At 32.5% G+C, this 60,948-nt stretch overlaps 2 protein-coding genes, 1 long non-coding RNA gene, 1 other non-coding gene and 1 pseudogene across 4 annotated transcripts; 4 read left to right on the top strand and 1 right to left on the bottom strand.

The window, feature by feature from the left end:
• Positions 1-12,877: 12,877 nt before the first annotated feature.
• LOC110661554 (probable L-type lectin-domain containing receptor kinase S.5) lies at positions 12,878-14,836 on the bottom strand. The gene has a single exon (XM_058147869.1). The coding sequence runs from the start codon at positions 14,834-14,836 to the stop codon at positions 12,878-12,880; it is 1,959 nt and encodes a 652-aa protein (XP_058003852.1).
• A 5,207-nt stretch (positions 14,837-20,043) lies between these two features.
• On the top strand, positions 20,044-20,439 carry LOC131180142 (protein VACUOLELESS GAMETOPHYTES-like). Its single transcript, XM_058147761.1, has one exon. The coding sequence runs from the start codon at positions 20,044-20,046 to the stop codon at positions 20,437-20,439; it is 396 nt and encodes a 131-aa protein (XP_058003744.1).
• Positions 20,440-20,481: 42 nt separating this feature from the next.
• LOC131180260 (uncharacterized) lies at positions 20,482-21,143 on the top strand. The gene is made up of 2 exons (XR_009149053.1): positions 20,482-20,627; positions 20,700-21,143. It is a non-coding gene; the product is annotated as an uncharacterized LOC131180260 (long non-coding RNA).
• Positions 21,144-42,450: 21,307 nt separating this feature from the next.
• Positions 42,451-42,557, top strand: LOC131180410 (small nucleolar RNA R71). The gene has a single exon (XR_009149185.1). It is a non-coding gene; the product is annotated as a small nucleolar RNA R71 (small nucleolar RNA).
• A 4,517-nt stretch (positions 42,558-47,074) lies between these two features.
• LOC110661557 (uncharacterized) lies at positions 47,075-48,771 on the top strand (annotated as a pseudogene).
• The last annotated feature ends 12,177 nt before the right edge of the window (positions 48,772-60,948 follow it).

Raw genomic sequence — 60,948 nt, 5'->3', positions numbered from 1 at the left:
GTCCAAAATTTTTGTAATTTTTTAACGAGTAGATCAATAGGTTATAATTTTCTGGATAGGGAAATTATTATTTTACAAATATTAGTTATTTTTTAATATGCTTGCCTATTATCTACATTTGTTATACGTAGTCATGGTTTAATATTTTTTAATACAGTTTTTTATTATTTTTTATATAATATAATATTATATTAATATATTAAATTTTAATAACAAATTAAATTTAATCTTTTATTATTATAATACTAAATTATTATTATATTTTATTTTTAATTAAAATTGATTTTTTATTTTTTATATATTTAATTTATTAATATTAAACAATATTATACTATATTTTTTTTCAATACTATTTATTTAGTTTAATTAGGATATATATATATATATATATATATATATATATTGACAAGTAGCTATTATTTAATCTTTAATTTGTCATATTAGATTAGTGTTTAACTAATAAATAAAGAATTCATTAAATAAGAAAATTCCTAAAATTATAGTATTTTAAAATGTTAAATTTTATAAAATTATAAATACAAATTAAAAATAATTTTTAACTAGAAAATTGTAAGTTTATCTCTTAATAATTATATTATTTTAAAAAAAATTATAAATTAATAAATGATGATCACAATAGCGCAAATAGCGCATACTGCGGTATATCCCTTACAACATTATTACTCTGTCTTGAAGAATCATTTTCTCATTAATTAAGAACAGATGATGCCTTCACATTCATCTAACGTTGCCCAACGGCCCATCTGAGATCAAAAGTAAAGTCCCTTTTGGCTGCTGCTCTAGAGAGAGAGAGAGAGAGAGAGAGAGAGAGAGAATCCCTTTTGGCTGCCTTATCCAATTACAATAGCAACCTCTTCGGGCCTTATCTATTGTTGACTTAAAAAGGCTTAATCTCAAAATTTTAATTTAATATACATATTTTTATTTCAAAAAAAAAAAAAAAAAAAATATATATATATATATATATATATATATATATATATATATATATATATATATATATATATATATATATATATATATATATAAAACGAAAAATTTAAGTGAAAAGAAGCTCTCAATTTAGGGTCAGCCAAGATATACTACTAATTTTATTGAGAGATTATAATAAAATTTATAAATAACTTATAAAAAAGATAATATATAAGGTTTAAACTCTCAAATTTAATAAAACACTGATTAAGTCTTCCTAACGAAATCAATTCTCATTAACAAAATTAATATGTATATAATGGTCCTAAATTATAAGTGCAAGATTTTTAATTTAGAGAGCAAAGCAAGAGTTTTGTAAACTTTAAAATTTAAGGATGAAAACTTAAAATTTAAAATTTAAATTTTTAGGAATTAATAAAATTGATTTTGAATTTTTGTTTTTGAAATAAAATCAAAGATGTAACATGCTTGTTTGATGAGAACGTTTGTGGTAACCACTAAAGCTATTAATTAATAGTTGAAATCTTAAGCTAGAGTGAAAGATACAGCTTGAGTGGTGATGGATTTGGAAAGAAGACTTATTAGCATCATAAACAAGAGGTCCTACAAGAAAATTTTAAGATATATTGATTATAGAGAAACTCTTGTCTAAATTCAGTCGTAGAACTCATTTATTTAATAGATAGGTCTTAATTATATATTTTGTATCTAAAGTCTATGGTAGACCAAGTGATTTATGCAAGAAAAATTTTCTTGCAATGTTATTTTTGATATTCATAAATTATAGATTCTATTGTTCATATTTTTCATAAAACTAAAACTGCAACTTTTAATTTATTTAGTAAAATTGAAATTTCAAGATTAATTATAATATTTATAATACTCTTCTTATTATTTTAAGAAACTTTATTGATATATTTATTTGTTTATAATTTATAATTTATATATAATATTTATATTAAAATATTAATTTAATTAATTTTATAGATAATAATATTTATTTATATAAAAATTATTATATTTTTAGTTAAATTATGTTTTTAGGAAAAGTTATATGTATAGTTGATCTAATTATTAATGAATAATATTAATTTAATTCTTAAGTCAAATGCAATAAAATAAAAGATAGGATATAATAATAATGAGTTTTTATAAATGCAAATGGGTAAAACCATTATTTAAAAGTTAAAATAAATTGATTCTTTGTATTACGTTCATTTTGTTATTTTGTTTAAAAAAAAAATTAGTTTGCCTGTATTTTATTTATTTTTTTCAATAAGTTAAAGTAAATATTGATTTTTTTATAATAAATTTTTATTGGTTAGATTAACATAAAAGATGATTTTATAGAATAAAAGATTTAGTATAATTAAAAAAATATATATCATGTGATTTAGCTCATTATCTTTATGGGATTAGTTTCATTTCCATTAAATTGGTAATATCAATTTTCTACTATCACATTATCCCTCCATTTATTAATAGATAGAATATTGATATCGTAATTTATCAATAAGTATAGACTTTTTTAATCTTTTACGTGTAATCCACAAGTATACGGGTTGTATTAAATAATAAAATGATAAGTAAAGTATTGTTCCCAAGAAAAATTGTATTTAAGTATTAGACTATAGTTGTTTTGATTATTTATACTAATGACAATTTATAGAAGAATTAAATTAATTAAATGCAGTAATTTAAATAGAAAATAAGCAATGAGTAATGTAAATAAAGTCTTAATCTGAGTAAAAATTAACTAAATTAATAATTGATAAGCAAGAACAAAGACTAATTGATAGTAAAAATAATTTTAGAGTTGAGATTTATAAATTAAATCTATTGGGATTTATCTTAGTTCATCCAATTTTAAGAGAAAATATAGTTTAAAGGTGATTGATTATGAAATCCTTTGATATATGTTTCAAAAATCAAAGAGTATTTTGAGAAAACCAAACCTATTTTCGTATGATATTTGATTCACTTAAAAACCCATTATGTTTTGTAATCAATTAATGAATCATCTTAAATCTTTAGTTTATTTCTAAATCTAGGTATTTTTAAGTTCAAATCCTTGATTATCTATTAATGATTTTTACCTTTCAGTCCGTCAATCAAAGATTTTAGATCCAATAGGATCCAAAATTAGGTAAGTCATAAAGCACACAAGAAAAAGAATCAAAACTCATATTTATATAAATCTAGATAACACTCAATTCAAATCCACAAAATAAATTCAAAATATTACAACTTAACTTTGAAATCTTAAAAAAACTATTCTATCATGGTAAAATTTACAAGAGGAAATAATAAAACTAATAAAGGAAACATAAAATAGACTAAGAATAGAAAAATCCAAATGAAAGAGAGCCCAAAACTTTGAAAACTGCAAGTGAACGTCACTTAGTAGCAGCTCTCCAGTAGAAATTGCGTTCTCCCTTCTCTTTCTTATTCTTTTTTTATTTTTCCTTTTCTTCCGTTGTTCTCTCTTTTTCCTTACTACTTCTTCTTAGGGCAAAAATTAAAAAAATATGCTTTTATATAGTCCCCTTTTAAGGTACACTTCCTTTCTCCTTTCTTCTTTCATATAGTTAAAGATTCAAGCTTGTTTTTTTCTTCTTTTATGGAGCCTTCATAATAGTGCCTTCAGAACACCTTTCTAAGATATCTTGAAGGTTCATTTTGATAAACTAGATGAAAAAGTTGCCAAGTATGCCTTTTCATCTACCTCTAACTTTTAGAGGTTAAAGATAAATATTCATTTCTTTGGTTGTTCAGAAGTAAGGAAGGACATTAAAGCTCTTGTCCTTTTTCTCAAGCAGTTAGAGTGTGGTTTACAACTTTTGCCACTTCTTTTCAAAGAGCCAATAAAAAGAGCTAATTTTAAGGCACATAATTTTTGTCATATGTCTCTTTTTTCTAATGCGGTTGCTATTATTTCAGCATTAAAAAAATCTGTCTTCTTTGTAACATGACTCCTATAGTTTGTTTTTATAATTTTCTTTTCTTATAAAATGTCTCGGGAGTTTCTAACTTTAGTTATCTAGAACATGGGAGAATCCTTGTGGGTTGTTTGACTCTATAAAGCACTGAAAAGACTTCTTTTTGGGAGTCCATTTGCTTTCTTAGGATCACAATGTTTCATGGGGCTTTGACATCAAAGGATGTCTATTCGGTGCAGTGCCTTGAATTCTTAATGGTTAAGAATTCTTAATTTTGAAGAAATGTAATTGCTTGACAAAATATTGGAAACAAGGCAATTTGACCCAATAGCTGTCAATTTCTTATCTTTAGCAAATAAGTGTTGGTCCCACACTCCATTAGACTTTACTACTTCTTCTTCATTAAGAATTTAACATTTTCTTGGCTATGATTAGAAGCTAGCAAAATGCTAGCTGTGAACTATGGGTCGGCAAAATTATTCTTTTGATTTAAGCCAACTTTGAATAGCACTATATAGGACCAATGCTTAAACTTTCAAAAATAGAAAATTTTGAGAGAAAATGTTTATGTATTTGTGAGGTTATTGAGTGTAATTGGGTTCAGGGATTTGAGTAATTAATTTTCTTGTTTTGTACCACTTTCAGTTTATTAATGGATTTTCTGCTTCATTCGCCCATAAACATAGGCATTGCGCCGAACTACATAAATTTTGTGTTTCTAAATTTTTATTTCCTTTTATAATTTTGTTGTCGCACCCATTAGCCCAAATAAATATTTATTTCGCTGTGATTTATCCTAATAAACTAGTATCAGAGTTGGTTTGATATTTATTTTTGGATCAATTATGGCAACTACAAAATTTGATATTGAGAAGTATGATCACAATGTTGGTTTTGCCCTTTGGCAAGTCAAGGTGAAAGTGATTTTGACATAGAACGGGTTACAAAAAGCATTATTGGAAAAGGATAAATTACCTGCCACAAAGATAGAGGAACAGAAGCAAAAATTAGAAGAAAAGTCATTAGCTGCCATTCAGTTATGCTTGTCGAATGAGGTTTTGCGTGAAGTCATCCATGAGAAAACTATTAAAGACTTGTAGGTGAAACTCGAGCCTTTGTATATGACAAAAAAGCCTCACTAGCAAATTGGTTGTGAAGCATCGCCTACACATGCTTAATATGGCAAAAGGTACATCCCTAAAATCACACCTTGATGAATTTAATTCCATTCTTATGGATTTGAAAATTTTGGATATTAAGTATGAAGAAGAAAATAAAGCTTTTATGTTGTTACGGTCTTTACCTCCATCTTTTAAGAATTTCAAAGAGATTTTAATCTATAGTAGAAAAATTCTATCTGTAGAGGAGGTTAAAGAATCATTATTTTCGAAAGACCAGATTGATAAAGAGCTTTCTGGTGATAAAAATAGTCTAGCTGAGAGCCTAATTGTCAAAGGAAGGTTCACTTCAAAAGGTTCTAGTAGTGGTGGTCGATCTAAACTGAAATCAAAATCTAGACACAATAATATGACTTGTAATTATCGAAAGAAGAAAGGGAACATCAAGGCTGATTACTTCAAGCTTTAAAATAAGAATAAAGAAACAAATCAGAAAGATGAGAATCTTATTGAAGCCAGTGTTACAAATGATGAGGAAGAGTGTCATGTCTATGCCGTGACTGATAATGGTACCAGTTTTAGACAAGGGTGGATCTTATATTCTGCTTGCTCATATCATATACGTCTCTACAGAGATTGTTTTTCCTCTTATGAACCTATAGACAACGGAGTTGTATTGATGGGTAATGATCATCCTTATAAGGTTACTGGTATTAGTATTGTCAAACTCAAAATGCATGATGGAGTGGTTAGAACTTTGACTGAGGTACGACATGTTTTAGATATGAAAAAGAACCTCATCTCTTTATCTACTCTAGAAGCCAACAGTTGCAAATTTTCTAGTGAAGGTGGAGTTTTGAAGGTTTTGAAAGGTGCTCTTATTGTAATGAAAGGCAAACGAATTAGTAGGTTATATGTGCTACAAGGTTTTGTAGTCATTGGCACAACAACAATTACCACTTCTATATTAGATTCAGATGTGACCAAGTTATGGCACATGAGGCTATGACACATGAGTGGGAAAGGCTTGACTATATTAAGCAAGTGGGGTCTTCTTTGTGGCCAAAGTACATCAAGTTTGGAGTTTTATGAACATTGTGTTTTCGACAAACAAAAGAGAGTCAGCTTCAATATAGGAGTTCACAAAACTAAAGGTACTTTGGATTATATCCATTTAGATCTTTGGGGGCCTGCACATATTCCTTTAAAAGGTGGTGCTTAGTACATACCTTCATTGATGACTACTCTAGGAAGGTATGGGTTTATTTTTTTAAGCACAAAAATGATGTGTTTGCTACTTTTAAGTAATGGAAAGAGTAGTAAAAAGACAGACAGGCAAGAAGATTAAGTGCCTGTGAACTAATTATGGGTTGGAATTCTATGATAATGAGTTCAACAAATTTTGCAAAAATCAGGGCATTGTAAGACATCTTAAAGTTAGAGGAACTCCACAACAGAATGGCATAGTTGAGTGTATGAACAGAACTCTAATAGAAAAAGTCTAGTGTATGTTGTCAAATTCTGGCTTATCTCAGGATTTCTAGGCAAAAGCAGCTTCTACAACTTGCTATTGAGTGAATTGTTCTCCATCTGCATTAATCAACTGTAAAACTTCAGAAGAGGTATGGTCTAGAAACCTTGCTAATTAATGTGATTTGAGGATATTTGGTTGTCCTGCTTATGTCCATGTCAATGATGGAAAATTGGAAGCTAGATCTAAAAAGGGAATATTTATTAGTTATCCTCTTAGTGTAAAAGGATATAAAATTTGGTATCCTGATCCTAAGTCACCTAAGTTTATTATTAGTAGGGATATTGTGTTTGATGAATCTTCCACACTTCACCCAAGGAAGGATTCTTTTGGTTCTTTTGACACAGGAGTGCAAAATTCAGATAAGTAGGTGGAGGTTGAGATTGGGTGGAGAATACATCTTCTTCACAAAAAAACACTTTAGAGCAAAGCCCAGTTCAGCTACCCACTTCTATGCAAGTAGAAGAATCAATAGAAGAAGTGGAGGAGGAGCACTCAATTGAGAAAAATAAGCCACAGAGAGAGAAAAAGAAGCCTTTAAGTTTAGCAGATCATGTCACTTTTGCATATGTTACTGCACAAGAAATGGAAGGAGATGGTGATCCTTTCGCATATTCAAAAGTCATTTCTTATGATGATTCTGCTAAGTGGTTGATTGCTATGCAGGAGGAGGTAGAGTCTCTTCATAAGAATAGAACTTGGGAATTGATAAAACCACCTAAAGATAAAAAGATTGTTGGCTGCAAGTGGATCTTCAAGAAGAAAGATGGCATTCTAGGTATTGAAGATGCCAGATATAAGGCACGGTTGGTGGCTAAGGGCTATAGTCAGGTACAAGGAGTTGACTTTAATGATGTTTTCTCACTTGTTGTTAAACATAGCTCTATTTATGCCCTGTTTGCTTTAGTTGCTATGCATGGTTTAGAGTTAGAACAAGTGGATGTTAAGATCATCTTCTTGCATGGTGAACTTGAAAGGAAAATTTATATGCAATAACCCGAGGGTTTTGAGATAGAACGTAAAGAAAATCAGGTTTGCTTATTGAAGAAATCATTATATGGTTTGAAGCAATCTCGACAATCGTATAAGCGGTTTGATTCCTTTATGGTTGGGCATGGTTATTCCAGGAGCCAATATGATAGCAATGTGTCTTTTAGAAAAATTGTTAATGGCTCATTTATTTATTTGTTGCTTTATATTAATGATATGCTTATTGTTGCCAAGGATATGTCAAAGATCAACATGTTGAAAAAAGAGTTAAGTGGTAAATTTGAGATGAAAAATTTGGGAACAGCCAAGAAAATTCTTGATATGGAGATTCGGAGAGACAGGACTATAAATAGACTTTATCTGACTCAAAAGAATTTTATTGGGAAAGTGTTAGAGCACTTTGGCGTGAAAAATGCTAAACTTGTAAGTACTCCACTTGCTGCTCATTTTAGACTTTATGTTGCTTTGTCACCACAGTTTGAAAAAGAAATTGAGTACATGTCATATGTTCCTTACTCCAATGTTGTTGGTAGTATTAAGTATGCCATGGTTTGCACTTGCCCTAGTTAGTGTTGTTAGTAGATATACATCTAATCCTGGTAAAAAGCACTGGTAGGTTGTGAAATGGATTTTGAGATATTTGCTAGGTATTATTAATGCTTGTTTGGAATTTGGAAAAAGTAAGGGCAATGTGGTTGGCTATGTTGATTCAGATTATGTAGGTGATCTTGATAAAAGAAGATTCATCACAAGTTATGTATTTAGCCTTGGTGACTGTGTTCTTACAACCTACAATTGCATTATCTACTACAAAAGTAGAATACATGGCAGTGGTTGAAGCTGTAAAGGAAGGTATCTAGTTAAGAGGTTTGTTTGGTGAGCTTAGTTTGGATTCACAAGTTACTATTGTCCATTGTGATAGCCAGAGTGCTATTCACTTGACCAATGATCAAATGTTCCATAAAAGGATGAAACACATTGATGTGAAGTACCATTTCGTTCGAGATATTATTTCACAAGGCAATATTTTTGTTACGAAGATTGATGTTGCAGACAATCTAGCTGATATATTGACTAAGGCTCTTTCAGTGAGCAAGTTCAAGCATTGCTTGGACTGATTAGAATATCTAATAATTGGGCTTGCCCATGAGGGCTTATTTTAGAGAAGATGGAGAGAAATCCTCTAATTCAGAAAAAGAGGATTCAAGTCAAGGTGGAGATTTCTTTGGTGCGGTGCCTTGAATTCTTAATGGTTAAGAATTCTTAATTTTGAAGAAATGCAATTGCTTGGCAAAATATTGGAAACAAGGCAGTTTGACCCAATAGCTATCAATTTCTTGTCTTTAGCAAATAAGTGTTGGTCCCACACTCCATTAGACTTTACTACTTCTTCTTAATTAAGAAATGTATAATATACAACTAATTCTTAAAAATGAATTGTATAATATACAGCTAACATTTTCTTGGCTATGATTAGAAGCTAGCAAAACCCTAGCTGTGAATTATGGATTGGCAAAACAAACATTTTGATTTACGCCAACTTTGAATAGCTGTATATAGGACCAATGCTTAATCTTTCAAAAATAGAAAATTTTGAGAGAAAATGGTTATGTATTTGTTAGGTTATTGGGTGTAATTGGATTCAGGGATTTGAGTGATTTTTTTTTTTTGTATCACTTTTAATTTATTAGTTGATTTTCTGTTCCCTTCACTTGTGGACGTAGGCATTACGCTGAACCACGTATATTTTATGTTTCTAAATTTTTATTTCCTTTTATAATTTTATTGTCACACCCATTAGCTCAAATAAATATTTATTTCGTTGCGATTTATCCTAACAATATCCATCTCTTGCAAATATAAATGTGGTGTCATTGCTAATCCCAAATAGATTTTCTAACATGGTGGTCTTGATTAGTGTTAGGGTTGGTTATGATTCATATGACGTAGTGAAGGGTCGCACCTCATCGATGCAAGTATAAAGTTATTTAGCAACTCTTGTCGATTTATCTTTCCGTCACTTTTTTGCTTATATGGCATTTTTTCAATTCAACACTTTTGTTTCTTATTTTATACGGGCACTAAACAGATAGGTCCACTACCAAAATTAAAGATTTTTGTTGTGGAGGCTCTTGCCATCACAATAGACAACCTTGGTTGACCGAGGGGAACAACTAGATTCCTAATTCCTTATAGAGTTGAACTTCAAAGTTTGGCTTGACAATATACGAGTAACCTTGCTAGATTTACCGTGGGTGAATCCACTCATGTTATTATTACGAATATTGGGGGGCAAAGTTCAATGACGAATCTAATAAATTTTTTTTATCAACATATAAAATATTATGAATATTTCAAATAAAATTTTCAAATTAATTTTCAAACTGTTAAGAGTTTCATATCTAAAAATTTAGTAGGATAAAAATAGTCAATCTAACCAATATTTACATGTGAAAAAGAAGAGAAGAAACTATCATGCTCAAGGAAGTCATACAAATAAATAATTTATTAAAAAAATCATTCCAATATTAAAAAAAAAATTGAATAATTAAATTTATAAGATGTCAATTTAATTAAGTACATAGGTATGTGTGTGAGTTTGTGTGAAACATTGTAATGAAAAGATATCAATTGGCTCCACATTTTCTAAGGCAAATCAGTCACTAGACAAATTCCTTTTTATGGGTTTGGGCCTGGGCCGTGGGTGAATCCAAGTCTGTGTTCCTTCACTGAGCACACTATTTTGAAAATATTTAATGGATGACTTGACCATAACTTATTGAAAACAGAATATAATTCTTAAAATATGGTTTTATTTTTATTCACAATGAATTAAATATTTCTGTAATATTCTTATGTTTAGAGATAAGGCTTAAAGTTCAATTTAGCCCTTATACTTATTGGAGAAGTTCAATTTAATCAATTTTTAACTTTTTATTTAATTTAGTTTAGAAACTTCAATTTAAACTCAATTTAGTCTAAAAATTAAGTTAAGTTTTTTAATTTTTAGGTTTAAATCAAGAAATTAAGAAATTTAATATTAAAATCAAGAAATTTAGCTCATAAATTTTATTTTTTAAACTAAATTGAGCTTAGATTGAAATTTTTAGACTAAATTGAACAAAAATTGAAAATGAGTTAAATTAAACTTCCCCAAAAAATAAAGGGGTTAAATTTAACGTTTTGCCTTATCGATAACTTTAATTTATAATGAATTCGATTATATATTTAAGTATAGTTTTAAAGATTAAACACAACATTTTATTTATTTATTGTTTTAAAAAAATTAAAGTAAGAATTTTGAGATTTAAGAAGACTATTTATTTCGTAAAAAATAATTTATATATAAAATATTTTCTTGAAAATATTTTTTTGTTATTTAGTTGTAATGGCAAATTAATATTATATATTTATGTAATGTATATATAAGTGTTTTGACATTTTAATAAAATTATTAAAATTTAAAAAATAAAAAAAAAAACTTTTTTTAATAGAAGAGGAAGCCAATTTTTTAAAAAATTCTTCAATTTTACTTTTGATTAAAAAATATTTTCTATAGACCAATTTTCTAAGTACTCAAAACGCTAAAAATGGGAAATGGAGCCTAAATATTCATTTCCAAGATGAACCAAATAGGCTCTTTCCCGTTGCACAAAAGAATTAAGACATAAATATTTTCATTATAAAAGCAATGCTATGGTTTCTTTTTATTGGTGAGCCAAGCTAAACATGCCAAGGGAGAGGAGGGGATGATCCAAACTTGTCAAATTCTAATTTCTAATCCCACTCCTGCATCCTTGATTATCTCCACCATTTAGATTCTCATTCCATTCTCAGAAAACTAGCCGTTGGAAAATAAAATGTGTTTTGCTTCAACACAAATGCTCTTTCCTGTATATCAGTAAATAGGAGATTGGATATAAAACATCTGGATTGGATTTTTTTTTCCCTTCAAGATTCTTGAGAATGAATTATGGTCGTTGTGCTGCTTGCAAGTATTTGAGAAGAAGATGCCCTTTGGATTGCATTTTCTCCCCTTATTTTCCTTCCATTGATCCTGAAAGCTTTGCATGCGTTCACAAAATCTATTATGCAAGCAATCCTGGCAAAATGCTCCAGGTAATATTAATTTAACTGGTAGTTTTCAACATTAACATGTTATTTGTGTTACAATTTTAATTGATTAATTGGTAGTAATTAACATTAATATGTGAAGTTTAAATTTAAATTCTGAGCAGAGTCAAAAAATAATTTAATAATAAAAAATAAGATGATATTTTTTTTCATGGTTGCTCACCAATCTTAATTTGTTGGTTTAACAAGCAACTCCCGGGTCATCTACGAGCGTCAGCAGCTAATTCCCTATGCTACGAGGCACTCAAGACCCTATCTATGGCTGTGCTGGAATAATCTCTCTACTTTATCAACAAATACACAGGGCAGAAAATCAGCTAAGTGAAACCAAAGCAAAAATGGCAGTACTTGCTATGCACAAGAACTTTCAAATTTAACAAAATGCAGTATAAACCAGCTTCAACAATTTCTTGCTGCAAAAGGAAATTGATTTTGGCCACTTCCACTCCATGTTGTACGCTTATATAAAATTGTTCCGGATGAATAAGACATTTTCTACGTTTATATACAGTGACCAATCACTTTTGTCTTTTGGTGCCCTTTGGCTAGGCAGATAAAAAAAAAAAAAAAAAAATTGTGGTTTCTACATTAGCAAATGTAATTCTGAAGTGTCTGATGGTGAGTGCTTATATCATTAGAATAGATTGTAAAGAAATGTAGCCTGTGGCATTAATAATAACTAAACCGCACTCAATACGTGGGAGATTGGTAATTAAAAGAATAAGCATGTGTCTGATACAGTTTTAAGGGGAAATTTTCTAATGATACAAATCCCCCTGGATACTGCTTAATTATCTCAGAATCCAGGCATTTGGCATCAACAATCTAGTTGCTTTCAGCATAATTGTAGACCTAGACTTGCCCCAAACATGTTCAGGATGAATGTATTGGTGAAAGTTGAAAGAAGGTAATAATTGGCCTTCGGTGGTAGCAAATTACATATATTGAGGCTTCTTGGAATTGAAAACATTCTGAAATATGAAGTTTGAAATTGAAAATTGACAACTAAAGCAAAAGTTGTAGCCAGTTATTATCTCAGTCATTGCATCCATTGTGAGAAGGCTGAACAGCTAACTTAGCTCAGCATGTTTTATAGAATTTGCAATTATTTTAGTTTTTTTTTCTACTTTTTTTTTCCTTAAAGGATCTTGCCTTCTACTTCTACTAATTAAAGCAACAATACCTTTGATTAGTCCTGGGTAAATTCTAGTTCATCTCCCTCTAATTTCTGAAAATGGAGTTAGTTGGCTTCCAGTGAGAGGGCAATCTGACTCTTTTACAGGTGCTGGCATGGTTGGCCACACAAAAGCAGGCATTTCAGCTGGTACCTCGGGAACAGGTGCTTCCCCTGTAAGAACCTGCAATACAGTTTTCATGGAGGGCCTTTGTTCCGGATTTGGATTGCAGCAGGCGAGGCCCAGAATAAGCAAACACTCCATTTCTTCCTCTGCGAATTCCCCATTCAATTTCTGATCTGCTGCATCAAGGAGTCTTCCCATCCTGTGAAGCTCCCACACCCAACAAACAATTCTACTGTTATAGTCACTCTGCTCATTTTGGTTTCCAGTCTTCCTTCCACAGGCTACTTCCAGAACAAGTACACCAAAGGCATAAACATCTGTTTCAGTTGTCGCCCTTCTAGTGAAAAAACACTCAGGAGCCATATAACCAACTGTGCCTGCAAGCTCTTTTGTAGAGTGGTGTGTTTGTTCTCTTTGCTTTACAATACGAGCGAGCCCAAAATCTCCTAGCTTTGCATCGAACTCTGAATCCAACATTATATTGCTGGTTTTTATGTCTCGGTGAAGTACCCTTTTCTCACAACCGTTATGCAAATAATCCAATGCCTGCGCCACTCCAGATATTATAGTGAGCCTTCTTCCCCAATTCAATGTATTTTCTTGTACTTCTGCCCTCTCATCACTGAAAATGAGCTTGTCTAGGCTACCATTCGGCATGTACTCGTACACAAGGAGGAATTCACTTCTTTCGTAGCACCATCCAATTAGTTTTAAAAGATTCTTGTGATGGAAGTTGCCAATTGTTGTGACTTCTGCTATGAATTCTTGCTTGCCCTGAGTTGACTCTCTGGAGATTCTTTTGACTGCTACTTCCTTATTTTTCAAGATTCCCTTATAGACAGTTCCAAATCCACCTTTCCCAAGCATGTTCTGCAAATTGAATTTGCCTGTTGCTTTTTGAAGTTCTTTAAATGTGAACTTCACAGGGGCCATTGAGGATCCTTTTATCTCTTCTTCTATGCTTGGATAGGCGTCGTCTGATCGATTCTTTTTGGATTTCCATTTCCAACACGAGAAAAAGGCAATACCAATCAACAAAGCTGCCCCTATAGGAACCACAATTTTAACCCACAACAGACTATGATCCTCATTTATATCTGAACTATAGAACTCCCAAGATTTTACACAGTTCAGCTCTGTGTAAGTGCTTGTTGAAGCTGAAAATCCCACAAAAACCTCCTTTGGAAGATAGGCAGATAGATCAATAGGCTCAGAAAATACAAGATTCCTTGCATCCTCTCCGATGAAAACAGTCAAATTTTCTTCTTCATATTGAATCCGTACCATTACATCAACGCCTGCTGAAAGATTAATACCAAAGATACCTAAAGGAACTTGTTTAATCGAGGAAATACTGTTCACGTCCAAGCCTGCATGGTTACTGTCAACGTCCCCAGGATAGCTCTTCCCAGTGTCAAATTCTACTGCAACTATCTTGGCTTGAGAAGTCCCATTTGTTTTTGCATTTACAATCCCAAGCCACTGGCCTTGGCTATTTTCTGGGAGATTGGAATCTACTGCAAGGATAAATGCCATACCTTCTCCTCCAGGAACGGTTCGAGGACTAATATTAAGTACAAAGGTGGAATTGAAAGATGCTCTGATCCGACCTGTGTGCTTGCTTTTGCCCCATAGCCTGAATGGTTCTTTGTAAAAGGCTCGTCCAGACAAATTGGTGATAGGACCTCCACTAACATCAGGTGTGACTTGAATTGCATTAAGAACTATGTAAGAATTGTGTCGAATGAGATCAGTTTCATTATCAGTTTCGAAACTTGGATATCTAAAACTAAGGCATCCTACTTCAATGAGACAGGAAACCAAGAGGGCTAATAGTAGCAAGCACTTGATTAACTGAGAAAAGTGCATGAGAACTGATGCAATAATTCTACAAAACCTTAATCGAAGACCAAGAAAGGGATGAAGGCGATATTTCGACTTTCACTGAAGAAAAATGTTGTTGGAAAGCACAATGAAACTTGGAAACTTAGACTTGTCCGAATCAAGGAGAAATTTCTTTGTCTCTCTATTCTAGCCTTTGTTTTACTTAAATATAAAATTAGGCCGGCAAGACAATTAACATTTGCTATGAAAATTAAGGCTTTTTCTTGGTATACTACGACTCAATACATAAAATAAATAGTGGAATCACATATTAAATGGATAGGTCTCACTATTTATATTTTAGATTTAGAATAGACCAAATCTAAAGGAGAATTTCCCGTAAATTATAAGTTAACTCAGGCACACCCATCTGTTTGTGGTTGGAGATGAAGAAGGGATAAAATATTTTCTTTAGGCTATTAGTGGCCAGCTAACAAAGTCTCGGCTTTTAGTGGATCATTACTTATCTTTTCTAACTCTCTTGTATCTCATCTGCCATATTTCCTGATCATTGGAAATTTCCTTCATAGAATATAATTAATTATTGATTCTTTTAGTATTTAAAGGAGATTAAATAGGCTGAATAAAAACTGATGGATTACATAGAAGCAGATAGCTCTCTCTCTTTAAGCTGATATGTCCCTGTTACTAGATGAAAAAACTCAAACTCAGACTTCTAAACTCCTTTAAAATTTAAAAAAAAAAATTCAATATGATAAATCTTACTTGGTAATTTAATTTTCTTATTTGATTTGAGAATGATTTAAATTTTTGTGATATTTTTTATATTTGAATAATTTAAAAACAATTAAATAACATTTACTTTTAAATACAATTTTTAGATATGTATATATTTTCATTATCATATATCATTTTCAAAACAACCAAACGTCAACTAACTAAAATTTAAATTAATGAATTTTAACCTCTGATATATTATTTATGATACAAATCGTTAATATATTCCAACTTGCTTACACCTTCTTTTGACAAAAAAGAAGTAGAAACTCCATTATTGGCTTTTTTATTAGTTTGGCAATACCATGTCAAGCCATACGTATAATCCCTACGTCATATATATGTAGTAGGTTATATATATATAATAAGACCTAAAATAATAAGAAGACTTAAAATCTTTGAATTTCAGATGTTAAAATCTTATCTCATTAAAAAAAAAATTATCTAAAATTTCTTTTTCTACAGTTTTGTTCGGCAACAACTTCTAAAATAGTTTTAAATATTTTGACTATAGTAACATTACCTCTCTTATTTATATTGTTCGATAACATAGCGTATATAGTAGTATTTAAAAGTTGAAGAAGTTGTTCATAAAAAACTATCATTTCTAACTTTTAAAAATTGAGAGAGCGTTTTAAATAAGGTCAACAAGATGATACAATTATTTTTATATTTAACAACTATTCCAACAATTATTTTTATCGAATATTTATTATTTAAATTATTATATAAATAGTTAACCACTAACCGTTAATATTTAACAGTTAATAGCTAGTAAAACAGTAGGCAACTGCTAAAATAGCTAACAACTACTAAAATAGTTAATATTGCTGAACAGAGTCAACATCTTTTAAGAATTTTAAAATTTTTAAGTTTACAATTTTAGGTATTATAAAATTCTACTTATCATATTATATATCTCTAAAAAAATTATTTTTAGTTAAATTAGGAAAAATGTAAATTATCTTTTTTTATAAAATTATATTAATATATATTTAAATAATTATTTGCTATAAAATTATTTATAAAATTTAAACATTTATTTTAAAAATATTTTTTATTTTTAAAAAATAAAAACTTTAATAATAATACTTTAAAAATTGACATATAACATATTCTTTTTTTTTTCTACTTTGTTTATATTTTTATCGGCATATATCAACTAATTTTAAAAATAATAAAAAATAATTTATTAATCAACTTATTTTGAAATTTAAAATTGAATATTATATTTTTTTTAAAAAAATATTATTAAACACAAAATTATACGGTTTACTATTAAAAAATTTATATATTAATACTATAATTATAAAAATATAAAATACAAAATATATATATATATATTAAATTATGTTAAATAAAATAATAAATAATATGGGCAATCTCAATGCATATGACTAATTATTTACGAAAGCAAAGAATCACACCCTTACCTAATGTGTATAAAAATATTATTACCCTTATTATAAAATATTACCGGAAGATAAAATATAAAGGGCAGGAGGATGGGGACTTGTTTATTTCTTTTAATTTTTTTTTTTTAACTTTAATCCCCTATAAGTCACACATTAATTAGACGGATTGTAAAATATCAATTCGTTGGGCCAATTTTTGGACTTTATCACCACCATCTATAATTTTTTGTTTTCTTTTTCAAATATTTGTACGCTTAAGTCAAGACCCACATTGGAGCACTTATGCTTTTACATTTTAGGCATGTTTGATATTAATATTGTAATTATTATTGATAAAATCACTTTTTTAAATATATTGATTAAAGAGTATTAAAAAATAATTTGAAATTAAATTTAATAAGTTTTAGTCATAAAAATATTAAAATAATAAAATAATTTTTTACAAATTATTTTTTTTTAATAACATTTAAAATGATGCTTTTATTCAGAAAAGCAGTTTGAACCATACAAACTCAATGCCAAATAGGCATTTCATGTTTAGAAATAAGTCGTTAGTGGAAAATTATAAGATGCTCTCTATACATTAATTTTTAATATGCTATATACTCACAAAAATTTAGTTATTTTATAAATTATATGTTGTGGCTTTATTTCATTGTCTGAAAAGAAGCATATAAATAAATATATGCTCCTAGACCACCTAATAAAATCTCATAATTAATATATTCTTGCAGTTTGTAGCATTCATAGTTTACTCATTTTTCTTGTTTTCATAGTAATTACATACCTAATTCATTAATTTTGGTGTCATTATAACTAGTTTAGGTAGTTTTTATGATTTCTTTTTTTGTTTGAAAGTTTTTATGATTTCTTTAATTTATTTAAGTAAAATGAAATAAATTTGTTTTAAAAAATTTCAATTTTATAAAATTTATATATTTTATTGCATAAATTATAGGTAAGTTAATGATTATATTTTTATCGAAAGTCATTGTTTTGTAAACAATATTAATATATATTAGATTAAAAACAATAGTGACACTTCATGAAAAAAATATTTAAGAATATAATATTTTTTATATATTATATATTTAAAAAATTTAAATACTCTTTTACTAGCTTTTGCAATTGTCACATTATTTTAATTTTATTAATTTTTCATTATTTAAAAGTTAGTTATAAATTTATTAGATGGCTTAAATTAAAATTGTGGCGCTGATATATAATATCTGAATAGAATGAAAATATTATGTTTAAATTATGAGACCTACATCATTATAATTAAAATATTACTTTTTTAAAATTTTAGAGTGTATATGTAAGTTTTACAATTAAAAAATAATATATATATATATATATATATATATATATATATATATATATATATATATATATAAAAGGATAATTTTGTTAAAATTAAAAGAATGAAACATAATTCTGGATGATATTAGAGTTATTTTTAAGAATATAAAATTTTGAATTTAATACCATTCAAACATAAATGAGAAAAAAAATGAAACAAAATTTTTAAGCTTTAAAAAAATATTTGAATTTTTTTATTGTTATATTAAATAGGGATGTGAATTTCTATTTTGATCTATAGTCTACTTACGAATTAAAATTAAATTGAAATTTTAACACTATTTTGATTCATTTTTTAATGTTTCAGTTTTGATTCAGTTCGGTTCTCAATATTTTATTCCAATTTAGTTTGATTAGAGTTATCTTTAAAAATATAAAGTTTTGAATTTAAATAACATTCAAAGCTAAATGAAAATAAATAAATAAATAAATAAATAAAATTAAACAAAATTCAAAAACTTTAAATTTTTTTTTTGGTTATACCAAATAGGGGTGTGCGGTTCATTTTTTATTTAGAGTCTACTTAAGAACTAGAATCAAATCGAAATTTTAATATTATTATGATATGATTTTTCAATATTTCAGTTTTATTTCATTTCAGTCCTTAATATTTTGATTTCAATTTGGTTTGATAATGTTTTGATTAGAATTTCAATTTTTGAAATAATTTTATATAATTATTTTAATAGAAAATCAAACTTAAATTACCATTTAAATTTAATTATTAATACACACTATATCATATAATATACGTTTCCACTATTTATTAATTATATAAATTTTAACCATAAGATAGATTGTGTAACAATTTGAAATTTGATCACCACAAAGTGATTGAGTAAATTACAATTTGAGTCACCATTAATAAGATTAACCCAAGATTAATTAAGCCCAAATGAAATATTGAGATTGTAGCAATTAAGCGCAAGCTATTTGAGTTGGAATATGCATCGACTTCAATGAGGTACCTCAATAAGCAAAATCATGCCCCCAGAATGTCTAGCCTTGTTCTTAGGACTTGTGCTCATCAGAATGCAGGACTGACTTGTGAGAATGTTTGGCAGACGTGAAAAAAAAAAAAGAAACAAAGAAAGAGGAGGAGGAACAAGGAGAAGAAGACAGGAAAGAATTTGGAGAGAAAATGAATTAGATTCTTGCATTGAATGATCTGCTTTCTCGAACACTATCACGTCTCTTTTATACATGGATTTGTAGCCAGTTCTAGGAAAAACAGTAAATACCATCTCATCAATCCTCAAATTCATCGATCCAGGGACATTACGCCTTCCCAGACGACGTCCCCCAACACATTATCTGAGCCTATTCCTAAAGTTCCAAGCCCATAATGTTAGAATTCCAGTGTTTGAGATTTACATTTTCTCTTTGGCATCATCAGAGGCAAGGTCTAGGTAGTTTCTTCTGAAAGCAACATTAATTATTATAAAAAGATTGCTGATGATCCATATAACAGTGTGCTGATCGATCTAACGTAATGTTAAATTAAGAAATTAAAACTCAAAATTCTTTAAAAGGGTAACTTCAATTATGGGAAATCAACTGTTATGACTAGTGTCCATACACTACCTTTGGTTTCTTCACTTGCCCCATGCTACCCTTCATTTCAAATTATATAACCCATGATGATATGTGCTGCATCAAGAATCAGAAGGAAGAGAGATGGGTCCGATCAGAACTGAAGAGGAAAAGCCCAAGTATAATCATTTCAGTCATAAGCATCCATTGGAACTCGATAATACTAGCCGAACAGGCACCACAACCTGTTCGGGTTGCAAGAAGGATATATTATCTGGCAAGGATTTCTACACTTGCAAGGCTTGCTCCTTTTCTCTCCACCGTGCGTGCTATAATATGGCAAGATTATATCAGCACCCAGCTGAACCTGGCCATGACATGAATCTGCTTCTTTTGCCATCCTTTGAATGCAAAGCCTGTGGAAATCAGGGTTCAGGATTCTGCTACAATTGCAGTGTCTGCGCCTGCCGTTATCACACGCTATGCTTAAGAATCCCTCTTACAGCATCATGTGCATTGCATCACATAAACATCGATTAAAGCTTGAGTTCTCTTCTCCATATGAAAATTGCAATGGTTTTCGCTGTGATGTGTGCGGAAACCCTGGTTCTGACCATTGGCTTTATAGGTGCAACGAGTGCGAATTTGATGTGCACATTAGTTGTGTCTACTCTGTGCCTAGCCCACAATTTCGAACTCTTGTAGCTGTCGAAAATAACTACAATATGGTGACTTCTCCAACCATTGCTTCCACCAGTAGTTCCGTTGCAATTCTTGTTAACGGTAATTCTGTTTTGCAGACCAGTGGAAATTATATAAATCAGTCTCAATCTCAAAATCCATTATCCTCATCCACCAGATCTCTAGGAATGCCAGAAAACAACGTCTACATGATGGTCACCAGAGCTCCACCATCCAACACAAACACAACTTATGCTATGATGATGGATCAGGCACTTCAGATCAAAGTGTGTGGAATTAATGCTTTTGACTTGTAATAATTATATTTGTTCAGGTTGCTGTGTCAGAATCCAGTTAAAACTGTTGAATAGCTGTATTTATTTGTACGTCTCTTTTGTTAATTTGTTTTTAGCCTTCTAAGTCAAGTCTATTCCTAGTCTTTAGGGAAGTAGTTCTGCAGAACATGGTCACGTTTCCTTATTTTTAGCCTCAGTTTTCAATATTTCTATTTTGATGTAAGTCTATAAAGGCTGCAAGTCTATTGAATAAAAATAAGCTTGAAACCTCCAAGGCTATTTGGTATTCCATGAAGAAGAAATATCCTCTAGAGTGAAGCGTGCACAGCTCCAAGCATTAAGGAGGGATTTTGAGACTCTGCAGATGAAAGATGGTGAATCTGTCACTAGTTATTATGCTAGAACCATGGAGATAAGCAACAAAATGCGATTCCATGGTGAGAAGATGGAGGATGTCACCATCGTGGAGAAAATATTGCGGTCCCTGACACCAAAGTTTGATTATGTTGTCTGCTCAATTGAAGAATCTAAAGACATAGATTCACTCTCTCTTGATGAACTCCAAAGCTCCTTGTTAGTCCATGAACAGAAAATAAGCCGTAGTTCAACTATAGAGAAGCAAGCTGTTGACAAGTGGATCATGACCTGTTCTGCAGTGGTCCTGGTCTTTAGTTTGTCCTAGTCTTTAGCTGTTTTTCAGCAAGATATTTTATATTTCTGTTAAGCAAATAGTGGCAGTAGAGGTCACGATTTTTTAGCTATGATAGCAGTATTTTTAGCTATTTTCAATTCTGCTGTAACTCTATATATTTGCAATTTGAAGTTCAATAAAAACATAACTTTTCCAATTAAATAATTGTAACATTGGTATCAGAGCCCTATTTTCTTAAGGGACCTGTGAGAGACTTGTGAGTTTTTTGACTGAGTGTTTACCCAAAACATTAACCAATCTTGCTTCTGTAAAACACCTTTGAAAATGGAAGGTGAGAGTTCTTTTTCAGTAGTGGCTCCACCAGTGTTTGATGGAGAAGACTACCAAGTGTGGGCAGTGAGAATGGAAGCTTTTTTGGATGCGTGTGATTTTGTGGGAAGCTGTAGAGGAAGATTAGGAGGTACCTCCTTTACCAGGAAATCCAACAATGGCTCAGATCAAAACACACAAGGAGAAAAAGACCAAAAAATCCAAAGCAAAGAATTGTCTCTTTGCTGCAGTTTCTCCTACCATCTTCAGCAAGATCATGTCGCTTGGCTCAGCTAAAGCTATCTGGGATTTTCTCAAGAATGAGTATAAAGGAGATGAAAGAATTAGAGGAATGAAGGTGTTGAATCTGGTTAGAGAATTTGAAATGTAGCATATGAAGGAATCAGAAACCGTCAAGGTGTATGTAGAAAGGCCATCTGGCATTGCAAATAAGGTAAGGATACTTGGAGCTGAACTTACTGACAATAGAATTGTTCAAAAAATACTTGTATCCTTGCCTGAAAGATATGAGGCAACCATTGCTTCTTTGGAAAACACTAAAGATCTCACAAAGATCGGTTGATGAGATTAGTAAGTGCACTGCAGGCACAGGAACAAAGAAGAATGATGAGGCAAGAAGGAACTACTGAGGGAGCCTTGCAAGCCAAATGGCAGCAAAATTCTGGAGACAAAAACAAGAAGTGGAAAGGAAAGAAAGGAGCAAAGCAGTCGCCTAAAATGCACATCGAAAGCAACTCCAACACTAGCAGCAAAGGAGGAAAATATTCTCCTTGTCAATATTGTGGCAGAAAGAATCATCCTCACTACAAGTGTTGGAGAAAACCTGACATGAGATGTAGAAAATGCAAGAAACTTGGGCATGCAGAGATAATTTGCAAAGAGAAGGAGACACAGCAGCAGGGTGAGGCTCAAGTTGCAACTCAACAAGAGCCAGAACAACTCTTTGTTGCTTCATGTTTCGCGTCAAAGACATCAAGCAAAAACTAGCTTGTTGATAGTGGTTGTACAAACCATATGACCAATAATGAGGAGCAATTCAGAGAGCTCGACAAATCTGCAAGTTCAAGGGTCAGAATTGGAAATGGAGAATACATCACAGTAGAAGGAGAGGGGACGGTAGCCATTGAAAGTTTTTCAGGTATAAAAATAATCTCTGAAGTTTTGTATGTTCCTGAAATTGATCAAAATTTGCTGAGTGTGGGACAGTTACTGGAGAAAGGATTCAAACTTTTGTTTGAAGATAAAATGTGTTTGATCTTTGATCCAAGCGATCAAGAATTATTCAGAATTAAGATGCGGCAAAGAAGTTTTTCTCTGAATCCTTTGGAGGAGGAGCAAGTGGCATTTTCATGTCAACTCACTTCCACAGACACTTGGCACAAATGGATGGGGCATTTTCATCATCAAGCTTTGTTGTTCATGCAAAGAAATAATCTTGTAAGAGGTCTACCAAACCTGGAGGAGCATCTCACAAGCTGCAAGGCTTCTATGCTTGGGAAGCAAATTAGACTTCCATTCAGAACGTCTACATGGAGAGCTACAGAGAAATTGCAGCTAATCCATACTGATCTATGTGGTCTGCAATCAACTCCTTCACTAAATGGCAGCAGGTATTACATAGTTTTTATTGATGATTTAACAAGAATGTGCTGGATATACTTTATGAAGTTTAAATCGGAAGTTGCTGGAATTTTCATGAAGTTCAAAAACTGGATTGAAAACCAAAGTGGCTGCAGGATTTAGGTCATTAGATTGGATAATGGCACTGAATATACATCAGAAAGATTCAATTTATTTTACGAAGAGGCTGGAATTGAGCACCAGCTCACTGTCCCTTACTCTCCACAGCAAAATGGGGTTAGTGAGAGGAAGAACAGAACCATTATGGAGATGACTAGGTGCTTGTTACATGAGAAGAATCTTCAAAAAAGGTTTTGGGCGTATAAAGAAATCTTGCCATTTTCTTGTTGAATAGGTCGCTACAAGAGCAGTGGGAAAGAAGACTCCATTTGAAGCTTGGCATGGTGTCAAACCTAACCTAAACAATCTTAAAATTTTTGGTTGTTTATGTTTTTCACATGTTCCACAGGTGAAGAGAGACAAACTTGATGAGAAGGCTGAGCAAGGAATTTTTGTTGGTTATAGTTCAGTTTTGAAAGCCTACAGAATTTTTCAACCTCAGACAGGGAAGATTATAACCAGCAGAGATGTTCAATTTCTTGAACATGAACAGTGGGACTGGAATGAGGAGTCTCAAACCAAAAAGCAGATTATGTCTCTTGTTCCTGATGAATCTGTAGATGATCAACCTGTCAGGGAAACGAGGACACTCTCAGATATTTATCAAAGATGCAATGTTGCTGTTTTTGAACCAGCTGGATATGAGGAAGCGAAAATAGACCAAAATTGGATAGAGGCAATGAAGGAGGAGCTGTCCATGATTGAAAAGAATCAGACATGGGAGCTAGTAGAAAGACCTCAAGACAGAAAAGTAATTGGAATGAAATGGGTTTTCAGGACAAAGCTTAATCCTGATGGCTCAGTGAACAAACACAAAGCGAGGTTAGTAGTGAAAGGCTACGCACAAGTGTGGGGAGTGGATTTCTCCGAAACCTTTGCTCCAGTAGCAAGGTTGGACACAATCAGAATGTTGTTGGCATTGGCAGCACAACAAGGATGGAAGATTTTTCAGCTGGATGTGAAATCAGCCTTCTTGAATGGTTCATTGCAGGAAGAAATTTTTGTTGAGCAGCCAGAAGGTTTCAGTGTGCCAGGACATGAAGAAAAGGTTTGCTTGTTAAAGAAAGCTCTTTATGGGCTAAAACAAGCTCCAAGAGCTTGGTACAGCAGGATAGATGATCATTTGCTGAAGCTAGGCTTTGAAAAAAGCTTAAGTGAATCAACTCTGTATGTCAAGAAAGTTGGCTCTAACATTGTGATTATCTCTCTTTATGTAGATGATTTACTTGTCACAGGAAATAATGTTGTAAAGATTGAAGAATTCAAGAAGGAGATGATGAAGGTCTTTGACATGACAGATCTTGGAGAAATGAATTACTTTCTTGGTATGGAGATCAAGCAAGCTCAGAATGAAGTTTTTATATGCCAAAAGAAGTACTTGAAGGAAATTCTGAAAAGATTCAGAATGGATGAATGCAAGAGTGTGAGCACTCCGATGAATCAAAAGGAGAAGTTGCAGAAAGAAGATGGAGCTGAACGAGTTTATGAAGGAGTGTATAGAAGCCTGATTGGATGCTTAATGTATCTTACAGCAACAAGACCTGACATCTTGTATCCTGTAAGTGTCTTATCCAGGTTTCTAAATTGTGCTAGCAAATTGCACATGATGGCTGTCACACCTTACCCCTCTGTAAGGCATAACATGATCCCGTAGAATACCTAATGAACTACCGAACTTCACCTACCGATAACTCATTAAGTACCCTACAAGGGATTTTAAAACATTTTTCTTCTTTTTGATAAGTGGTGAGCATTTTCTAATAAGTACTTAAACCATTTAGTTAAAATTAAAACTAGTTAATATTTTTGGTCCATTTTAGTTTTTCGCAAATTCTATAAAAATTTTGACAGAGTTTCCTCTGTATTTTGAGAAAAACCGTTCTTCAAATACCTGTAAAAAGCACTTCTAAAAGTTTTTCTCAACCACTACTTTGGTTTCACAATCAAACTCAATCAATTTCACAATCATTTCAATAAATTTCTCAAGTTCAAAATTCAATAGTCCTCAAGGTACAGTTAATCAATTTCATACATTCATATTTCTTTAAAGATAACAATTTATGTATACATCATACAAAAATTTACATTAAGAAAATCCAAACTAAAGTTTATTACAAATTTTATACAGATTTTGTACAAGCTGCTCAAAACCCATCTTCACATGTCCATACATTTCTGTGCATTACATACATCAAAATAAATATTTACGATCAGGGTATAAATTATACCCGATAGCTTCAAAGCAGAACGATCCTCAATCCTCAGCAGCTCAGTCTGCTGCTCCTCTAGTCTCTGTATCTACGACAGCAATAGAAGCTATCGCTGAGTACTAGGACTCAGTGGTGCACAACATACTAAAATAATCTTTATGCAAAACTTAAATCACATTTATTCAAAAATTTGACTAAACATGAGCATTAAACACAAAACATAAATTATGAGATTTTAATGCAAACTAGGTTCATTTCAAAGTATCAAAACACATTTCATAAAACCCACAGTTAGATCATGCCATTCGAAACAAATAGAATCTCAATAGCCAGAGGCTAAAGAGAAATCACATCACAAGGCTAGCTAGCTCAAATATATGGATATCCATTCACATCCTCTTCTACTGGCACACCTCAACACTTCTCCAGAGAAGGAATCAAAATTCGAAACTAATTACCCCCACTAATCGTGTTAGTGAGGTGTTCAAATATATGGTCATGATACTGTGGTTTCAAAACTTATCTTAACAATTTGTTAAACATTGTCATTTCAAATATACACAATAACTTCCAACAATTTGAGTCAAAACATCATAACTAATGTCACAAATAAATTCTCAATAATTCAAAGCAAATGTAAAATACATATTTCATTCACTTTATCAACACATTTTAAAGCATAGTGATGTTGTGCACAAACCTCAAACGAGTCGTCCCTTAGCCTCGACTCGGTTCCTCGGGTTCCTTCCCGATATTCTTTTCAACTGAAACACACAATTTTACAATGTTTCAGTACTTAGAACTTAACATAAATCCAAAATAAATTTAGCTTCACAATTACCAAGCTCTAACGTGCTAAATTCGACGTTCTTTAAATTTTGTGTTTCGGGTTACTATTCACTGCACTATTCAAGTCAAATAGTTGACTTTCTAAGGCTTAATAGGTATGGGAACTCCAACTTCACCCATATACCACATTTTGGTCATTAAACTTGTTGGTTTTGGTCATTTTTTCAAAGCTTAGGTCATTTTGGCAAAATTGCCAATTTTCGGTTTTGGTGCACTTAGTTGCACTGTTCCATTGGTCGATCTACTGTTGGAATTTGATAAAACTTCCTTCATAGAAAATGTTCCTTATCGTCTTAAGTGTATTCTCATTTTTGGATCACCTCAATCGGAGTTTTGTAGCTCAAGTTATGGCCAAAATAAGTTTACTGTTTACGTGCACTGTTCATGCTGAGAATTTGGGTTCTGGCAGATTTTGATCCAATTTTGTTCAGTAATTTGGTCAAGTTAAGTTCATAATTTGGCCTAATTTTCTTCACATGAAATGTTCTACTATGTCTTAGGTTTCCATCGGTTCAAGAATCGCCTAAATCGGAGTTTTCTAGAAAGAGTTATAGCCATTGGAACTTTACTGCTCAATGGCAATTCTGCAGAGTTGCAGGTTTGGTAACTCAACTTTGCTCAATAATTTGAATGGGTTAATGGCATAATTTGGGGTGATGTTCTTCATGAAAGTTTTAGATCTATATCTCCTCTAACCCCTGGCCAAATTTCAGGTCAATTTGACCTGTCTAGCTCGAGTTATGACCAAATGAACAGTTACTGTTCATTTGGTCAGTTTGTGCAGTGGCAGCCTGCTCTCATTTCACTTTGGTCAATTGGTTCACCAAGTTTTAGTCAGTTTTTGGCCATGGTTCCTTAATGAAAATTGTGCTATTTTATGTCTATTTTCATCTCCAATTGGTGGCATATCAATTGGATTCGTAAAATTTGAGTTTTGGTCCTTCAAAGTGGGTTTGGTCATGCTGCCAGTAGCATGACCATTTGACCTACGAATTTGGTTTTCATTCCAACAATTCCCACACATCTCTTTTGGTCATTATTGACCATTTTTCATCTCATAATAGACCAAAGTCATCATTTAAGCATTTCTCCAAAATTTGGTTCACAAACCCTAGCCTCCAAACCCTAATCTCCTTCATCTCATGCCTTTAACTACATTTAATGGTTTTAATGCTAATCATTCAACTAAGTATGGTTCCTAAACTCATTCAAACCCATTAAATTCATGCAATTCATACTCCCTTTAGGCTGGTTGAAAATTCACTAATAGTCCTTCCCCCATATTTTCACTTCATTTAATGAATTCTAAGCTCATTTTAGGTAATAAGCATGCACTTAAAATAGAATTTGAAGATTAGAATACCAACCTTAGGTGAAGCCTCTAATCTTCACTTTTTGTTCCAACTTCACACTTTTTCTTTCCTCTATTCTTCCTTTCTATACTCTTCAAGATGCAAGAATGAAGTTTTTAGGTGGGAGTTATGTTGATTAGGTGAAGAAAATTAAGCTTAATGTAAGCTTAAGGAAAGATTTTTCATGGGAGCTTATGGAGGAGATGGGGCGGCAAACAAGGGAGAAGAAGAAGACTTTTCTATTTTTTTTTTTTTGTTTTATTTTCTTTAATCTTATCCCCTTTTTGAAGACCAAAAATCCCAAATTAATAAAATAAATTAATTAATCCTTTATGACATCACCTTTGACTTTTCTAACTTCTTTCTTTTCTTTTTTTTTTTCTATTAGTTCTTTAATTTAATTCTTGATTCCGAAATTTTCTTTTCTCCGTTTTTATTTGACAGTTAGGTCAGGAGTCAGCTCTCGGGGTCAATTGACCAAATTGCCCTTCGCCGGTTCATCCCGGTTTGTAAATAATCCAATATTTCTTCCGGCCCCCTGACCTAATTATTTGACTGGCTTAACAGTTCTTTTTCGTGATTTTCTCTTTTCCACTATGTTCATAAGGGTCCTAAGGACCGCAGCGTCACTCTTTACGGTTCGAAATTTGAGTTTAAAATGACTTCCCAGTCGTTCCCAAGGAGGTCACTCATCGCTGTGACTCTCGGCTTGTTTAACCTCTTATGTTCTGTTTTTCTTATTTATAGTTAACTAATTAAATATTACTAATTATTTGTATTTATGGTTTCTCTAGTTGTTTTAAGTGTGGCCCTAATCCCAATAATTGTTCGGACCGACACCGGTCACCGGAACAGTGAAATCTACCAGGCTATGCAAACGGGGGTGTTACAATGGCAGCCAAACGTGTTGTTAGATATCTCAAAGGAGCTCAAACCTATGGCATCAAGTTCAGCAAAAGTCAGAATTTCAAGCTTCATGGATATTCTGACAGTGATTGGGCAGGGTCCTTTGATGATATGAAAAGCACTTCTGGTTATTGTTTTACTTTTGGATCAGGGTGTTTTTCATGGTGCTCAAAGAAACAAGAAATAGTGGCACAATCAACAGTTGAAGCAGAATTTGTAGCAGCAACAGCTGCTGCTAATCAAGCACTATGGCTCAGGAAGATTATGGTGGATTTACAGCTGAAACAAGATGACAGCACTGTGATATTTGTTGATAATCAAGCTGCCATAGCTATATCTCAAAATCCAGTGTTCCATGGAAGGACTAAGCATTTCAATATTAAGTTTTATTACTGATGCATACATTTTGCATAATCATTTAGGTTTAATTTCATAACCATTTTTATTTGATTATTAGTCATTTTTAGCTAATTTTATTAGTTAATTAGTTAGTTTTTCATAATTATCAATTTTGGATTAATTTGTAATTTTTACTTTGTTTTGTAGGAAAAATGGTGTTTTTGAAGGACTAAAGAGAATTTTGCCATTGAGGAGTGTCTTCTACAGCAAAAAGATGTCAAAAACAAGTTTTCAAGCTGAAATATGCATTGACCAAACTGTGCATAACTTGCCGCATAAGCTATGCAGATCTGCATAAGGAGAAAGATCACTGTTCCAGAACCAGCCGAAATGTGCATAAGGAGACTGCATAGCTTATGCACATTCTCGCCTCCCTTATGCACATTCACGAAATTGTGCATAACCTATGCACCAAGTCATGCAGCTTCGCATAAGTGACCCAGAACCAGCCAAAAACTGCATAAGGGACTGCATAACTTATGCAGTCCACTTATGCAGTCCCATGAAGAGTTCATTAATGAGCTGGCAGGAGATTCCCTCAAATAATTCCTCCTAGAACATACCATTTTAGGGCTCCATGTCAGAAAAATGCTATAAATAGTCCCATTTTCTCATTTTAGAAGGGAGGCAAAGGAGAAAAGAAGAAGAGGAGAAGAGAGGCAGAATTTGAGGAGTCATTTTCACCTTCCACACCATTTTTAACCAAGATTTGCAGATTTCTTCCTTCCTTTACATTTTTCTACATTTCTAGTGTTTAATTTCTTACTTCTTAGCTTAGATTAAAGCTTTATTTCCATTTAAACTCATCATATCTTGTAAGCATTATGGATAGTGAGTAGTTTACTTTTGATTCTGGAGTAAGGGATGTAATATTTTAGTTATTTTTGTGGATTTGAACTGGGTTAGTCCCAATTTAATGAATTTATGAGGTTTAATCCATTTCTTGTGTGCTTATTCACATGCTTAATGAAGGGCCCCATTAAGTTATGTTCTTAATCCTTGGTTGAAGCACCGAAAGGAGAAAATCAAGTGATAGTTAATCAAGAAATTGGACTTAATTAACTTAGATCTAGAAATAGACTAAAGGTTAAGAGGGTTTTAATAGATTGATTAAAGAACCTAATGGGTCTTGGTTAATTTTAACTCCACGAAAGTAGGATTAAGTTAATTAAGGCACTCTTTGTCTCACTCGAAAGAGTTTTCAAAGGATTTTAGAATTAATCTCCTTTAAACCCATAAATTTCATGGATTGGGCTAGCTAGGGAAAATCCCAAAATAGCTTGAATATGAAATCCCGAACTCCGGAATCGCCTTTTTACCATTGTTAATTTCTAATCGAATTTAATCATTTGCCATTTTAAATATTGCCATATTTGAACTTGCTTATTTCAATTTGATGCAAATCTTAGTTTAATTAATACATTGTTGAATAGAATATTAAATTTGCACATTTAGATTTCATACTCCATTACCCATTAATTCATTATTTTAATTTCATAAATACTTCAATTTAGTCAACTTTTATATCAAAAATTCAATCATTAACACAACTCCTCGTGGGATCGATATTTTTCTATACTACTTGTACGACCCGTGCACTTGCGGTTGGGACGCATCAATTACTTAAGAGAAGTCCAGAAGAATGGTGAAGTGATGTTAGTGTACTGCAAAACAGAAAATCAGATTGCAGACATATTTACAAAGTCACTTCATGTTAGCAGATTTGAATTTCTCAGGGAGAAGCTGGGAGTATGCAGTTCCTGATCCAGGAGGAAAATGTTGACAAGTGGATCATGACCTGTTCTGCAGTGGTCCTGGTCTTTAGTTTGTCCTAGTCTTTAGCTGTTTTTCAGCAAGATATTTTATATATCTGTTAAGCAAATAGTGGCAGTAGAGGTCACGATTTTTTAGCTATGATAGCAGAATTTTTAGCTATTTTCAGTTCTGCTGTAACTCTATATATTTGCAATTTGAAGTTCAATAAAAACATAACTTTTCCAATTAAATAATTGTAACACAAGCCCTAAAGGCTTCTACCTCTATTCATCTTACAAGTTCTAGAGGAAGGGGTAGAGGTAGTAGAAGGGGAGTACGAGGCAACAGAGATGGCAGCAGCTACTTCAAAGCTGATGATGAACAGGTTCAAATCAAAGGCAGAGGATGATCAACGGTTTGACAAATCTAAGGTAGAGTGCTTCAGATGTCATAAATTGAGTCATTATTGTTCTGATTGTTTTACTAAGCTGCCTAACAACAAAGAAAAGGGAGAGACATTAAATTTTGCAGAAAAAAATGAAGAGGAAACTTAGTTGATGGTTGTTCAAGCTAGTGAAGAACCTGTGTCTGATGTTTGGTATGTGGATATAGGTTGCAGTAACCACATGTGTGGAAGTAAGTCTTCTTTTTCTTTTTTAAATGAAGATTTTCATTCTCCAGTAAGTTTTGGTTATTATTCTACTGTGAATGTGTTAGGAAAGGGTGATATTGAGATAAGAACCAAGAATGGCTTTGTAGGAAAGATTTCTAATGTCCTCTATGTTCCTAACTTCAAAAGCAATTTGTTAAGTGCTGGTCAATTGCAGGAGAAGGGTTATATAATACCTATTCAGAAGGATGCTTGTGAAATATATGATCCTACTAAAGGAGCTATAGTTGTTATTCCAATGAGTTCAAACAGGTTGTTTCCTTTAAAGATTGAAATTATTCGATCTTGCTTGGTGGATGAAGTGAAAGACCCTTCATGGCTATGGCATTTTCGCTATGGTCACTTGAGTTTTGGTGGATTAAAGACTCTCCAGCATAAAAATATGGTGGCAGGTCTTCCTCAAATTGTTACTCCTTCCCGAGTTTGTGAAAAATGTGTTGTTGGCAAACAACACCGTTCTCCATTCCCTCAAGGAAAGTCTTGGAGAGCAAAAACTATCTTGGGGCTTGTTCATTCTAGCATTTACGGGCCGGTAAAACCAGCTTCTAATGGGGTAAAAGATACTTAATTACCTTCATTGACGATTATACTCGAAAAACTTGGGTTTCTTTTTTGCAAGAAAAATCAGAAGCTTTTAGTGCATTTAAAAGCTTCAAGGCAAGCGTTGAAAATGAAACAGGACAAACTATTAAAACTCTCCATACTGATCATGGTGGCGAATATTGCTCAAAAGAATTTGAGGTTTTTTGTGAGGCTTATGGTATTCGAAGAGAGCTCATGGCTACTTATACACCACAACAAAATGGTGCATCGTACAGAAAAAATAGAACCATTCTTAATATGGTGAGAAGCTTGTTGGCAAGAGGGAGAATTCTAAAGAGTTATTGGCCGAAAGCAGTAAATTGGAGCATCCGCGTGTTGAACAGAAGCCCTACTTTTGTTGCTCAAAACATGACACCAGAAGAGGCTTGGAGTGGACAGAGACCAGCAGTAGATCACTTCAGAATTTTTGGTTGCATCACTTATGCATATGTCCCAGATGAGAAAAGGAAGAAACTTGATGATAGGGGTGAAAAGTGTGTCTTCCTAGGTGTCAGTGATACATCCAAAGCATATAAATTGTTCAATCCACTAACAAACATGATTGTGATCAGCAGGGACGTTATTTTTTATGAAGAAAGCACTTGGGACTGGAATGGGCAGTAGCCTACTCCAGTCAGTTCTAATTTTAACATTGAAGAAAATGGGCAGCCAACTCCAGCAGTCTCTAGTTCTGAAAATTCATCATGTTCAATTCCAACAATTGAAGAAATTTCACCAATAACTAAAGCAACTAGTGATGTAGTAGCTCAATCTCTTCATCGCGCTCGAAAAAGGCCCGCAGGGATGAAAGATTATGAGGTAACTAGAATTAATGAAATTGAAAATCCCATTACTCACTTTGCTTTATTTTTAGATTGTGACCCTGCAACTTTTGAAAGTGCTGTCAAAGAATCAAAGTGGCAGAAGGCAATGGATGATGAAATTGCAGCCATCGAAAGAAATAATACTTGGGAGCTGTGTGACCTCCCTAAAAGGCACAAAACCATTGGTGTAAAGTGGGTTTTCAAGACAAAAATACGAGAAAATGGTGAAGTTGACAAGTATAAGGCGCGATTGGTGGCTAAGGGATACAAGCAAGAGTATGGGGTCAGCTATGAAGAAGTTTTTGCCCCAGTTGCAAGACATGACATAATTGGATTGGTGATCGCATTGGCAGACCAAAATTCATGGCCTATCTTCTAGTTGGATGTCAAATCCACATTCTTGCATGGAAACTTGGAGGAACAGGTATTTGTTGATCAACCTCTTGGTTATATTAAGAAAGGAAATGAGCATAAAGTGTATAAATTAAAAAAGGCTCTTTATGGTTTAAAACAAGCCCCACAGGCTTGGTATAGTCGCATTGAGGCTTATTTTTTAACAGAAGGTTTTTGAAAATGTCCATATGAGCATACACTTTTTGTTAAAATTGGAGATGGAGGAAAAATGTGATACGGTGTGTCCGCAAGTGCACGGGTCACAGTAGTATAGTTTTAAAAATTGATATCGATCCCACAGGGAATTGTGCTTAAATTGGAAATAAAAGTATAAGCTAATTAGAATGACAAAAATTAAAAGATATTAAAAATAAAATCTAAAAATTAAAATTAAGACAAAAATTAAAGATGTAAAATGAAATTTGGAATTAAAATTGGTATTTAAGGAATTAATGCTAAATCAAACAATTAACTAAAATTAATTAAACTAGATTACCAAAAATTAATTTGAAATTTCTATTTATGAAATTAAGAAGAATTAAATCTAAAAAAAAAAATAAAGTAATTCTAGATATTGGATTTAAATTGGAATTAAATTTAAATTGCTATTTATGAGATTTGGAGGATTTAAATCTAAATTCAATGAAAATTAAATTGATTCTAGAGATTGGATTTTCAATATTGTTTGTATGTGGTTTATCCCTAATTTAGCCAAACACATGAGAATTGCAATTTTGAGGGAAATCAATTCTTAAATTTTTGAAACCTTTTTCAAGCATCTCAAAATTGGTTTTCATTAAATCAAACCCTGTTTTCACGGTATTTCAAATCTAACAAAAACCCAATTAATGCTCTAATTGATTTTTGGAAAGTTCCCCTTAATCTTCTTAGCTTATTTCTAACACCAAGAAAATAAAGTTTATTGCAAGATTATCCATCCCCAATATTCACTTTTCAGTCCATCTATTAAGGATTAAAACTTAACTTAATGAGGGCCCATTCATCAAGCAAGGAAATAAGCACACAAGCAATAAATCAAAATATAACAATCTTCATTTAAATGGCTAAATCAGTTCAAAACCACAAAACAAATCAATATTTACAAACCCATCTCTAGAATCTCAATCAACTACTCACAAATCATTGTTTAAAAATAAACCCAAATGAAGAAATGAAGAAATAATGGAAATGTAAGCTAAAGGGTAGAAAAACCCAAATCTGCAGGATCTCTCTGAGAAAAGTGCAGAAACTTGATCCTTCTTCTGCTTTGGAAGAAGATCAGAAGATGCTCCTCCCTTTCCCTCTTTCTATCTTTCTAAAATGACTCCTTGCTCTCTATGGAAAGAAAGTGATAAAGGGCACTTTATATAGGCAAGGGGACTGTTCTAGAATGGGTAAAAGGGGGAAGGATCCAGAGAAAGTGAGGTAAAAAGGCTGGAGTAACGGAAATGCCACGTCAAAAATTTTCCAGTAAAAACGACATAAGCCGAGTCAGTTGTGTCGCGGGTTGTGTCGCTCTCGGCGTGAATATCTGACGATCGACACAACCTGCGACATAAGCTAATTCGGTTGTGCTGCAGGTTGTGTCGCTCTCGGCCATTTTTTTACTCAACTTCAAAATTTTTGCAATTCGATTTTAATCTCCTCCAAATGGCTACTCTGATCAAAATACATCAAATTTCTCCAAATTTATCCTACAAAACAAATGAATTCCAAAAAATTAAACTAAGAAAAGTGAAAATTGCAAAATTGACTAAATATATACTAATATCTAAAATAATAGCTATGAATAAGGGTAAATTATGTGCAAAAATTACTCCTAAATGATGATATAAAATGCATGCATCAAATTCCCCCATACTCAAACTCTTGCTTGTCCTCAAGCAAAATTTCATTAAAACTCATTTGGAAGGGAATAGAATCAGTCTTTGAAAACTCAAAAATTCACTAATCCAAACTACCAACTTACCTCTAGCCACCAACATTCCAAATTCCCACCAGCAAAAGCACAAAGAATGAAGCAAGCACTCTCAACTATTACAGAATAGCTAAGAATTAACCAATCAACCCAAGCAACAAATACCAACCAGCTACAAGAGTCAATTGTGCCAAAACAAACCTAAATGAAATAGATAGCCAATGCGTCTCAAATAGATGGTGAGTAATGTATGAAAGATTATATTGCCAAACCCATATGCAAGCATAAAAGATCTAACTCTACTAATGTAACAAGCATTTTTCAAAGAATCATTAGGTCTTTTTAAGGGTTGTAATGGGGTCAAATAGGGTAAGATTGTGGTTAACAAAGAAAGGGAATAAGGTAAACAAAATATGAGAATAATATTAATCGTGAAACTCAAAGTGCATCCAATTTTTTTTTTTTATTTTTTATTTTTTTTATTTATTTATTTTTTTTATCAAGTCAAGAGGAAAGAAATTCACAATGAATCTCAAGTGCTTATCACAATGATTATACAAAGGGACTACTTTTTATGCTTATTTATTTTATTTTATTTTGATTTTGTATGTGTCCCTATTTCATGTCACACCCAAAATTACCTTTGGGATATTTTGGTGACCTTTTCAACTTTTCACAATTACTCTAGCACTTTTCAAGATATTTCAATCCTCCGAGATTTTTTTTTTTTTTTATTTTTTTATTTTATTTTTTTTATTTTATGCACTTAATTGCTAAAATATTATTCTCATAGATAGGTGGTAGTGTTTAGGTTTTATGGCTAGGTAAATGATTTGGGTTCCAAAGAAATTAGGGAATTAAGGTTCAAGGGGGTTTGCAAGGGTTAAAATGAAATTAAGGTAGGTTAAGGCTAAATGTGAGGTTTAAAATATGAAGAAATGCCTAAATCATATTCTTATCAAATGCAAGTTAAAAATTTCGCTTTGAAAGATCTAAAATGCTTGTTCTAGGAATGGTGAGACGACAATGACCATTTTCTTTCTTAAAGGCTTATCCAGACACTCAAAACTCAAAATAACTAATCAGAATCTGCATACCTAGATGAATGTATTAATTTTCAGCTATTAAGTAAGAGAAAGAATAATGCTTAAGACTTTGTACCCAACTGGAACTTTCATTCCACTAACCATCTAAAGGCAAGTTGGTTTGCTTGAATAAGTGGCTTATGGAATTCAAAGACTGGTTTAAAAATTCAAAAATTTTAAATGAAATGCATGAGTGTAAATGTCAAGTCAACCTATATGCAACTAAATATGCGTAACTAAGTATATGAGGCTATATGCAAGTGTATGTATGTGAATATGTACAAGTATGAAGTAATGAGTGTGTCGCTATATGCAAATGAAAAAGAAAAATAATTTTTGCAAGGAAAAATAATTTTTGCAAAAAATTTACCCTCTCCCCCATACTCAGAATGAACATTGTCCTCAATGTTAAAAAAGAAATGTGCAAGGAATGGGATAATTTGGCTATATGTGCATAGAGAAATTATTTCGCTGTTGCATAAGCGATAGCACTACATGTGTTGATAGTCACACAAGGAGAGTTAACAAGAGTTACCTCATTGAAGTGCAGCCAATTTAATTAGATAAAATTTGGACAGCTGCTGCACTCATTGCAAAAGAAACAGTACGATAGAATCCATTAAATCAATTAAACTCAAAAAGTTGAAATAGGAAGTTAAGCTCAAAAATGTAACCATCAAGTGTGAATTCGAAGTAGCACATAAAAGCAAGTGAGCAATGTACTAAAATCATAAAATAAAAATGTATTTTATGAGGAACTAAAAAAAACTGAATAAGTAAATGGTTCAAGTAAAATAAAAACAACACAAGCAAAATATTAACTAAACAAGTTCAAAATACTAATTAGTTAAGCAACTAAAATAAAGACATGAAATGTTTTTTTTTTTTTTTTTTTTTTTTATTTTATTTTTTTTATGCTCATTTGCTTGCAATGCATTGCATCCCATCTGCACAAGGAAATTAGAACAATGTTAAATTCTGAATACGGAGTATATAAAAAAAAACTTAAAACAAATGAAAGAAAAATTGGGCATTATGCACAAAAATGCTAAGTTTAGGTCTTTAGCTTGACCATACTCACTCAAGATGTTATGGAGAATGAGAGAGATAGCAAGTTGCTATCTTCTCGATTGGCTCACCAACTGAATAGTGCCTCAATCTTTGTCCATTTACCTTGAAATTACCAGATTTTTCACCAAAAATTTCCACAGCACCATGAGGTAAAACTTTCACAATTTTGAATGGACCTGACCACCTTGATTTTAATTTTCCTGGAAAAAATTTTAACCTTGAATTGAATAAGAGAACCAAATCTCCTTCTTTAAAGTCCTTTTTCTTGATATGCTTATCATGCCATTTTTTAGTTCTTTCTTTATAGATCCTAGCATTTTCATAAGCATCAAGTCTCAATTCTTCTAATTCATCAAGTTGCAAAAGTCTTTTGTGTCCAGCAGCTTGTAAATCAAAATTGATTGCTCTTATGGCCCAATAAGCTTTATGTTCTAACTCTACGGGCAAATGGCATGATTTCCCAAAAACTAACCTATAAGGTGTAGTTCCTATGGGGGTTTTAAATGCTGTTCTATATGCCCAAAGAGTGTCATCTAATTTAAGGGACCAATCTTTTACGGACTTATTGTGATTTTCTCTAAGATTTGCTTGATTTCTCTATTTGTGATTTCTACTTGGCCATTTGTTTGAGGGTGATATGGTGTGGCAATCCTATGCTTTACCCCATATTTTCTCATCAATTTTTCAAATTGGTGGTTGCAAAAATGGCTACCACCATCACTGATTATGGCACGTGGGGCACCAAATCTGGTTAAAACAAATTTTTTCAGAAATTTCACCACAACTTTTGCATCATTGGTAGGTGTAGCAATAGCTTCTACCCATTTAGATACATAGTCCACCCCTACCAAGATATATTTATTCCCATAAGAAGATGGAAATGGCCCCATGAAATCAATTCCCCACACATCAAATAATTCAACTTCTAATATGGATTGTTGGGGCATCTCATCTCTTTTGGAAATGTTGCCTACCCTTTGGCACCTATCACACTTGCTTACAAAATTTCTCACATGTTTAAACATATTAGGCCAATAGAAACCTGATGTCAAGACTTTTTCAACAGTTTTTGAGACACTAAAATGACCACCATATTCAGAGGAATGACAATGGTAAATAACATCATGCATTTCTTCCTCTGGTATACATCTCCTAATTATTCCATCATTACATCTCCTAAACAAAAGAGGTTCTTCCCAAGAATAAAATTTAACATCATGCAAAAATCTCTTCTTTTGCTGCCAAGATAAATCAGGTGGCAAGACACCACAAGACAAGAAATTCACAATATCAGCAAACCATGGAAGTGCAGATTTCAACACATACAACTGCTCATTCATGAAAAACTCATCAATTGGCACAATTTCATCATCTTTATTTTCAGTTTTCATCCTAGAAAGGTGATCAGCCACCACATTCTCAACACCCTTTTTATCTCTTATTTCCAAATCAAATTCTTGAAGTAACAATATCCATCTAATCAACCTAGATTTAGCTTCTTTCTTGCTCATTAAATACTTTATTGCTGCATGATCAGTGAAAACAATTACCTTTGAGTTGACCAAATAAGAACGGAATTTATTGAGTGCAAATACTACCGCAAGGAACTCCTTTTCAGTTGTGGCATAATTAACTTGAGCTTCATCAAGGGTTCGGCTTGCATAGTAAATGGCATAAGGTTTTCTATCTTTTCGCTGGCCAAGGACAGCTCCAACAGCAAACTCACTTGCATCACACATGATTTCGAATGGCAAAGTCCAATCTGGGGGTTGCATGATAGGAGCTGTTGTTAAGGCCGTCTTCAACCTGCAAAAAGAAACCATACAATCTTGATTAAAATCAAATTTAACATCATGATTCAAAAGATTTGTTAAGGGTTTAGCAAGTTTAGAAAAATCTTGAATAAATCGCCGGTAAAACCCGGCATGTCCAAGAAAACTCCGCACTCCTTTGACAGTGGTTGGAGGTGGCATTTTTTCAATAATTTCTATTTTAGCTCTATCCACTTCAATTCCCCTTTTTGAGATTAAATGCCCTAAAATAATCCCCTCTTGGACCATAAAGTGGCATTTCTCCCAATTCAACACTAGATCATTATCAGCACACCTCTGCAAGATTTTAGACAAATTAGTCAAGCATGAATCAAAATTAGTGCCATAAACTGAAAAGTCATCCATGAAGACCTCCATAATTTCTTCAATAAAATCAGAAAAAATGGCCATCATGCACCTTTGAAATGTGCCAGGCGCATTACACAATCCGAATGGCATCCTTCGATAGGCAAAGGTGCCATAGGGACAGGTAAAGGTAGTTTTTTCTTGGTCATTAGGATGTATTGGAATTTGAAAGAAACCAGAATATCCATCTAAGTAACAAAAGAATGAATGCTTGGCTAATCTTTCTAACATTTGATCCATAAAAGGAAGAGGAAAATGGTCTTTTCTTGTGGCATTGTTCAACTTCCTATAGTCTATGCACATTCTCCAACACATACTTGATTCTAGTGGGTATCAATTCATTATTCTCATTTTTAACAACTGTCACTCCACCTTTTTTTGGTACAACATGCACAGGACTAACCCACTCACTGTCAAAAATGGGGTAAATAATTCCAGCAGCTAGTAATTTTAGGATTTCCTTTTTCACAACATCCTTCATTGTAGGATTCAATCTTCTTTGGTGTTCAATGGAAGGTTTACTATTTGGCTCAAGGAAAATCCTATGCATACAAACTGTTGGACTAATTCCCTTTATATCATCAATTGCATAACCCAAAACTCTTCTATATTCTCTCAAAACTCTCAACAATTTGTCGATCTCAATATTAGTCAATGATGCATTAATTATAACAGGATATGTTTCATTTGGTCCAAGAAAAGCATACCTGAGGTTGGAAGGAAGAGGTTTAAGATCTACCTTTGGGGCATCCTCTACCTTTAATGATGGTGGTTTGATCTCCAAATTTTGCACTCCTTCAAGTTGAAAAATTGTGGCTTCAGGATGTGGTGGAGAACTCTCCAAGTGTTGTGCAAAAGCAGCTATGTTGTGATTATCACCATCAATGCTCCCACCATGGACTAAGCAATTTTCAAGTGGGTCTTGTGGGTAGCTTTTTCTGAAATGCTCTTGAACAATCTCATCAATAATGTCTACCATAAACAAGACTCAACTTCTTCATGTTTCCTTTTCATGGCTGGATTGATGTTGAATATCATTTGATCATCTCCCACTCTAAGTGTCAATTGCTCACCCTTTACATCAATTAATGCACCAGCTGTTGCCAAAAAGGGTCTTCCCAATAAGATAGGAACTTTTGTGTCTTCTTCCATATCTAAAATGACAAAGTCCACCGGAATGTAGAATTTCCCAACCTTGATAGGCACATTTTCAAGAATGCCTTCCGGATACTTAATTGAACGGTCAGCTAATGAAAGATACATGTTTGTGGGCTTCAATTCTCCCATATTCAACTTCTCATATATTGAAAGAGGCATTAGGCTGACGCTAGCTCCAAGGTCACATAAGGCATTTGCCACACAATTATCACCAATATGACAAGGAATGGAAAACACACCCGGATCTTTGAGTTTGGGAGGTAACTTTACGGATTATAGCCGCATTGCTCTCCCAAGTTGATGGTGTCATAATCTTCTAGCCTTCTCTTGTTGGAAAGAATCTCCTTCAAAAACTTGGCATAACTTGGCATTTGGGATAGTGCCTCAGTGAATGGCACATTGATATACAATTTCTTTAGCACTTCAAGGAACTTGCCAAATTGTTTGTCTAGTTTATGCTTGATGAATCTTTGAGGGTAGGGAAGGGTGGGTTTGTAAGGTTCAGGTGGGATGTATGGTTTTTCTCCCTCATCTTGCTCACTTTTGCTTTCTTCTTCTTTTTCATTTTTCTTGCTCTCAACTGAATTTTCTTCTTTTGTGCTCTCTTTTTCTTCTCTCTTGTTTTCACTCTCTTGACCAACTTTTTTACCACTTCTCAAGGTTACAAACTTACATTGTTCATGAGGGTTTTGTGGTTGGCTAGGTAGTTTCCCATAGGAATTGCTTCCTGATGAGCTTGCTTGTTGCGCCAATTGAGTCTCCAACATGCGGTTGTGGACTTGTAATTGATCCATGGTTTGTCTCATGTGTTGCATTTCTTCCTCCAATTTGTTATTCATCTTGCTTTGTTCAGCAAAAAATTTCTCCATCATGCTCTCCAAGGTTGGCTTCGGTTCATGAGGTGGAAGGGATTGTTGTGCTCTTGCTTGATATCCAGGTGGTGGTTGTCTTGTGGGCTGAAATTGAGGCTGAAATTGAGGCTTGTTCTGCTGCATAAACTGCTGGTTATGAGCATAATTTGAGCTTTGGCCTTGTTGAGCAAAAGTTGCTTGTGGTCTCCATGTTGAGTTGTTCATATTAGAATAAGAATTTCCCATAGGTTTTTGTTGATAACCTCCTGCATAAGCAGCTTGCTCTTGCAAATAATCATCACCATAAGAAGAATAATCAACTCCACAACTTTGAGTTCCATTTGTGAAGGCAACTTGTTGCATAGTTGTAGGAGTTGAGGTTGTTGCCTTTGTGCAAAAATCACTAAGAAGCTGAGTCAATTGATCAAATTTTGCATTCATGTAGTTAACTGAGTCAAGTTCATAGATCCCAGCTTTCTTTGGCTCAAGTGCTCTAGGATTTCCCCATAAATGGGTATTATGAGCAATCTTCTCTAATAGATCATAGCATTCTTCACTTGTCATTCTCATGAAATCTCCTCCTTGTGAATCAATTGTGTTTCTTATGGTGGAGTAACTCGTGTAGAAATTCTGAACAATCATCCATTTGGGTATTTCATGATGAGGACATTGCCTTTCAAGCTCCTTAAATCTCATCCAAGATTCATACAAAGTTTCATCATCTCTTGGTTTAAAAGCTACCATCAAATTCCTCAAATGAGTGGTCTTCCCAGGTGGGAAAAATTGAGATAGAAAAGCTTGAGATAGATGCTCCCAAGTAGCTATAATAGATTGTGTAAGTGAGACATACCACTCCAATCTTTGAATCCCGAAGAGAAAATGGAAATAATGTGAGCCGAATAACTTCATCAGAAACTCCAGGTTGTCTTTGTGTACCACATATCATTAAAAATTTCTTCAAATGAGAATGAGGATTTTCAAGTGGACTACCTCCAAATTGTGAATTCTGAACCATTTGAATGAGACCAGTTTTTAACTCAAATTGATTAGCTCCAATAATAGGTCTGTTATCTCTCACATCAGTACATCTAGGAAAAGCATAGTCTAACATGGATCTTCTTTGAGGATCATTTTGATTAATAACCACATTTTGCCCGTTTTGCTCGTTTCCTCCATTATCTCCACCAATAGCTCTATTTTGATTCTCCATATTTTCGATTGTCTCCTCTTGCTCAAATATTTGTTGTTCTTCTTTTTCTGCTTCTTTTCTTTTTTTGTATTCCTTTTTGTTGGCTCGACAGAATTTTTCAATTTCAGGATTGAACAACAATTCAGTATCACTTGTGCTTTTCGATCGTCTCATAAACAAGAAAAGTACCTGAAAAACACAAGGAACAATAGTGAAAATAAAAGAAAATAAAAATTCTAATTAGCTTAAAACAATTAAAATCCAACTTAAAACAAACAATTCCCCGGCAACGGCGCCAAAAACTTGATACGGTGTGTCCGCAAGTGCACGGGTCACAGTAGTATAGTTTTAAAAATTGATATCGATCCCACAGGGAATTGTGCTTAAATTGGAAATAAAAGTATAAGCTAATTAGAATGACAAAAATTAAAAGATATTAAAAATAAAATCTAAAAATTAAAATTAAGACAAAAATTAAAGATGTAAAATGAAATTTGGAATTAAAATTGGTATTTAAGGAATTAATGCTAAATCAAACAATTAACTAAAATTAATTAAACTAGATTACCAAAAATTAATTTGAAATTTCTATTTATGAAATTAAGAAGAATTAAATCTAAAAAAAATAAAGTAATTCTAGATATTGGATTTAAATTGGAATTAAATTTAAATTGCTATTTATGAGATTTGGAGGATTTAAATCTAAATTCAATGAAAATTAAATTGATTCTAGAGATTGGATTTTCAATATTGTTTGTATGTGGTTTATCCCTAATTTAGCCAAACACATGAGAATTGCAATTTTGAGGGAAATCAATTCTTAAATTTTTGAAACCTTTTTCAAGCATCTCAAAATTGGTTTTCATTAAATCAAACCCTGTTTTCACGGTATTTCAAATCTAACAAAAACCCAATTAATGCTCTAATTGATTTTTGGAAAGTTCCCCTTAATCTTCTTAGCTTATTTCTAACACCAAGAAAATAAAGTTTATTGCAAGATTATCCATCCCCAATATTCACTTTTCAGTCCATCTATTAAGGATTAAAACTTAACTTAATGAGGGCCCATTCATCAAGCAAGGAAATAAGCACACAAGCAATAAATCAAAATATAACAATCTTCATTTAAATGGCTAAATCAGTTCAAAACCACAAAACAAATCAATATTTACAAACCCATCTCTAGAATCTCAATCAACTACTCACAAATCATTGTTTAAAAATAAACCCAAATGAAGAAATGAAGAAATAATGGAAATGTAAGCTAAAAGGGGTAGAAAAACCCAGCAAATCTGCAGCAGGATCTCTGCAGAAAAGTGCAGAAACTTGATCCTTGCTGCTGCTGGAAGAAGATGCAGAAGATGCTCCTCCCTTTCCCTCTTTCTATCTTTCTAAAAATGACTCCCTTGCTCTCTATGGAAAGAAAGTGATAAAGGGCACTTTATATAGGCAAGGGGACTGTTCTAGAATGGGTAAAAGGGGGAAGGATCCAGAGAAAGTGAGGTAAAAAGGCTGGAGTAACGGAAATGCCACGTCAAAAATTTTCCAGTAAAAACGACATAAGCCGAGTCAGTTGTGTCGCGGGTTGTGTCGCTCTCGGCGTGAATATCTGACGATCGACACAACCTGCGACATAAGCTAATTCGGTTGTGCTGCAGGTTGTGTCGCTCTCGGCCATTTTTTTACTCAACTTCAAAATTTTTGCAATTCGATTTTAATCTCCTCCAAATGGCTACTCTGATCAAAATACATCAAATTTCTCCAAATTTATCCTACAAAACAAATGAATTCCAAAAAATTAAACTAAGAAAAGTGAAAATTGCAAAATTGACTAAATATATACTAATATCTAAAATAATAGCTATGAATAAGGGTAAATTATGTGCAAAAATTACTCCTAAATGATGATATAAAATGCATGCATCAAAATGCTCATTGTTTGCTTATATGCAGATAATCTTATATTTACTGGAAGTGATAATCTCATGTTTGAAGAATTCAAGAAGTCTATGATGGTTGATTTTGAAATGACTGATCTTGGTTTGATGCATTACTTTCTTGGCATTAAACTAGTGCGATCTACTAATGGAATTTTTGTTTCTCAAAAGAAGTATTTGCGAGTGGTTTGGACAAATTTCAGATGAAGTATTGCAATCCAGTGAGTACTCCAATTGAATTTGGCTTGAAGCTAAACAAAGATCATGAAGGCAAGAAAGTGGACAGCACACTTTACAAGCAAATTGTTGGTAGTTTGATGTATTTGACTGCCACAAGACCAGACATAATGCATTCTGTGAGTTTAATGAGTAGATATATGGAAAATCCAACTGAAATGCATCTCTTAGCTGCCAAAAGAATTTTCCACTACTTGCAAGGCACTAGAGAATTTGGGCTGTTTTATAAAAAAGGTAAAAGTTCAAATTAGTATGGGTTTACTGATAGTGATTACGCAGGAGATCAAGATGATAGAAGAAGCAGTTCAGGTTATAATTTCATGATGGGAACAGCAGCTGTTTCATGGTCATCCAAGAAGCAACCTATCGTCACATTGTCAACTACAGAAGTTGAATTTGTTGCAGCTACAGCTTGTGCTTGTCAAGCAATTTAGTGGAGGAAAATTCTTGAAGAGCTACATTTCAAGCAAGTGGGAGCTACTAATATTTTCCGTGACAACAATTCAGCTATTAAACTTTCCAAGAATCCTGTGCTTCATGGAAGAAGTAAGCACATTGATGTGAAGTATTATTTTTTAAGAGATCTCAACAATGGAGTAATTAATTTGAAGTACTGCAGAAGTGAAGAATAGCTGGCTGATCTATTTACTAAAGCACTCAAATTGCTTCCCTTCCAATATTTGAGAAAGTTAATGGGAATTTGCACTTTGGAGAATCCAACATGAAGAAGCTGCACATAGACTGAAGTCAAAGTTTTTTTTTTTTTTTTCAGTTTAAGGGAGGGATTGTTGAATAGCTGTTTTTATTTGTACGTTTCTTTTGTTAATTTGTTTTTAGCTTTCTAAGTCAAGTCTATTCCTAGTCTTTAGGGGAAGTAATTCTGCAGAACATGGTCATGTTTCCTTATTTCTAGCCTCAGTTTTCAATATTTCTATTTTGATGTAAGTCTATAAAGGCTGCAAGTCTATTGAATAAAAATAAACTTGAAAGGCAAGTTCTTTTGTCTTTCTCCCTTTATGAGTTAACAAAAATTTTCAGTGCTCTGCTATGTTGTTATTTGTTTAAGAAATGAATGAAAATAAAGTGGTATTGCCAAAGCTATCCATAACAATGGAAATTAAATAGCTTCTGAAAAATTTTGATTACGTCTGGTGTTAGTAATTCCCGTCCTATGACAATAAACCTTGCATATTCCAAATTAATCTTTCCTCATCCAATCAGGTTCAAGCTCAAATGCTGTGAATCCTGATCTGGAAAGGCATTAGTAGTCTCAGAGCAATAGAATTGTTTGGCGTTGCACAATTCAAGCAGCCAGGGTAGGAAATTTTGTCTTTATATTTTTACAAAAATACACTAGTTTACTGCTCCTAGGCTTCCTGGGAAAATAATTACAAAGGTGGAATATGCTAAAACCTGACAGAATGTGTACACGGCAAGTTCATGGGTCAGATGACAAGAATTACATATGTATTTTAACAAAATTTAGTAATGTTTTAGAAAGACATCATCACATAACTTGGGCAGGCAGATAAGCTAGACATCTGTGTAATAGGCTGATAGCTGGAAGTTGTAACTCTTGTTCTTTAGTGAATCTTCATTTCAAATTTTCAAGCACCAATCCCCCCACCCCTCCAAACATAATGGGATGAGTATGTGCCGGCTTTCTATTCCTGAATTTCTTAAGATCATTCTTTGTCTTTATACTATTTCGCTCTTTCTCGAATTCAGACCTTTTTGTAGTTAAGTAATCTAATACGGCAAAGAATCCATGACCTTCTTGGAGAAGGAGCGGATACCTCAAGAAAAAGACTCTCTAAAGCATTCAATATAGCACTTGAAGACTAATTTGTTCAAATATAACCTGCAATAGACAAGGAAATTCTACAAGGCAATACAGGTTTATGCAAGAGAAGATGGAAGTAGAAGAGAAGCATACTTTTCACCATTTTAGCCGTCAGCATCCACTGGAAAGATCTACCTCACCTTCCACTACTAACAGCGTAACCTGTTACGGATGCAACATCAGGATATTGTCCGGTAAGGACTACTACGACTGTAAAACTTGCTTGTTTTCCCCGCACCGGATATGTTCCAAAATGCCTAGAAAAATTCGACATCCTGCACATCCTGATCACTATTTAACCCTGTTGATTTCGCCTACATCTTCTAATAGCACCTTTAAGTGCAGGGCTTGCGGACATTTTGTCTCCGGCTTCTACTACAACTGCGCAGTATGTGGCATCTATTGTCATATCTTATGCTCAGCACTGCCTCTCTCGGTTGCAATCTGTAACCATCCTCACACACTTAAAATAGAATTTTCACCTCCATATGACTTCTGCTGTGATCTTTGTAATAAACCAAGTTATGTAGGGTGGCTCTATAGGTGTCGCTTCTGTGAATTTGATGCACATATTTCTTGTGCCATCTCCAACTAAAGAGCTCAACCTGCTATGCCATTGCCTAACACTTTAACAAGGCAGATTTTATGCTCCTCAGCATCCATAATGGAGACCAACCGACTTATAGACTATGGATTTAAGAGTAATGAACTAATGAAATTAGTAGTACAGGGAGTTACAAGAGGCATTCATAATCAAGACAGAAATGGCCAAGAATTTGCTCCCGATACTGCAGTGGCCGGATGGGATGAAAGATTGCGAAGCCCCTGAGAGAACCTTGAGATTGGAAGTGGTGGGATTGGATGCTTTCAGTTGCATCAAACAGAACCACAAATGTCTAGCACTGGTACTAGTCCATTAAAGGGATCAAGAAATAAAGATCCATCAGCCTCAGTTTCTGAAGACCTGATGACAATCCCAAGTTACCAGTTCAGTGACTTACGTTTCTCAATAGATTTGCAGAAATCTTGTTCAGGTCTAGATCACAGAAGCCAGGCAAATAAGGAATGTAGTCATCAGGATATGGAGGTTGTTCCTGAAGTTGAAGCAAGGATTAGCTGTGATAACATGGGAATGCTTCATAACACTTCAGGGAATACTCCAGTGTTCAATCCCCTTTATAAGGCTCCAGGAAACTGGCTCAACGAAGCATCATTACATGGAGATGTAAATCGCTATGATGGGATAAAATTAGGACAAAATGAAGAAAATAGAAATGCAAATGGATATGGAGGCAAGCCTGGGATTAAAGAGCATGATGCTAAATCGAATTCAATTAAGTTCCATGCATGATCACTACATCAGATGTATCCTTTCTCTGATGATCCTTCTTCCCTTCGCTCATTCAATAGTAATTTTCATGAGATTTTCATTCTTTCACGATTTTCCTAGTAATACTAGCTTATTGAATTTCAATGGATCCTTAGTAATTTACTAATACAAATTGAAATTAAGAGAGACTGGTGAGTGCTCACTCACAAATAGCACATGAAAGAAACTGCATATATAATCGCAGTGCTTTTTGGTTTTTTTAGGGGAGTTGGAATTGCTTATGTTGGAGGAAGCTCCTTAGGTGTTGCTGCTGTTCAAGGAATGAGAAATGTTCTCAGAGCTTGAAGGATGGAGGCCAGTGAAAACTGCTGCTAACTAATGAGAATGTAAATTTACAGCTTGGAAACTATCACTTCGGAATTTTACAACTCATCATGTTCCCCACAATTTGTGAAATTCAATGTCAAATTATCTATCTATATAAATATAATAAAATTGGTCTCCAAAATAAAGTCACCTAAAAGTGACAAATGGCACTCTATTAACTTTTTTTTCATTTGCTAATTTTACTCCTAGTTTATTATTAAGACTATTTAATATGACTTTATAGTTTCTTAATGCTTAATATAAAAATTTAAATGAAATTATATATATATATATAAGGAGTAGGAAGTTTGAGCAGTAAAATGTAATTTTTAGAGATTAAATGAAATAGTTTGTATATATTTCCATTTATGTAATCCTAGAGTGTAATGACTTCCTAGAGTGTGATAACTAAGTATAGTGATCTCTTCCTATCAAATCTCATTGTGTCCCTATTGCTCTTTAGAGAAAGTGATTAGTTGACTACCATGAAGCGACAGGTATAGCTAGCCACTAACATAGTGAATTTTTGTCCTGCTACTCCTTGTAGATGTCCCCTATGCCTATAAGTGATGTAAGGACAGTTAATCCAATTGTATTGATTATGATATATGAATGAATATGATATATGAATAAAAGAAGTAGTCGTTTTTTATATATTTGTATCTCATTTATTATGATACATACGCTGCTTTTGATGTTTTTTCAATTGGCTTATCAAGCCATGCTAATATACTCATCTTGTTGAACAGATTATTGTAAGATTCTCTTAGCTAGCTTGTCTTAAAAGAGTTTAAATCAAGTGCCACACGGTTCTAAATGTATTCTTAAACTGGACCAATGAAGATATATATATATATATATATTGCAAAAAATGTACATTTTTATTATTAACAACATGATATGTATATATTAAATAAAATTTATTAGTCTTACTAAATTTATGATCATATTATTACCACTAATCACTTGTTAATGTGACTTTCTGATTTCTTAATTCTTAATATAATATTGATATAAATATTATAAAACTAAGTTATGAAATAATGCTACAATATAAAAATGAGTTATGATACGAAGATAAATAGACTAATAACAAGTAAAATGAAAAATAATTAGTAAACATAATGAGATATAAAAGGACATAGTCACAAGCATATACTCATGAATGAATATCACGTAAAATTACTATTGAAAAAATAATTCTACTAAATTTTAATAATAAAAAGTCAATATAAATTTAAAATAATTATAAATCTCCCCATCATCATTTTGAAAGTGATAGTAAAAAAATACGTGAAGATAATAAATGAAAGTTTCTACAAATTTTTGAAAGGTACCTATCTCCATCTTGGAACATGGTTAACCGGGTGTAAGCAAAAAATTTTCCTTATAGAATTTTGCATTTCAAGATTTCACATAATATAATGATGATAATATTAACAAATATAATAATTAATTAATTAAGGTAATGTATCAGATTTAATTTTTTTGTAAAAAATCAACTAATTATTTTCAAATATATAATTAAATTATTACAAAAAATTTACAAAAGCAAGAAATTGGAATCCTATTTTAGATTTTTATTTTCAATGCAACCAAATATTAGATATATTAATTAATTTGAGGATTAATTCGTCTCTCTCTCTCTCTCTCTCTCTCTCTCTCTCTCTCTCTCTCTATATATATATATATATATATACACACACATATGTATCCAGTTCATACGAAGGAAAATAACAGAAAATATTGTTTTCTCTGCAAAAACTGAGTGCATTGATAGGATAATTCGATGCTTACGGTGAAGTGCAGACTTAAAAAACCAATAGTCTACATCAAAATCCCCTTCCAATTGATGCTGGCCTCCTTGGCTTTAAAATAAAGAATTTAATATTTTTAATAAGAAAAACCGTGTGACAGGGTCTGCTGCGAGATAAAATACATCATCTTTTTTGAAAAATAGGCTAGCTTCCAGGAAATGTTTTCACATCTTGTTTAATATATATATATATATATATATATATATATATATATATATATATATATATATATATATATATATGCATGTCCTATGCTAGCTGTTTGTATTATCTATTAATATCTACTATACTGAAGAAATATTGGTAGAGATGGTTCATTAAACATCTTTGAACAAGAGAATAATTAGTACTGCACATAGGAGGAGATGGGCAGGCTTGATAGTGATCCAACTCTGTAACATTTCAGTCACTCACATGTCTTGAAACTACTGAATTTCAATTATTAAATCGCAAATGGAGCTACTTGTGCAGCTTGCAAACTACTGGCCTCCGGATGGATGTACAATTGCAGTTCCTGCAACTACTACCTTCACAAAGCTTGTTCGCAGATGCCACAAAACAAGAAGCACCAGATTGACCCACAACATACCCTTACTCTACTTTCCTCTCCCGCCTATGCTGAAGGCGCTTTCAAGTGCAACGCCTGTGGACAGCACGGCACAGGTTTTTGCTATCATTGTAAAGAGCGTGAGCTTGATTTTCATACCCTTCGTGTCTATATGCCTTCTTCTGTCAATATTAATTCCCATCATCACACTCTCTCTCTTTGTTTTTCCCCTCCTACAAAAGAAGGCATTTCAGTGCGCTATGTGCAAAGGATCCAGTTCAAACCATTGGCTATATCGCTGTGAGCGCTGTAATTTTGATGCTCACTTGAACTGTGCTATATCCAACATCCAATCCAAGCCTGCCTCAGGGGTCCAACAAAAGCCCGAGCAACAACACCGGTGAGCTCTGTAAGTGTTCCTCCTCAATTCCCAGCGGCACATTCGAATACGAGTCCAACTATCCATCATCTTCCTTCATTACCTATGCTAATAACAAACCAACAAATCTGGATCCCGTACATCCAAACTTCTGGAAATCTAATTCCAGTGGTAGTATCTTCTAGTAGGTCTCAACCTGCTCATAAAATGGGAGGTTATTGTGCAGCAGATGTGCCTATTCTAGTTGGTTCTCATCAATGTGTTCATCAGCCTCCAAGATCAAACAAGATCTCGGACAACAATTTGATGGGGCTTGTGATGAAAGGAGTAGTGGATGGTGTTGCCGAACAAGCAGGACAGATTCTGCTGGGAACCATCTTGGGAGGCTTTCACCCAACTGATGATCAATAAAACACCCGATGTTTATAAATATATATCTGCTGCTTTCTTATTTTCATTTTGTTTTTCTACTTTTCAACTATCCTTGGTTAAATATTTTCTTTTTGGTTTCTTGTGTGCATTGAGATGCAATCTGCAGAATTCTATTTGAAATAATGGTATTTCCTTATTGGTATCAGAATCAATTTGTTATCACACATATGATCTTGAAATGTAAACTCGGTCCCTAGATGTTGCATTGGTTAATTTCCTTCAGCAGAATGAGCTACTAATCCACCTTCGCCATTAATACAAAGAAGCTCTACTTTCCATGCACTTTGATGGAAAACACGCATAGATTAGGATGTAGAGGTGATTTTGATATCATGTGAGTTATTATTGTTATACTTTTTCTAATTTAATTTTTTGAACAGTTGAGGATATACTTTAAAAACCAAATCAAGTTTTTTTTTTTTTTTTTTCAAACTCAAACTCAAAACTCCACGACAACTCTAGTACTAATAAAATTTAGCTCACTGATAATCAAGAATTTGAAATGCAGGAAGAAAGAGGAGTGTAATGATGGCATATACATTAATATTCTTGAGAGCAATCACTTAGCATGTATTGTTTTAGGTACAGAATTGTGAAGAGAATTGTGAAGAGGATTGACAACCAATACAAATACATTCTCTTTTTGAAAAAACATAAGTACCATCTTCTAAAATTAAGAAAAATTGATTTTTTTTTTTTACATTTAAGGGAGTACTATTTTTTAGTACTTTTAGTGTATATAATAATTAGTCACCAGATTTAATTAGACTCACACGCTAAATTTATTCTGAATATATCAATAAAATTTTTTTATTTATAAAAAAAATATTGAGAGCAAAAGAAAGACTACAGGACGAATAAAAGTTAAAACCGAACTTCTTCCTAATTAAACTGGCATAATTGTAGTTTAGGGGAAGATTCCTTAATTTGATTCTATCCTTGTTCTAATAATTAATTCAACTCTTAACTTTAATTTTCTAAAGAGAATCCAATCTAATCAACTTGCATCCAAAATTCCATTCATTAAAGCAACTAAAAGTAATGGAACCCAATGAGAATAAAAAGCAGCCAATTTTGAACAAAAAGCCAATGCACCCTATCCACTTTATATTTTGTTAATTGTCAGAAAAAAAATCATAAAATCTGTTAATTTTTTTATTACTAATGTCTCATATCGATCCGATTGTCAATAGATCGTTAATATGTGATACTTGGAAGATAATTGTAATAGCTTTTATTTTGACTATTTTAGTTAGAAGTTGTGTTTTATAAGTTTATTGATAGTTGATATTAATGGGCAATTGATTTAGGAGAATTTCTTTTTCCAGTAGTTTGTTCCACCTTACAATGACCGAGAGAATGAGCTACTAACAAATTTGTTTTAACAAAGAAATACTCTTAAAGAGAAAGTTGCAAAATTTGAGGAGATTTAACAACAAAATTGACAAATAAATATAGCTTAGTGAAAAGTGTGATTAAAATGATACACTATTAATATTTTGCATAACAGATTTGAAGTGTTAACAAAGATAAAAAAAAATAATAAATGATGAAATAGTTTATTTGAAAAAAGAGTTGACTATGTAAAAGAGAAAGAATTTTAATTTTATTTTATTTTCCTCTGTTACAAGGTTGTGTTATATTGTTATGCATATATATAGTAACAGTGAACAAGCTTTATTAATATTAGCTTAAATGTGTAGGTTGATTAGAATAAAATAGAGTAATTGCATCTATAGAATAGAATTTGACTTGTAATTTATTATATGTTGAAGTATACTAATGGTTTATTGATAGTTAGGTAAATTTGAGACATCATTCAAATATGAGGTTTTAATTGATAATTATACAAATTTCAAGATTTATTTGCAAAAATTGATAAACTTCATAGTTTTTTTTAGTAATTAACCCTTATGAGATTTTTAATGTGACTTCTTCAGTGATGATATGACAACTGACATAAAGTTTCTGTTACGTACATTAACAATTTTTTAACGATCAAGTTAATTTGAAACATCAATCAAATATAAAAGTTTAATTAGTTATTATGTAAATTTCAATGTTTAATTATAAAAATTGTCAAACTTAAGAATTTTTTTAGCAATGATTTTTTTTATGAAAAAAAATACAATATTATTTATATTAGAATCAATTAAAAAAAAAAAACTCAACAGAAACCTTGAGAGCATAGGGTCCTAGGAAATAAAAAGGAAATAAGTATATGTATTTAATTAGCTAGGCACTTCATATATAGTAGTGGCTAGCTTTTTCAACAGGAATGTGAATGCCTCAACGATATTGGAATTTGGTAATTAAAATGGCTGGTCATTTTTAAGCAGTGGACTCCGGAGATGTGCTGAGAATCAATCTATAAATACTGTTTCCAATTATGTTTTCTCGTCCAAGTACTGGAAAACTATTAGCTAGAATCATATGTGCTTGGAAAGTCTTAAAAAATATATGGAAGAATTGAATTGAATTAAATTAAATTTTATTTCATTAATTTTTCTATTTAAAAATTGTAAAATATTTAATTCTTTTAATTAAAAAAAATTTGAAGAAAATACTAAAAAAAGACTTTAACGATGGATTTGCAAACTGTCGCTAATATGATATAATTTTTGCTTTTATATTGATTTGTTCAGTAATTACATTGTAGTGTTTTAAATAATTTTATATATTTGTATTAGATTTTGAGAGTTTGGGTGGTGGCGCTCCCAATATATTTAGCACTATATGTATATAAATATTTCTTTAATTGTTATTTTAATTTTTTATTAATATTTAATTTAGATAATATTTTTAATTAAATGAATATTAAAAATATTTGACAAAATTTTTTTTATTATGTAACAAAAAAAACATTTATTATCAATATATTATAATTAATCGTTATTTGATGTGAATATAATATAAAATAATATATTTTATTAATTATAATAAATATTTTAATTTGGCCTTTCCAATTTGAGGTGAGTGAACAAATTTTTTTTCAAGTAAGATAATGTAAAGCAAGCACTGATGAATGGAGGGAAGGGGGCTGAGGTCTCATGGTCTCTAATTATGTGGGGAAAAAAAAATTACACATGCAATTTAATGAATAAAAAAAACATTATAGGTATAAACATACTAAATATTGCTATAGCTCCTTTAAAAAATAAATCATGATTCCTTCATTGAAAATAAGATATCAAAATTTTTGCAATTCACCACTCAGTGAGTTAAACAAAGTAAAAGAATTTGCATATCAAAACTTTCATAATTCACCAACTTAGTGAGTTAAATAAAGATAAGATTTTGCAAATTTTAAAATTTTTAAAAATCTTAGGGGTAACTTTAAAAAAAAAAATCTTATCTTTTTCAAATTTTTATAATTATATTGCATACTATAAAATTTACCTATTAAGTCTTGAACTTTTTAATTCTTATTAATTCTATCCTACCGTAAGAAAATTGTTATCTTTCTAATAGAAACACTATGTAAGATGCTATGTAAGCGCTATATAAGCATATCTAGTTACAGTCAACATGGAAAAGAAAGATATACCTTTTAATGAAAGAAAAAAAGTGTATTTAATTTAATATAAGTATTTTATATTAATATATATTTGACAAGTATGCACTTAAATAATTCTTTAATGTTGACAGTAGAAACACGAATATGTAATTAGAATAACTGAAGAGATTGGAAACATTGATTTTAGAGTAAGAATATATTATTTTAATACGTTAATATGAAAAGTATTACATATTATTAAAATTACATTTTTATATGGCTCTTATATTGTGTCTCTGTTAATGAGTTAATAATTTTCTTAACAATGAGGTAAAATTGATAAAAGTTAAAAGGTTTAGAGTTTAATTGGAAATTTTTATAGTATATAGAATGTAAAAATTTAAAAAAGTTATCCCAAAATCTTAACCTTCCTAAAAATTCTTACCATCATATAAGATGCTCATATTTCTATTACTTTAAAAATTTTATATTTTAAAGTAAAAATCTTCTACTAAAAATAAATAAAGTTAACGATTTATTTTAATTATTTTATTTTTTTATAAAAATTAAATTATATGAAATTAAATGAAAATTTTAAAAATTAATTTAAATTGAAATAAAATTAAATTAAATAATTAAAAAAATTAAAAATTTCCCAATTTAGTTGGATTTTTCGGTTTAACCCGGAAGCCCAAATGGATTTTGAAATGTGAGACTTCATAGATGCAAATCCCAACACAAAGTCTCCTTTACTTCCATAATTAATAAATATAATTGTTTGAAAATTTTATAAACAGAATTTATACAGAAAAAGAGTGTAATTGATTGGTTTTATTTTAAATTGAATTGAGTTAATTAATTGATTAATTGAGGTATAAAATGATGCTGCTGTGAATTTTTTTTGAATGTTGGGTTTGTGTAGTCTGACTGGATCAAGGGTCACCTACAACTCAATTCAACTCAACTAAGCCTTTATCCCAAAAATTTGGAGTTGGCTATATGGATTCGCTTTCTCCACTCTGAACGATTTTGGGTTAAATTCTCAGAAATGTGTAATGCTTCTAGGTCATGTTGTACTACTCTCCTCCAAGTCAATTTAGGTCTACCCCTTTTTTTCTTTCTATCCTCTAACCTAATGTGCTCTACTTGTCTAACTGGAGCCTCCGTATGTCTACGCTTCACATGACCAAACTACCTCAATCTCCCTTCTCTCAATTTATCTTCAATTGGCACCACTCCTACCTTTTCTCTAATACTCTCATTACGGATTTTATCTAGTCTAGTATGGCTACTCATCCACCTTAACATTCTCATCTCTGCAACTCTTATCTTAGATGCATACGACTCTTTCAGCGCCCAACACTCACTACCATATAACATAGCTGGTCGTATGGCTGTATGATGTGGCCCAACCGCAAGTGCACGGGTCGTACAAGTAATATAGAAAAGATATCGTTCCCACGAGGAGTTGTGTTAATGATTGAATTTTTGATATAAAAAGTTGACTAAATTGAACTATTCTTGAAATTAAAGTAATAAATTGATGGGTATTTGAGTATGAAATCTATATGTGCAAAATTAATAATCTATCCAACAATGTATTAATTAAACTAAAATTGCATCAATTTGAAATAAGCAAGTTGAAATATGGCAAAATTAAAATGGCAAGCAATTAATTTTAATTAAAAATTAACAATTATGAAAAGGCGATTCCAGAGTTCGGGATTTCATATTCGAGCTATTTTGGGATTTTAAATTGGTTATCCAATCTTGCGGAACTTACGGGTTTTAAGGAGATTAATTCTTAAATCCTTTGAATACCCTTTCAAGTGAGACAAAGAGTGCTTTAATCAATCTAATCCTACTTTCGTGGAGTTAGAGTTAATTAAGGCCCATTAGGTTCTTTAATTAATCTGTGAATCCTCTTAATCTTTAGTCTATTTCTAGATCTAAGTTAATTAAGTCCAATTTCTTGATTATCTATCACAAGGCCTTCTCCTTTCAGTGCCTCAACCATGGATTAAGAACATCACTTAATGGGATCCTACACTAAGCATGTCATTAAGCACACAAGAAATGAATAAAACTCATTAAGACCACAAAATATGGATTACCCAATCAAAATCCACAAAATATCTCAAATATTACAACCCTTACTCCAGAATCAAAATAAAACTACTCACTATCCATAATGTTTATAAGAAATTATGAGTTTATAAGGAAATAAAGCTTTAATCTAAGCTAAGAAACAAGAAACTAAACACTAGAAATGTAGGAAAAATATAAGAAAGGAAAGAAATCTGCAAATCTTGGTTGAAAATGGTGTGGAAGGTGAAAATGACTCTTCAGCTGCTGCCTCTCCTCTCTCTTTCCTTTTCTGCTCCTTGTCCCCCCCCTCCTAAAAATGGGAAATGGGACTATTTATAGCATTTTCTGACATGGAGCCCTAAAATGGTGTGTTTGAGGAGGGATTTTCTGAGGGAATCTTCTGCCAGCTCATTAATGAACTCTTTATGGGACTGCATAAGTCATGCAGTCCATTATGCAGTTTTCGACTGGTTTCTGGTTTACTTATGCGAAACTGCATGACTTGGTGCATAGGTTATGCACAATTCCGTGAAAGTGCATAAGGGAGGCGTGAATGTGCATAAGCTATGCAGTCTCCTTATGCACATTTCGGCAGGTATTGGAACAGTGATTTTTCTCCTTATGCAGATCCGCATAGCTTATGCGGCAAGTTATGCACAATTTTGGTCAATGCATATTTCAGCTTGAAAACTTGTTTTTGAAATCTTTGGCTGTGGAAGTCACTCCTCAATGGCAAAATTTCTTTTCAGTCCTTCACAAACACCATTTTTCCTACAAAACAAAGTAAAAATTACAAATTAATCCAAAATTGACAATTATGAAAAACTAACTAAATAACTAATGAAATTAGCTAAAAATAACTAATAATAAAATAAAATGGCTATGAAATTAGACCTAAATGACTATGCAAAATGTATGCATCACTGTACAATAAAATTTTCCTTTCAATTTATTGAGAATCTTATGATCATATAAAACTCCCGTGGCACATCTCCACTTCAACCATCCGGCTTTAATCCTATGACTAACATCCTCCTCACATCCCCCATCTACTTGAATGACTGAGCCTAGACATTTAAAGCGATTACTTTGGGGCAGTATCACTCCATTCAAACTAACTCCTTCCCTATCACCAGTTTGGCCTTCACTGAACTTGCAATGCATGTATTTTGACTCTAGAGTACTTCTCCAAAGTTCTAGCTTTCTATTGACTCCTTCTCGTGTCTCATCTATCAGAACAATATCATCCGCAAACATCATGCACCAAGGAATACTCTCTTATATATGTTTCGTCAGTTCATCTAAAACTAATGTAAAAAGGTAAGGGCTTATGGCTGATCCTTGGTGTAATCCAATTGAGATTGGAAAATCTCTTGTGTCCCCTCCCACTGTGCGCACAATAGTAGTTGCTCCTTCATACATATCTTTCAATACTTGTAGGTACCTAATAGATACCCTCTTTTGTTCTAACACATTCCATAAGACCTCTCTTGGAACACTATCATAAGCCTTCTCCAAATCAATAAAAACCATGTGTAGATCTTTCTTCACATCTCTATATTTCTCCATCAAGCTTCTAATGAGAAAGATCGCTTCCATAGTTGAATGACCGGGCATGAAACCAAATTGATTGAGAGAGATAGAAGTATCATGACGTAGTCGATGCTCCATAACTCTCTCCCACAACTTCAAAGTATGGCTCATGAGTTTAATTCTCCTATAGTTTGAGCAATTCTGTATGTCTCCCTTATTTTTAAAAATAGGTACTAAAATATTTTTCCTCCATTCATCAAGCATTTTCTTTGAGTTTAGAATCTTATTAAATAATTTAGTTAACCATGCCACTCCCATATCTCCCAAATACTTCCACACTTCAATTGGTATTTCATCGGGTCCACAGGCTTTACCCACTTTCATTCTCTTAAGTGCTTCCTTTACTTCTAAAGATCTAATCCTTCTAGTATAATTCACATTCTTTTTTATTGTTCTATAATCTATATTCACGCTATTACCATTTTGACTATTATTAAAGAGATCATTAAAATAATTTCTCTATCTTTCTTTAATGTCCTCATCTTTCACTAACACTTTTCCTTCTTTATCCTTAATGCACCTAACTTGATTGAGATCTTGACATTTCCTTTCGCTCCTCCTTGCTAATCTATAAATATCTTTCTCCCCTTCTTTAGTTCCAAGTTTCTCATATAACTTTTCAAAGGCCTGTGCTCTTGCTTGACTAACTACCTTTTTTGCCTCTTTCTTTGCTATCTTGTACTGTTCATATGCCTCATTATTATCATATTTAGGTAATTTCTTATACCATTCCCTTTTTCTCTTCACTGCCTTTTGTACTTCCTCATTCCACCACCATCTCTCTTTTGACAGTGGTCCATGTCCTTTAGACTCTCCAAGTACTTTTATAGCTACTTCTCTAATCTTTGATGCCATCTGTATCTACATATCATTGGCCTCCATATCCAGCTTCCATACTTCGGACTCGAGAAGCTCATTTTTGAACTTCACTTGCTTTACTCCTTTGAACTCCCACCACTTCCATACTATTTCTTTTGACCTTACCTAAATTGTTCCTAAACTTGACATCCAAGACCACCAATCGATGTTGACTTGTTAAAGCCTCTCCTGGAATGACCTTGCAATCCTTGCATAGAGCTCTATTTGTCTTCCTAGTTAAGAGGAAGTCGATTTGGCTTCTATGTTGCCCACTTTTGAAAGTCACTAAATGTGACTCTCTTTTTATAAAGTAGGTATTTGCTAGTATTAGGTCGTATGCCATAGCAAAATCCAGGATGCTTTTTCCCTCCTCATTTCGACTGCCAAAACCAAAACCTCCATGAATATTCTCATAACCTTGTCTATCACTTCCTACATACCCATTCAAATCTCCAATAATGAAAACATTCTCTTCATTCGGTATGCTTTGCATTAAATCATCCATATCTTCCTAAAACCTTTATTTACTCTCACTGTCTAGTCCTATTTGTGGGGCATAAGCACTAACTATATTTATTGTTTCTCCTTCTAGTACTAGCTTTACTAATATAATTCTATCTCCTACTCTTTTCACAGCTATTACTGCGTCTTTCAATGTACTGTCTATGATTATGCCCACTCCGTTCTTGTTTCTCTCCTTTCCGGTAAACCACAGTTTGTACCCTGAATTACCCACTTCCTTACTTTTCTCTCCTACCCATTTAGTCTCCTGAATGCAAGCAATATTCACCCTTCTCCTTTCCAAGGTATCCACAAGCTCCATTAATTTTCCTGTAAGTGATCCAACATTCCAAGTACCAACCATGTTCCTCCTCCTATCCTGCTCCTTCCTAATTGGTCTCCTTCTATGATATCTTCTATTATTTTTTATGTCTATTTTGTGTTCTGTTTCACTATTTATTCTACTATCTGTCCTATGGACTAACTTCTTTACCCACACCCGTCCATGATGTGGGAACCCTTGCTCACTTAACACCA

This window comes from Hevea brasiliensis, chromosome 5 (genome assembly GCF_030052815.1).
Source record: "Hevea brasiliensis isolate MT/VB/25A 57/8 chromosome 5, ASM3005281v1, whole genome shotgun sequence".
NCBI lineage: Eukaryota > Viridiplantae > Streptophyta > Magnoliopsida > Malpighiales > Euphorbiaceae > Hevea > Hevea brasiliensis.
Note: the sequence above shows the minus strand (reverse complement) of the source record. Positions and strands in the feature narration are given on the sequence as shown.

Bases quoted from the DNA above. Each gene is read 5' to 3' on its own strand.
- LOC110661554 (XM_058147869.1), bottom strand. From the start codon at position 14,836: ATGCACTTTTCTCAGTTAATCAAGTGCTTGCTACTATTAGCCCTCTTG.
- LOC131180142 (XM_058147761.1), top strand. From the start codon at position 20,044: ATGGGTCCGATCAGAACTGAAGAGGAAAAGCCCAAGTATAATCATTTC.